Genomic DNA, 72,089 nt, shown 5'->3' on the forward strand with positions numbered 1-72,089 from the left:
AATGTTATCGCTTCCCATACACAGTATCCTTTGAGAAGCTACAAAAGCAGAATCTGCAGATCGGCCAATTTTGCCGTTCTTCAGCTGTCGGTTCCATTAAACTGGGTACATTTTTGCGTGTTCAGATTCAGAAGCCAACTACTTATGTTGAATCAAGTGGCAGTGATGACAGGGAATATTTCTTTAATTGTACCCTTCCGAACGTAGTGTGGACTCTACAAATTGTGCAACTTTTCCATACTCTTTTTCCTGGATATTCTAACTGGCTCGTTAATCTGGGTTAATTTTTTTCGCACTAAGTTGCAGATGCCCTCTCCTAAAAGGGTGGACTATGTGGAAAGTGACGACAGAAAATACGAGGACCGTCTTTTAAACTTTTAAAATGTTTACAAAAACAATGTCAGAAACCTTTTTTTTGTAAAGTATTGTGCGCATTTAAGATGTGTCCACATTTTTATGCGTTCGAACCAATTTTGGCACCATTTTTCCCTCTCTGTTGTTGGAACCTCAAAAACATGGTTTTGATAGAATTGTGGTGATGAAATTCACTTTCCGTGCATTTTTTAAATTTGAAATAAAGGAACCGAAAGAAGTCGTTAGGTGATAAGTCAAGTGAAGAAGTGCAGTGAGACATTAATACAATGTTTTTCTCGGCCAGCTAATCAATTGATGTGCTGTGTGCCAGGTGTTATTGTCATGATGAAGACTCAAAGTCTTCGTTGTTTGTCCTGATTTCGTCGACGACTCGCTGCAACCAAACTGTTGTACTGATCTTCGATCCTCTTAAGCGGTGGTCGTGACATGTCCAGAGTGACCAAAGAGAAAAACGGTTCTTTTGTGGGAAGTGCTTTGTGAAAGAAACACTTTTGCTTGTTTGGGTTCTTCTTGGAACATCCTAACAGTTAACTGTTGTTTAGTTTCTGGTTCTTGCGAATACATCGAAGTTTCGTCTCCCGTTACCAAGAACACAGTATGTTGGTTTTGCATTGAGTCGATAGAACTGTTTAGCTTTTCCATACACCAGTTGGTATGAGCCCGTTTTTGAGAGTGTTTCGGTAAAAAAAAAAAAGTGATTACCAAAAGTAAAAGATTTTTTTTTCTTTGTTGTTGTTTTGATCACCTTATACAAAGGTGGGCTCTCAGCAGCACATTACGCCGCTCTTCAGCCTTGAGTGGTACAATAAGTATTACATAGAGGTGGCACAGATAATACAACAAAAATGGCGAGAAAAAACTGTAGACACGAAAAACAATAAACATAGAGCCATTCACACTGGACGAGAAAAATCACTAACATTAGTTGACACGGCGCACATAACACGGATGACGGCGACGGCACACGTGAACAGTGGTGGCGTGATGGCGAAAGAACACTAAACACACACGAAGGCACACACACGAGACACTGACGGCAATGATCTCCGGCCCGCGAATGTTCACTGAGTGTGTGCGAGTCCGGGGACCTGCCAAGAGAATAGGAGGGGGGGGGGGGAGGGAGAGGGGAGAGCAGAGATGCCACGGGCAGGGGAGATAGGGGGAAGGGAGGAAGGAGGAGGGGAAGCCCGGGGAAGAGGGGTGGAGGAAGGGGACGGGGGAAAAGGAAAGAGAAGGGAGGGAGGGTGCCTAAAGGAAAGGCCACAGGAAGTGGGGGGGAGGATCAAAGTTGATAGGAGGGGTAGATGGAGGGGAGGAGGACATCATCAGGGAGGGGGAGCTGGCGGAAGCCACCTTGGGAGAGGGTAAGGAGGGTGGAGAGATGGAGACCGGGTGGGACGTGGGAATACAGGCGCGGCAGCGGGCGGGGGCGGGAGAGGATGGGCGAGACAAGCGGGTGAGGAGGATCGAGTTTGCGGAAGGTGTACAGGATGTGTATCCTTTCAAGGAAAAGGAGGAGATGGGGGAACGGAATGAGATCGTACAGGATCCGCGTGTGGGAGGGGAGACTGATGTGATAGGCGAGGTGGAGAGCATGGCGTTCAAGGATTTGAAGGGATTTATAAAAGGTAGGGGGGGGGGGCGGAGATCCAGGCCGGATGGGCGTAATAAAGGATAGGGCGGATGAGGGATTTATAGGTGTGGAGGATGGTGGAGGGGTCCAGACCCCACGTACGACCGGAAAGGAGCTTGAGGAGATGGAGTCGGGAGTGTGCCTTGGCTTGGATTGTCCGGAGATGGGGAGTCCAGGAAAGGCGATGGTTGAGGGTGATGCCAAGGTACTTAACAGTGGGAGTGAGGGCAATAGGACGACCATAGATGGTGAGATAGAAATCTAGGAGGCGGAAGGAAGGGGTGGTTTTGCCTACAATGACCGCCTGGGTTTTGGAGGGATTGACCTTGAGCAACCACTGGTTGCACCAAGCGGTGAACCGGTCAAGATGGGATTTGAGAAGGTGTTGGGAGCGCTGCAGGGTGGGGGCAATGGCAAGGAAGGCGGTGTCATCGGCAAACTGGAGAAGGTGGACGGGGGGGGGGGGGGTGACGGCGGCGGCATGTCCGCCGTATACAAAAGGTACAGAAGGGGGGAGAGGATGGAGCCTTGGGGCACACCAGCGGAGGGGAAAAAGGTGTAGGAATCTGTGTTATGGATGGTGACGTAGGAAGGACAGTGGGAGAGAAAGGAGCCGATCAGACGGACGTAGTTAATGGGAAGGGCAAAGGTTTGGAGCTTGAAGAGGAGACCGGAATGCCATACGCGGTTATAAGCACGTTCGAGGTCCAGGGAGAGGAAGATCGTGGAGCGACGGGAATTAAGCTGTTTGGAAAGGAGATGAGTGAGGTGAAGGAGAAGGTCGACGGAAGAGAACGATGGCCGAAAGCCACACTGGGTAACGGGAAGGAGGCGGTGCTGGCGGAGATGCTGGTGGATGCAGCAGGTGAGGATAGATTCCAGGACCTGGCTGATGACTGAGGTAAGGCTGATGGGACGGTAGGAGGAGACGGCGGACGGCTGTTTGCCAGGTTTAAGGAACATCAGGATAAGGAAGGTCTTCCACAGGTCGGGATAGTAACCGGTGGACAGGACTGTATTGTAGAGCCTGGCCAGGGTGGAGAGGAAAGAGACAGGAGCTTCACGAAGGTGACGGTAGGTGACACGATCGTGACCAGGAGTGGTGTTGCGTTTTGTGAGGAGTGTAGCAATGAGATCCTGTGTAGTGATAGGGGCATTGAGTTCCGTGTGTGCAATGTTGTCCAAGTACTGGAAACCAGGTGCAAGGGGAGGGACAGAGGTGTCAGTTCGATTGCGGACATCCGGGAAGAGCGAGTAATCGAACTGGGGATCATCGGGGATGGAAAAGACATTGGAGAGGTAGAAGGCAAAGTGATTGGCCTTACTAAGGGTGTCAGGAAGGGGTGATCATCATGGAGAAGAGGATAGTAGGGGGAGGGTTTAGTTCCGGTAAGGCGACAGAAGGCTGACCAGAACTTGGACGAGTTTATAGGTAGGGTAGCATTTAAACGGGTGCATGTCTGTCGCCAGTCCCGGCGTTTCTTAACCGTGAGCAAATTACGAATGTGTCGCTGGAGCTGCTGGTGGCATCGTAGTGTGTCCGGGTCATGCGTGTGGAGAAAGGCACGGTAGAGACGACGGGATTCACGGAGGAGGAGGATGGTGTGTGGGGGTAAGGTAGGATGGTGGGGGTGGATGGCGACAGTAGGGACGTGGGCCTCGATGGCCTCAGACAAGGTCTGCTGGAGAAAGGAGGTGGCATGGGTTACATCATCAGGATGGTGGTAGGTGAAGGGGTGGCTATCGACCTGAGTGGAAAGGGTATCCCGGTAGGCGTTCCAGTTGGCACGGGAATAGTCATGGACGTACTTTGGGGAGGGTCATTATGAGGGTCGGGGCGGGGGCGACGACCGTCTGAAACGGTGAGGAGGACAGGGAGATGGTCACTACCAATAGGCTCCAGGACATCCACCGTTATGCGGCCAAGGAGGTTAGGGGAGGAAAGGATAACATTGGGAGTGGAGTTGGAGTCGGGACGGGTGTGCTGGGGGATGGGGACGAGGTCGCCCTGAAGGGAGGAGAGGAACTGATGCCACCGCCGTAACTGGGTGGCAGAACGACTATGGATGTTGAGGTCGGCGGCGATTACGTAGGAGGAGAAGGTACAGTCAGTGTGGGAGAGGAAGTCGAAGGGAATAGGGGCGTTAGGGCGGACATAGATGGTGGCGCAGGTGACGGTAAAGCCAGGGAAGAAGAGACTAAGGATCAGGTTTTCGGTGGGGTCGGGAAGGAGAGGTTGGAGCCGAATGGCGATCTGGCGGTGGTGACCAATGGAAACTCCGCCACATGCAATCGGAAGAGGATTATCGGAGTGGTGAAGGAGGTAGGGCGAAGTGTGGACGGTGTGGTGGGGTTGGAGGAAGGTTTCATTGAGGAGGAAGGCATCCACGCGGTGGGTGGCAAGGGTGTGCAGGAAGAGGTTCTTGTTGGCGGGAAGGGAGCGGATGTTGTTGAAAAGGATACGGTGCTGTCGCGCCATGACAGGGATTCAGACGAGGGTGTCAAGACGGGAGAAGATGAAATGGGCCTGGTTGTTGGAGTAGGTGGCGTACATTTTTAGGTGGAAAACGGAATGGGCAGCGAGGGATACCTGTTGGAGGGTGTGGGGACGCTGAAAAGGATGAACATTCTGAAGGACGATGGTGAGGAATCTGATGATGTCCTCAGCGGTAGGGGGTGGGTGAAGGGAATTGCCGGGAGGGGTGGGGGCGCCCAGAGGGCGGACAGGAACGGTGAGTTCAGGAGTGGTAGAAGGGGGTCGGACCTTACATTTCTAGGAGTAAGTAGGATGAGGGAGGTTACAGGTATTGCAGGAGGGGGAGGGACTGGAGATTGGGGCACTGCCGTAAGAAGTGGGCCTGTCTACAGTGTGGGCAGGTGGGGGCCTCCCAGCACTCAGATGTCATGTGTGCATTCCTGCACCTCTGGCAGCGGAGGGATTGAGGAGGGGAACAGGAGGGGTCAACTTTACAATGTTGGTTAAAGAGGAGGGCACCCTCCTTCAGGAGACGGTCTATGGAGGGGGCGTGCTCGGAAAAGACCCGCATAAGGCGGGTGGGCCCGGCAGAGTTGTGGATGCGGTGAACCACACACACCTTCAGATGGGGATGTACCTGAAGCTCCGCCAACACCTCCTCCTCCGTGATTGTCGGACTAAGCCGAGTGATCACGGTGGTGAGGGTTGGCGGGCAACGCGGAGGTTGGGATTGGCGGGAGGGAGGCGGGGAAGGGGGCAGGAGTGAGGGAGGCATGAGGGCCAAAGCGGGTGACAGGGATGTGGGAAAGGAGATCTGTGTGAAGGGTAGAGCTGGTGGAGGAGATGATGACCGAATCACAGCAAGGAGTGAGGAGGGAGATGGGGGCACCGGGCAAATGCTGGCGAAGGAAGAGGGTGAGGTTCCGGGCCTCAAGAAGGGAGGGATCAGGACGGGAGAGGAGATAGCAGTAGGGGGAGGTGGAGGAGGAGGAGGAGGGGGCAGGTACAGGCAGGGAGACATCCATGGCATCCTGGGCCGGGGAAGGGGGACGAGGCGGAGCCTTTTCAGGAGTAGAGGAGGCAGGGGTGCCACTGGGGCGTTTGACGGCGGCGGAGATGGTGTGGGGGATGGGAGCAACTGGAATGTGGCGGGGAGTGGCAGGTCCCGGTTCTGGAGTTGGCGCCAGAGATGGTGAGGGCGATGGCGAAGGCGACGGTGATGATGAAGGTGAAGGGGAGAGTTTAGCGTGGGCCGTGGCCCTCTGGGCAACCACCCTAACGGGTGCCACGGAAACGGAAGGAGCAGAGGGAGGGAGTGGCGGGAAGGGATCAGAGGAGGCGTGGGAGGAAGGAGCCGGGGATGGGGCGACAAATAGTGAGGGAGAAGGGAGAGTGAGGAGTGGGGGGATGGACTGAGCGTGGGGGGGAGGGGGATGACTGGGCACACCACGTCATAGTGGTGGCAGCGGTGGAGGGGGAGGTGTATATGATAGCAGTGGTGGTGGCTGTAGAAGAGGTGGTGGGGGTTGACATTATGATAAGGGGAAAAACACAGGACAAGAAAAAGAAGCAAACAAGGGACGGGCAGGGCGACAAGAGACACAGAGTAGAAGGGGATGGAGAATGATGAAGGATGAAGGAGACTGGGGCTGAAGCCCCACTCTGCTGTCGCTGACAGGGTGGGGGGGGGGGGGGGCGACCCGGCTGGCTGGCCGGTGGTGAAGTCTCCACTGCTGCTGCTGCTGTTGTTGGTGGTGGCAGCTAGAACCACTGCTTGCTGCTGGCTGCTGGCTGGGGGCTGCGACCGATGGTGGCTGGTGGCTGCTGGCGGGGACCGCTGCTGGCTGCTGGCGGGGACCGCTGCACGTTGACGGGCTGGCTGGCTGGCTGGCACCTGCAACACCTATCGCTTCGATTTGTTCCATAATAGCGCAATCGAAGGGCGGTATTCAAACGAATTACCGCCGGAGAATCAAAAAGTTAAAATAAGCGAGACATTGCTTTTAAGTCAGGCATTACGAAAACATTGAAAAATCATCCAACGAAAATCTTCACGTGAAATTTTCAGCTTTTTTACGGTATTATTTTTGTAAATGTTCGCTGAAACAAACTACTTAGCCAATTTCTGATCTGCCACTGTTTTAACTATAACATTGTTTTTAAAACAACACTGATGTTTGTTTAAATGTAGACTCTCTCGCCGCATACGACTGATGAACAGTTCTCGGGGTTACAGCCAGGTGGCAGTGTTACCCGAGAGCTTTTCAGCAATACTGTTGTTGCCTTTAACAGTGACATCTAGTGGTTGTTTGTGAAAACTTGCAAGCCGATGTTATCGATATTAAATTATGACCAACTGAACTTCTGCGAAATATGCAGATTGCACACTTTTGCGTGTTTCGACAGCCTGCACTTCCTTATTTACTCGTGAACTGAGATTCACTGTTTCAAACGCTGCTACAAATATCCACTCCTAAGTGATATGCCGAGACAGAGAACGTTTACCGTATTTAATTATGTCCTACCGAACTTGTGTGCATCCAACAGAACGAGAAATTTGTCCTTAATACAAATAACCTGTACGTCCTTTTCATTCGTCGTTTCAGAAGCCCACTACCATTTAAAGATCAAGTGGCATGTGGCGACAGAGAATATGTATTTCATTATGTCCATTCGAATAAAGGAGGTTCCTCCGAACTAAATGAGGAATGTGCAGATTACCGAACTATTGCCTAGCAAATACCTGTAGGCGCCACCCCGTATCTCCTTGATTGTGGGCTAATTTTTTCACACAGAGCTACAGAATCAAACTACGTTAATTGGGCGAGGTAGCATAGAACATTTAAATAATTGCCCCCTTTCTTTCCATCCAATTAGAGTGAAATCTGAAGATCGTGAAACTTTTTCCGTTCATCTGTTGATTGTTTCTCAATATTGTACCAAATGATAATATTACATTAGGAAGATGTGTGTGTGTGTGTGTGTGTGTGTGTGTGTGTGTGTGTGTGTGTTCAGGGGGACAATATGGACCTCCCGAAGTATTTTCTATAGCATTTCTTATTGTTTTAAACATTTAAGTGCACTCATCTCGTGATATTTCTTAGTTGATGTAAATGTTTTAAGCAAATTTACCTCGTAATATTTTAGGGTGGGCACTAGAAATAAACTTTTCATGCACGCAAAAATCCTACAACACAACCGGGCACCGGATTAAATTAGTACGTTATGAAAATAAAAGTAATCGCACTTCAGTTACGATATACCATAGCAACGTATTTGTTTTTAAGTCTGCTTCGGTGCGACGCTGTTCAGATGTACACTATTCATGGTAAAAAAATGAAATGTCGTAGGCACCTGCGTGTTGAAAAGGATGAAGATCAGGACAACTCGTGTTGTGTTGTCCTGATCTTCATCCTTTCACTATTTAAGAAAATCTGCGACCCAGCCGGGAATCGAACCCGGGACCTTAGGATTGACAGTCTGTCACGCTGACCACTCAGCTCCCAGTGCCTGACACTATTCACGGTATAAGGCCGGGATAGTAGAACACAAATGTAGGCATCAGCAAGACAGGCTTATGATCGGGTGCAGACGTTGACATTTCTACCGATCTTAAAGATAAATGAGTAAACAAGAGGAGAAAATGAGCCACGTAAATGCCGATAATTATACTGTACTAATATACAACTGAAAAACACTACTTTGGAAATACTGCAGAATCGATGAGAAAGAAATAAAAAGAACAATGGCAATAGTACAAACGAATCAAAAAGGTGATTTGATTTTGGTATAAGCCGGAATTGTGGTTAACAACTTGAGAAACAGATCTGAAAGAGGAATATTAAAAAAAAAAACATTACATTTAGTTCCGAGCTGGGAAGAATGAAAATCTGATCGCAATGGTTTACTTCACAAGGATCGCTTTAAAACTCAAATATCATATAGTGCGCACAACTCAAGACCAGATGGCCGAAAATAGTCATTTCAGAAGGGTCTAATTTCACGAATAAACGTAATATATAAAGAGTAATATTACAATCCCCTTTTCTCACAAAAATGAAACATAGTTTTTAAGAGTTACAACATTGGACTTTCAATGAGGACCGACAAATATAGCATCTCTGCTCGTTTATTTAAGCGGCAGCTAATAAGTAGCGGTACGTAGGGTCGTGTTAGGATGTTACATACTTTAGCTGTACAGTTATGCAAATAATAGAATGCGTTGTTGTTGCAATTTTATGTTATGGCGAAAAAAGTGACTCACGAAGTACGTTGATTCATGAATATTAAGTACAGCTATTTATCCGTGATAATGTGAAACATAATTAGTGTTGTGATTTGGAGCGCTATGTGTAGGAAGTATATAATTCCCGTTGCTGTTCGCCGATACATAATTCTCGAGCCTGATAGCGAATGACAGGACAGATGCATTCATAGGTGTGAGTAATCCTGATGTTGAGTGATCATCGGCTTGCTATTGGACTACTTGGAACTTGGACAACTACAACTTTTTAACATTTTTTGGATACAGTTGGAGTGTATTTCTTATGCTTAAATTCATGAAAACATGTGAACCGTGTTCAGACAAGAATCAATGTTTATTTAAAAAAAATTGAAGTTAATGTACTTGTCCTACAGTGACGGAAAATATTAAGGAAATGATGCAGCAGCTGTATCAGACGCTACCCGATGACAGACCTATTACAAGTATTCAGATAGTTGAGGATGCAGACAAGTGTCCTCCTGGTTTTACTGTTGTAAGTGATTACTGAGCAAAAATATGTTGTGTGAAACATATTTGTTTGATTGAGTTTTGATCAAGATGCGTATTTCAGGTATCAAGAACACATGATCAGGATTCCGATGCAGATTTATGGAGAGAAGCAAAGGTATTTGGTCGCAAGGTTACTCGCTATGTGTGTCACTCGAAGACAGAAGGCATTGCTGATTATATTGTCGAATCTGTTCTCATTATCAACGAGAGAGAAGTCCCACCAGATGGTTACTCTGTCTTGACAAGAACGGCTGATACAGGTTGTTATTAATGTTAACTAGCTCTACTTACTTTTTTAGTGTTCAGTACTAGCCGTGTACTTCCCTCATTTTGTGTAAGTGTACGTCCATGCATAAGGATACTGCTTCAGTTGTTTTCTGTTCTGCATGTTTTAAGTTAACTTTGCAGATATCTTTAATGATACGACTGATTCATTTCCCCATTATCTGTGGCATCTAGCATTTATTGATTTGCAGTACAATTTCAACTTAATGTGCTATAGTCAGTTGGAATGGTAGGTAAAAATGTATTTTGTAAATATAAAGCTTCTTAACAATCTGCCATATGATTTATAAGAACAAAAGATGATGCATGATTTTATTGCTGTTGACTATATTTTGTCATTATACATTACATGAGCACTGCTTCCAAGGTGGAAATTATCCTGTGGTATGATTTATATTAGATTCCTACGCTCTTATGCAGTGATACTATAGTTTCTGCGAAATGTGTATTTTGTTTACACATCAGCAGTCAGGTAGCAAAAACATTACTGGAACAGCTTTGCGAATATTGTTCAGTGTTTTCATGAGTTGTGATGAGCATTCTTATTGGTTTTTATTTTGTAGTTGCAGTTTCAGATAATGACATTTTGGAAAATGTACCTCCTCCAATTGTTTTCTAAACTGACTGTTATATTGCTGCTGCTCTCACAAATAAAGTGGTGATAAGAGACTGACTTATGTCCCAAGCTGTTTTGGACCATATGGCTGGAGATAGTAATTTCAGTTGAGTACCAGGATTGTGGAGATAGTAATTTCAGTTGAGTACCAAGATTGTTCCTCCTATCTTATTTGAAAACTGTGGCAAGTTTCAGTATCAGTATTAGTATTAGGTTGCCTCTGATTGTCTTATTGTTGATAAGACAATGCATTCTGAACATAAAAGAAAATGAACTGAAAAATAGTTTGATTTGCAGTGCAATGACATGTTACAGAGGCTTGTTTGTTGAACACTGGTCCTTTTTGAGTTGTCAGATACTATAGACTGAGTCCAGTGATCAAGATACAGAAATAGAGTTTAGTTACTGAACTAGTTTCATGTTGGACAGTCGTGCACTGTTAGAAAATATAATCTTCATTGACTGACAAGATCCAGTGACACATTCTCATGTCAACGCAGAGTAGACCTGCATTAAATCCAGTGTGAGTATAGAGAGTTGTCTAAATATGACAGACTTTTAAGCATTATAATAGTGTCCCTCCTCCTCAACCCTTGTTCTTTTCATATTTTATGAATGATATACGTAGTTAATAAGACAACAAACTACTGATTGGTGTGTTGTTTAATACAGTTTCCTAAATTTATCTTCCAAAAAGTTTGTTAAATGTGGTGTGAATAGAGACATTAAACAACAGACTACACAACAAATCGTGTGTTACAACAACCTTTAATTTGCATTCATTGGCTTTGCCAGCTTGCAACCAGACCGTTAGCTTCCAACCTAGTGTAGCCCCTAGGCAATGCTAGCCCATCAGTCTGTCACCATAACCAAGACCCTTGTCTGAGACATCATTGGGCAGATGATATCTATCATTAAGAAAACCTGTATGTGCTGTTTTGTAAGTTCATGCACTTGTTCATTCATTTGTTCCCACGTTATGTGCTATAAATCTTATCGTGAAAGTGTCATTTACAGTAAAATTCCATTAAATAAAGTTTGAAATCAACAGGAAGCATGAATATTATTCAAGTCTCTAACATCATGTGCAACAACACACCGTCTTCCATGATGGTTGAATTGTTTGATGATGTCTTATGCTAAGGCACCTCCGTATATCATTGGATATGACTAGTTCAATGTCTGAAAATTATCATACAACTGATAGTAGTTGGTAACAAAATATCAGCTACTTGGGCAGTGTAATAGTGTTCCAACATCAAACTGCTGCATTCTTTAAAGCTGTGCACCACTGCTTTAGTATAAGATTCTCGGTAGCTTCATTTATTGATACCTTCATTTCTAAACCAAATAATGTGGGGCACTGATTAAGATACTGAAATAACGTTTGGCAGCAGTGGGCATTAAATCCTCATCCAGCTATAAATTTTTATATTTTCTGTGGTTTACCTAAATTAATTGAGACAAATGTTGAAATTGTTCCTCTTCTTCAATGGGACCTTAAACCCCTATTTTCTTCCCTCCTTCATTGGATAGACATAAGGAGTAATACATATGCTGTACATATATCATACATTAGTTGTATGCGGTGACTTCAATATTAATTTTGTATGTGATTGTGCAAGAAAAAGGATGGTGGAAGATATTGTAAATTCATATGATCTGATGCAGACTGAGTTTTTTTCTGACCAAGGTGCAAGGGAACAGTAGCATAACCATAGACAGTATTTTTATTCATACTTCATTACTAAATGGACATGTTACTAAAAGGGTGAATGACCTTTCAGACCATGATGCACAAATTTTAACACTAAACTGTTTTTGTATGCAAACAGATGTTGTATATAATTACAAACTATGTAGGAAAGCTAATCCAATGGCAGTAGAGAGCTGTTTAAATCTCATTAAGGAATAAGAGTAGTAGGATGTTTATAGTGCTGATAGCAGAGATAACAAATATAATGCTTTCCTTAACACATTTCTCATGCTCTTTGAGTGTTGCTTCCCATTAGAATATTCTAAACAGGTCACTAGCAGTAGCTGACTACTGGGATAAGGATAAGGATATCATGTAGAAGAAGGTGGGAATTTTGTCAAAATGTTAGAAGTAGTCACAATCAAGCTACAGTTTCCCATTACAAGCAGTATTCTAAGGTGCTTAAAAATGTTATTAAGAAGGCAAAGAGTATGTGGTATGCAATTAGAATAGATAATTCACAGGATAAAATTAAAACTATGTTGTCAGTCATGGAAGGAGGCATCTGGTCAGCATCACAAGATCTGTGTATAAAGTCATTACATAGTTAAAATGTTTCTATTACTGATAAGTTAGATATAAGCACAGTTTTGAACAGTCATTTTCTCAACATAGTTAGTGAATTAAAAAAAATAAAAAAAACAACAAACTTTGTTTCTACAGGGAATCATATAACTCTTGGAAAATGCCTGTCAGAGAGTGATATCTGAAATACTCCTCTGTGATGCTGACAATGGGGAGGTTGAGTCCATAACTAAATCACTGAAGACTAAGGACTCTTGTGGATATGATGGAGTATCTAGCAGAATACTAAAATACTGTGCTGCACATGTTAGCTTAGCCACACTTGTAATTTTTGTATTAGGAATGATCAGTTTCCTGAACGATTAAAGTACTCAGTAGTAAAGATGCTTTATAAAAAGGCAGAAAGGGATAATGTAGCCAATTTTAGACCTATTTCTATGCCATCAGTGTTTGCCAAAGTTATTGAAAAGGCTATATATGTAAGGGTAATTGAGCATTTCATTTTACATAATTTGCTGTCAGATGTATAGTTTGGTTTAACAACTGAAAATGCTATATTCTCTTTCCTCTGTGAGATACTGGATGGATTAAGCAAAAGGTTTCGAATGCTAGGCGTATTTTTTTATTTAATTATGGCATTTGATTGTATTGATCACATAATATTGCCCCAGAAGTTGGACCGTTATGGGATATGGGGAGTAGCTCACAGTTGGTTCACCTATTACTTTAAGGCAAAAGGTCATTCTCCACAGTATTGAGAATGGATGTGATGTGCGAGCCGAGTGGGACACAGTTAAATGGGGGTGCCCCATGGATCAGTGCTGGGGGCACACCTATTTCTTATTTATATAAACAAAATGCCTTCTACTATTACAGGTGATTCTAAAATATTTCTGTTTGCTGATGAGACTAGCTTGATAGATGTTGTGTGCAATGTTGGCACTGTTAGAAATGGTTCAGTTCAGGATATATATTCATGGCTTGTAGAAAATAAACTAATGGTATCTCACAGTAGTACTTAGTTTTTACGGTTTCTAACATACAGTTCAACAAAATGTGGCGTTTTAATAATGCAGAATTGGCATATGATTAGTGAGACTGAACAGTTCAAACTTCTAAGTGTTCAGGTAGACATTAAACTGTCGTGGAAAGCGCATGTTCAGTATCTTGTTCAAAGACTTAATGCTGCCATTTTTACTAGAAGAACAGTATCTGAAGTAAGTGATAATTTGACATGAAAAACAGTCTACTTTGCTCATTTTCATTTGCTTTTGACATATAGTATAACATTTTGGGGTAACTCTTCCCATTCTCAGTGTATTTTTGGCTCAGAAATGTGTGGTTCAGGCATTAAGTGGTGTAAGTTCGCGAACCTCTTGTTGACCTCTGTTCATTAGTCTGGGTATTCTGCCATTGGGCTCTCATTATATATATATACTGTTGTTAACAATATCAGATTAATCCCTTTCTTGTTAACAATATCAGTTCATTCCCAAGAATTAGTAGCTTTCGTTCAGTTAATACTAGGCAGAAATACAATCTGCATTTCAATCGCACTTCCTCGATTCTTGTGCGGAAAGGTGTGCAGTATTCTGTTGCCTTCATTTTCAATAATCTACTACAAGAATTCAAAAATGTTACCAGTAATCCAGATGCTTTCAAATCTAAACTGAGGATTTTCCTCATGGTTCACTCCTTTTATTCTGTAAAGTTCATTGAAACATTAAGCTGATTCCTGTGTTATATCATTGATTGTGTTTACTTAAACTTATAGCTTGACATCTTTTTAGGATTCATAAACATTTTATTTTATCTGTTATTACTTTTCTGTTGTAGTTTCATGTACTGGCACATTCCATGACCATGGAGCTTTGCTCATTGATTTGGTCCTACAGAACTAGATGTGTAAAATAAAAAATAAAACCCATCCTTGAAAGTTCAGTAAATTTATTATTTTGTTTATTCTCCATTACTATTCTACACATAAGATTCTGATCCTCTAAATGCTATGTACAGTCTTACTCAGCCAAATGTTAAGAATTTACTCAGTAGCTATTATCTGGTCATTGACAAATACAACTGTATTTAAATATTTATTATTACACACATTGTGTGTGCAGGTCTTAATATTTGGCCTCCCCCCCCCCCCCCCACAACACATCATCTGTTCCAGAAACATGTCAAAAAATTTGGTAGCATGCTGCACCCTTGTCATACATCTCAATCAGTTATTTTCTTAAAATTGTGACTTCTGGCAGTAGCAATTTCTGCACTTCTCCGAAAGCATTGTATTACTTTTATAAGGTCTAAAGGTAAACCTCTTTTCTCAAGAATTAATTACAGTTTTAAAATTGTTTCTTGAATTATTGCCCAAATGATTTTTAAAAAATTTATATTGTTGACATACTACTGCGCTCTAAGGGTGCCACAGATGACAACCAAAGAGGTCCTGTTATGAAAAGAAATATCACCCCAGACCCTCACTTCTGGTTATTTGACCTTATGGTGGGTGATAGTCATTAATGAGATTCCAGGCTGAAGACATGCATGGAGACAACGTGGACAGCAGTGGGATACCAACCTGACTGTCACCTGCTATACGACCCAACAACCAAGGGTATGCAGTGCCAACTCTTATCATAGCACGAACCCCTTAGGTTGTCATCTACGGCACCCTTACGACGCAGCAGTACCTCAACAATATTCTATGCCCCGTTTTGTTGCACTTCATGGATAGCCATCCTGGGCTTACCTTTCAGCAAGATAATGCCTGCCCGCACATGGCAAGAGTTTCTACTTACTGTCTTCAAGCTTTCCAAACCCTACCTTGGCAAGCAAGGTCACCAAATCTCTCCCAGATTGAGAATGTTTGGACCATTATGGGCAGAAGTATAGTGTATTTCAGGGGCCTTTTAATCATATAGGTCTTTGTGCTTTGTCAAATTCTTCTCACAGCGTCATATCTCCCCACTCATCTTCACCAACTTCCTCTTCCCTCTCTATAACGTTGTCCTCAAGTTTGTTTACGTTATATAGATGCTCTTATATATTCCTTTCAGCTTTCCCTGCTTTGCTTAGTACTGGCTTGCCATCTGAACTTTTGATATTTATATATTTGCTGCTCTTTTATCCAAAGGTTTCTTTAATTTTCCTGTTAAGTAGCATCTATGTTTCCCCTAGTCATGCATGCTTCTACATTCCTGCATTTGTCCTGCATTCTCATTTTGCACTTTGTCACATTTTTCAGATGTATGTAGTCACTTGTGACTGCTTTTTGTGTGTTCGATGGTCCACTGCCTTCACTATTTCATCTCTCAAAGATAACCATTCATTTTCTTGCACTCCTTTCCTCAATTTCAATTAATAATTATCTAATACTTCTTTGAAATTCTCAACAGATTATGGTTCTTTCAACTTATCCAGGGCCCACATACTTCCTTTCCCATAATTCTGCAATTTCTTCAGTTAACCTGCAGATCATAACTAATAAATTGTGGTCAGTCCACATATGCCCCTGAAAATGTTTTGCAGTTTATAATCTGCCTTTGAAGTCTCTGTCTTAACCATTATATAATCTGTTTGAAATCTTGTGGTATTTCCAGGTCTCTTCCACTGACACAACCTCCTCTCATTATTCTTAAACCAAATGTGTGCAGTGATTAAATTATTCACTGTGCAAAATTCTACCAGGTGGCTTCCCTGTTCATTGCTTTACACTAGTTCATATTCTCTTACTATTTTTCATTGTCTTTCTGTTCCTGGTATTGAGTTCAAGTCCCTCATCACAACTAAATTTTTCTCCTTCACTATCTCAATAATATCTTTTATCTCATCACATGTTATTCCAACTAACTCATCATTGCAGAGATATTACACATTTAAACTTGCACTACTATAGTGGATGTAGACTTCATGTGCTTCTTTGGTATTGTAATGAATTCACTCTCAGAAGTACTGTTATTCCTGCTACCACACTTCATTAATTCCCACTATATCTAACAATGAACCAAAGATCTTGCTGTCACTGGGGCAGCTTGCATGCCTCTATGGTAAAGATAGCCATACCATAGGTGCAACCGCAACACTGGGATATCTGTTGAGAGGCCAGACAAACGTGTGGTTTCTGAAAAAGAGGCAGAAACCTTTTTGGTAGTTGTAGGGGCAACAGTCTGGATAATTGGCTGATATGGTCGTGTAACATCTACCAAAATGGCCTTGCTGGTACTGTGAATGATTGAAAGCAATGGGAAAGTACAGCCATAATTTTTTTGATCGCATTAAGCACTATTGTATGTTAAATGATGATGACATCCTCGTGGGTAAAATATTCTGGAGGTAAAATAGTCCCCCAATTTTATCTCCAGGCACGGACTACTCAGCAAGATGTCATTATCAGGAGGAACAAAACTGGTGCTGTACAGTTCAGAGGGTGGTATGTTAGATCCCTTAATTGGGCAGGTAGGTTAGAAAATTTAAAAAGAGAAATGGATAGGTTGAAGTTATAGTGGGAGTTAGTGAAGTTTGGTGGTAGGAGTAACAGGACTTCTGGTCAGGGGAGTGCAGGGTTATAATTACAAAATCAAATAGGAGTAATGCAGAAGTGCATTTAATAATGAATTAAGAAAATAGGAATGCGGGTAAGCTACTATGAACAGCATAGCCAACACATTATTGTAACCAAAATAGACAAGAAGCCCATGCCTACCACAGTAGTACAAGTTTATATGCCAACTAGCCCTGCAGATGATGAAGAGATTGAAGAAATACATGATGGGATAAAAGAAATTAGTCATATAGTTAAGGGAGGTGAAAATTTATTTGTGACAGGGGACTGGAATTAGATAGTAGGAGAAGGAAAAATAGTAGGTGAATATGGACTGGGGGAAAGAATTGAAAGAGGAAGTCCCCTGGTAGAATTTTGCACAGACCGTAATTTAATCATGGCCAACACTTGGTTTAAGAATTGTGAAAGAAGATGGTATATGTGGAAGAGACCTGGAGGCACAGGAAGGTTCCAGATTGATTATATAATGGTAGACTGAGATTTCGGAACCAGATTCTAAGTTGCAAGAAATTTCCAGGGGCAGATGTGGACTCTGGCCACAATTTATTGGTTATGAACTGTAGATTAAAAGTGAAGATATTGCAAAAAGGTAGGAAATTAAGAAAATGAGACCTGGAAATTTCATAGAACAAGAGGTTTTAGAGAGTTTCAAAGGGAACATTAGCCATTGGACTAGAACAGGGGAAAGGAATGCAGCAGAAGATGAATGGGTAGCTTTAAGGGATGAAATAGTGAAGGCAGCAGAGGCTCAAATAGGTAAAAAGACAAGGCCTAGTCAAAACCCTTGAGTAACACAGGAGATATTTAATTTAATTGATGAAAGGAGAAAATATAAAAATGATGCAAATGAAGCAAGTAAAACGGAATGCAAACAATGGAAACTCCAGGTAGAAAAGATAGATTGCTACTTATCATAAAGAAGACACGTCAAGTTGCAGGCAGGCATGATTAAAAGACACTCTCATATAGCTTTTGGCCACAGCCTTTGTCAGCACGCGCGCACACACACACACACACACACACACACACACACACACACACACACACACAAAGAGAGGCAAGCACATCTTATGCACACACGAGCACCAACTCCAGCATCTCAGGCCAGAATGCAATTTAGAAGTGTGTTTCAAGAAGCAGCTGTATAAAAAAAATCAAGAGCTCAGATGGAAAACCAGTCATAAGGAAAGAAGGGAAAGCTGAAATATGGAAGGTGTATATAAAGTGTCTGTACAAGGGGGACGAACCTGAAGGCAGTATTATAGAAACTGAATAAGAGACAGATGAAGATGAGATGGGAAATATGATACTGCGCGAAGAATTTGACAGAGCACTGGAAGACCTCAGTCAAAATAAGGCCCCAAGTGTACATGACACTCAGTCAGAACTATTGATAGCTGTGGGAGAGCCATCCAAGGCAGAACTCTTCCATCTGGTGTGCAAGGTGTACAAGACAGACGAAGTACCCTCAGACTTCAAGAAGAATGTGATGATTTCAATTAAAAAGAAAGTAGGTGCTGCCATGTGTGAATATTAGTGAACTATCAGTTTAATAAGTTATGGTTGCAAAATATTAACTTGAATTCCTTACAGAAGAATGGAAAAACTGGTATAAGATGACTTCAAGGAAGATCAGTTTGGATTCCAGAGAAATGTAGGAACACACATAGCAATACTGACCCTACGACTTATCTTCTAAGACAGGTTAAGGAAATGCGAATCCAATGTTCATAGTATTTGTAGATGTGGAGAAAGCTTTGAGAATGTTGACTGGAACCACACTCTTTGAAATTCTGAAGGTATCAGAGGAAAAATAAAGGAGGCAAAAGGCTATTTACATCTTGTACAGAATTCAGTCGGCATTTATGAGAGTCGAGGGTCACGGAAGGGAAGCAGTGGATGAGAAGGGAGTGAGGCAAGGTTTTAGCTTATCCCCCTATGTTATTCAATTTGTACTTTGAGCAAGCAGTAAAGGAAACCAAGGAAAAACTTGGAGTAGGAATTAAGGTTCAGGGAGAAGAGAGAAAAACTTTGAGGTCTGCCAGTGAGTTGGTTATTCTGTCAGAGACAGCAAAGGACGTGGAAGAGCAGTTGAATGGAATAGACAGTGTCTTGAAAGGAGGATATGAAATAAATATCAATGAAAGCAAAACAAGGATAATGGAATGTAGTTGAATTGAATCAGGTGATGCTAAGTGAATCAGATTAGGAAATGAGACACTTAAAGTAGTAAACGAGTTTTGCTATTTGGGCAGAAAAATAATTGATGATGACAAAAGTAGAGAAGATATAAAATTTAGACTGGCAATGGCAAGAAAAGCATCTCTGAAGAATAGAAATTTGTTAACACTGAATATTGATTTACGTGTTAGGAAGTCTGTCAGGAAAGTATTTGTCTGGTGTGTAGCCATTTGTGGAAGTGAAACATGTATGATAAACAATATAGATGAGAAGAGAATAGAGGCTTTCGAAATGCAGTGCTACAGAAGAATGCTGGAGATTAGGTAGGTAGATCATATAACTAATGAGGATATACTGTATAGAATTGGAGAGACAAGAAATTTGTGGCACAACTTCACTAAAAGAAGGGATCAGTTGAAAAGACACATTGTGAGACGCCAAGGGATACCACCAGTTTAATAGTGCAGGGAAGTGTGGGGAGTAAAATTAATAGAGGGCAACAAAGAGATGAATACAGGAAGCGGATTCAGAACGGTGTAGGTAGCAGTAGTTACTTGCTGAAGAGGTGTCCACAGGATACAGTAGCGTGGAAAGCTGCACGAAACCAGTGTTTGAACTGAAGAAGAAGACGACGATGAGAAACTGTGAACTTGATTAATGGATTTAACATTCCACACTCTGAACCACATGCCCTAGGTTAAAGTAAGTGCCATTGTTTCCCTTGACCTTAAGTTGTTTGCAGTACTGACATAGCAAGGCCATGTTGGCTAATGTTACACGGCCAGATCACTCATACATACTGTTGCTCCTGTTATTACTGAAAAGGCTGTACACCTTTTCAGGAACCACAGGTTTATCTGGCCTCTCCCCAGCTTCCCCTCCATTTCAGTTGCACTTAGTCCTGCTATCTGTATCGTTCAGGCTTGCAAGCCACCTCACTTTGCCAATGTCTATGGTGAATGGAGAGCATTAATTTCTAGAAAGCATTAATATTAGTGAGGAAAAAAGATTTTGTTTTCTAATCCTAAATTTAGCATTATATTTATTTATTTTCTTGCATAATACCTGTGAGAAATCCTGATTAATTAACAACTTAGGAGCTGGATACTGACAGTATTGTGGTGTTTTACTGTTTTTTAAAGACTTAATGGGCCAACTGTTGATTATTTAATTTTCAGGCATGAACTTGTTATTAAGTATGTACCGCTCATTTTGAAGTTTTTGTGCTCACCAATTTTTCGCTCCCTCAGATCAACGAGCTTGGAGAAAGCGGCAGCTGTGCTACAGGCTTGCTAAGCAGACACAAGCAAAAACGGCAGTCACTGATATTATTGTGCTAAGCAGGCTGAAAAAAGCTCCAGATGGGTTTTCACTGGCAGGGTAAGCATTTTTTTAATTGTAACTCATTCCATTTATGTAATTATTGAATTTTAGTTTGATTACTTTCATCTTTTTTTCCTGGTAAGTTTTCTGCTAATCACAATCTTTCTCTCTGTAATCAGACATGCTTGTTTATGTTGTGTTCGTGAACTAGTACCAAGTGGTAGTCACTGTTTCTGAACATTTTCCCATTTATTAGTAGTCATAATGTACACATTTTACGAAGCTTTCACTTAGTCCTAATCATCTGACCACATAATTTTACACAGTATGCTAAGAGTAACTAGACAAATAATTAGCGTATGTAGATAAAAATTGCTGTGCTTCACACTGAGTGGCAGAGTGTAACACTCTCAGCAGTTTAGATGATAAGTATAGTAATGATAATAAATCATAATAACTGAAAGTTTTAAGCTTTATAAAAGGAAATAGAAAGATAAGAAATTTGTAAATGCTGACAATAAATGACAACAAAGAGGCTACTAACTCAGGACAATGAGTTGAAAAGAGAAGTGAAGTGAGAGTTCAGCAAAAAAATTGGGAAGTTAATATAATGCTGCAGCAAAGGAGCTGTTGAAATGTAGAGAAATTACAGGGGCATAATTAGAAAGGATGAAGTGAAAAAAATGTGTGTTGTTTCTTTAAATTTGAGAATAGAGAGGTAAATAGGAGGTAGAGGGGGAGAGAGAGAGAGAGAGAGAGAGAGAGAGAGAGAGAGAGAGAGAGAGAGAGAGAGATATATATATATATTTGAAAGGTGACAGACACATAGGGGAAAAAGTGTTTAACGAAATACGAAAAGTATGGACCATTTATGAATAGTGCTGTAGTTTTCTCCGCACCTAAATTTAACTAGATAGAGGCAGAAGCAGAAACAGTGGCTCAATATGAAACTTGCCCAATGCTGCTAGTTGCCAGGGTAGGCATCAGATGGGAGTGTGTGGTGTGGGACAGAGAGAACACACTGATAGTGCCTCAAAGTGTGTTCTGCTGCTCTCTATACAGAAAAGTTCACACAGCGAACTTATTACTTTCACACCATTATAATAATGAAAAGGAAAGTGTATTTTATTAAGCTTCTTGTTGCAGTTATGTATTGTTAGAAATTATTTCATGATCTTCAGTTACTCTGCCCTTGGGGGCTTGGCCATGAATGGCTGGTAATCGAATGGTGATTCGAGGTACCTCAAAGTGAGGGCTGGGCAGTGGCACCAGTGCTCTATAGCTTAAGCTGTGTGCATCCTTCCATAACAAAAACTGACATACTGTCTTTAGAGAAACACCACAATCTCTTATTATAAAACAGATTATTTTGTTTGTTTGGATTGCTTTAATACCCACAGCAACACCATGGGTATAGATGCTGTCTGTTGTTTGCTGTTTCAATCACATGGTTTTGTGATGTTTTCACCCTTTGCTGAATCACTTGTTTTAATCAAGAATTTCCAAAAACAGTATTCTTAAAAAAATTGCATGCCCTCATTTTATCCCCCCCCCTTTCTTTTTATGTGCAACCATTAAAAATTTTCTGTTTGGTTTGATTTACTCTGGAAAATTATTTCATCTCAGTAGGATGACATTAACCCATGCCGATTGGAGCAACGAATTTTAATATAGGGAATTTTACGTTTCATAGTTTTTAGTAAGTGTAAAAGTTATTGATGATTGCATAAAATCAAAAGTAATACCATTTTACTTTTTAGGATGCATTTAGTATTCCTGAGAATATTTCCTTTATGGTATTTCTTTCTTGCAGTCTAGGTACAATGTGTGGTGTTATTGAACACAGTGCAATACAAATTCCTCTTGCTCCTCATCTATGGTCTGTGATGAAATAATTTAATACACTTTCCAGCAGAGTCATTAGCAGCTTTTGACTTCTTAACTATCCTTTCAGCATCTAAATCTGAAGTGCTGCTCATCTGTGTTGAAGGGCTTTGTTGAATAAAACTAGGCTTTGTTGAATAAAACTAGTATATATAAACTAAAGGGTAGGGAACTGATCTGTGCTCTTGCGTGTCATGTAGTTGGCTAATGTTTTCTCTGAGTGGAGATGATGATAAATTAGGAAATGTAAATTAATGAATTAAAACTAATAATAAGTGTTAATCAGAATAATATTAAACTTACCACATAATGGCCCATCCAATTCTCCACAAAAAGGGAATATATATCTTTTCCATTTGTAGATTTTCCCTGTCTAAATTTGCCACCATTTTGATTTTGGTTTGTGTCTCTATTTTATCATCAGAAAGTGATAAGAGAGAGAACTGTTGTGATAAACAACCACAAATGATGACTAAATTTCCTTATAGCTGCTTTTGAAATCGTGGAATCTATCCTTTTGTGTGATCTTAGATCTTTTAAGAATCAGAGCTCCAGAGGAGGAGCTTTTACAGCTCCATTGCATTAAAGCCACAGTTTGACACAAAATCTTATGGGAGATAAGGAAAGGGAAGGTACTTTATTTCACTTTTGATAATATAACATCGCCAGAAACTTTAATTTTTTGACAAACTCCATCTCCTTTAAACCATACAACAATGGACTCTGACTCATCTATTTTACGATGATTCCTGGTCATAACAACAAATATACATAAATTACGACTGACCCATGGGTGGTTTTACACCTTGTTCACTTGAAATGTGCGACAAGCAATCACATCTGTGCTATTAAAACTCTCCATACCTGCAACGGCTTTCACTGTATCACCAGGATACCGCACAATTGCAGCAGTGATCCAACCATTATCATGAGAAGCTGCATCATTGTTCACAGTTGTAAAGTTCAAAACACACCCACAAAAAAACAGGGACAGGCCATGCTGGATCACTCCTGCTACCACTTTACTGCTCATAGTAACTTCAATAGCATCAATGGCCTTATACACTGCCACCCAAGAACACCCAATTCTCCTCCTATAGCATGGTATCTCCATTCACCGTCCAATGCTGTTGCACATGCTGCTGCACAATGACTGATGCTGTGTTTACAGATGTTTATAGAGCATTGGCATGTGCAATATCAAATAAATTGCCCAAGTTGTATGTAAACTTCATGACACTTAAGCACATTTCGACACTTTTCCCAACTTTCTCTACTTTGAATGCAAGTTGATAAGTCTTTGTGAAAAATGCTGATTAGTTCTTGCCAGAATTCTTGCTTTCTCCCAAATTAAAAGGCACTTGTGAACCACAGGATTAGCACTTTCACTAACATTTAATTTTATTTCGCGTGTGTTGTAAAATAAAATTGTCAGCATTTTTCTGTTTGATGGCAATTTGTGTCCAGTTCCTTGGTGTTTTATACCTCCTATTAAAAACACACTTTCCTTGGTGCTACTTAATTGATGTGATATCTTAGTGATTGGAAAATATGAGTGACACCATCAGTAATAAATAAACAACTGACTGCACTGCTTGTGAGTGTACTAATAAGCTGAGATGACAACAGCATGACATCTGTGAACAATGTGGAAGATCATGTTCGTCATGAAAGTTCACACTCAACTCGGCGTGGGTTACACAGCTTTGACCACAACAAAATCGTGTACAGACATTGTTATGGATCATTCAAACAATATATGACGGTGAGCACTCAAAAATATTGAAGTCGGAAAATAAGGGACACCCTAATGTATAGTTTGAAATGTACAGAGTAAGCATAAAGCCTCCTGCCAAGTACAGGCATTTATTTCTAAGGAACTATGCTGTATACAGCTATATGGTTTGTTGCAAATTGTAGCTTAACTTGTAAAGTTTCTATGGGAATACTTCATGTGCATGTTGCCCTTCAGTTACAGTAATTTCAGCCATGAGTAGTGTTTAAACAAGATGGTGGACTGCTACACTGAGAGTTATTTATTTGTCATTCTTGGATGACACCTTCCTTACAAATGGATCAGTAGAGATGGTCCCAACATCATGGCCATCATATCCACTAGACATTACCCCTTTTCACTTCTTTATGGGGTTACATTGAGGATAAAGTGTTTATTTCACAAGTTGTTGATGGACAGATTCTTACTGCACCAGCATAAGATGGTGTAGAGGTAGTGACAGAACAGATGTTGGCAAGTCATGGAGAGAGAAAGACTAGCTTTTGCACATTATACTGACACCAAATGGAGCACATGCGGAAATGTACCTGTAAAAGACTCAGAGTGAAACTATCTTTTGCAGCAACCCACCTAGCTATATCTAACATAGTTCCTTAGAAATAAATTGTTTGTTATTGGCAAAGGAATTTACACTCACCCTTTTTCTTTCCATTCATATGTGACAAATGTAAAAGTAGCTACCTGGTGAAAGGTGCCTTGTGGGCAGTATGGACAATGTGGATACTGCCAAATCACTGTTCTGTCCTGTGACCTAGCATGTAAATGTTTGTGTAAAAGTTGGATGGGTTCCTGTGGTAACCGATACAATTGGGCAAGCCGTGTTACATTTGATTTTGAATTTGAGAATGGTGCCTGTGAACCAGAACTGTCATAAAAATCCATCTTGATGAACAGCAAAATCCATCCTTCCGTAGTTAAGTGTAGTGGTGAAACATTGGGTGTCACAGGGAGTGGGGATCTTGACTTAACTGCATTTCTGAAAAAAGGAAAGAAACTCTGTCCCAAGAGGAGCTGTGAATTAGTTGGGTAGTAGAGATAAAATGGTGCTAATGGCTAACATCTAGAGAGCCTGCCTCAAGTCAGTTGCACTAGACTTCCTAAGGTATGTAGGGCTAGGCCAGTGTATTTCAGTTGCTCCTCATGAGATCGCCATTGGACCTGGTAATCAAAACAAAATGTTGTCAGCACAGGGAGTCTACCTCTGGCCAATACTAACACACAACCAGTTACAGTAATAGTAGATGATTGTTCTCCAGAACAGTTGTCTTCAAAGGTGACAGAGTGCAAGTATGTCAGAATACACTCATGGTAACAGAGATGATAGTTCATTTGCAAAAGTCCTCCATTTTACAGCCAGAAATATTTAGGAGGGCTTTCTGGTAGTTTGAAATCTTTGAGGGGGCTACTGAATGGAACCCATTTAGTTGAAAGAAGTAAGCCTCAATGGTTACTACCCCGTTAAATTAAAAATACTAGGAAAATATCCCATTATAGGGGAACTTCACTATAGCTTCAATTTTATCAGAGACAGAATAACATGCACATATTGTTAGATCTGGAGGGGAATTGAGAAAGGGATGGAATATGAAATATATGCAGCATCATGAAACAAGTAAACACAAAGTTTGGAAAAATATGTCGACACCACATTCCAAGATAGCTTTAATAAATTAAAGCGAGGTGGATCAGCAACACGGCAACCATTCAGTGTGAAGTAAGGACTGTAATAGGTATGCAAAGGATAGAAAATAAAATAAGAGGGTGGGGGGGGGGGGGGGACATAACTGAAATTTGCTACACTAATATCATATGCTGACACAAGTGAGCCATTTAAAGCAGCGCAAACCTCAATGTTTGCTATGTTGGTTGTCTCTACCCTCATGAAAACTACTGTGTTGTTAAATAGTGCACAAATGAAAGATGGTGCATCATCAAATGCCCCTGCAAGAAAAGAAAACTGCCTCCATCAAATGGCAGCAATGTGTAGCCATCGTGACCCATGCCACCTTCTCTGATAAAATAGAGTGAGTGTAAACAAAGGAAAACATGCACTGAAGAAATAAACCTTGAAATCATCAAAGCAGATCTCTCTTGTGTCTGATGGAGATGGCATTTGCTGTCAAAATGTGTGCCACTGAAAATAATGGTGTGACCTTCGTACTTATCTGTATGAAACCATAGAATCTCCCCGAGACGTTGGGTAACTCCCCCCTCCATTCCTCCTCCTCGGAGATTGCAACCCTCATAACCTGCTATGGTACTCTGCTAAGATCAATCGTGTAGGTTGAATTGTAGGAAGCCATATCCTCATAGAGGGCAAAGAATACACCTCAGCATTGGAACAGGATCAATGTGAGCCATTGACCTCTCCGTCTCACCTGCTCTTGTGTGTACTGCTCAGTGGGGAGTCGATAATGATTTACTGTGTGGTGGCTACTCCCTTCTATGAAACAGCCTCCCCAAAAGGAGGCTGCGTAAATGGATTCTTAGCAGAGACTGCCAGTTGATTGTGTCTCGTCACTGAGTGTGTTAAGACATGATGAACCACACAGCCATTGTGATTCACCAACATTAAACTGTATACTTATATGGATATATGGAATCCATATAAGTATATAGTTCTGCCAATACCGGCCATGACCGTCTTCTTCTGTGAGGATGCACGCATATTCCCCGAACTCTTATGGGACTTGGTAAGAATGTCTTCCACGAGTAATGAGTGTGTTGGGGTGGGACACAGTGAGCGTAGTGTGTGGACATACAAGGTGAGAATGTGAGTCTCGTGGGAGGCGTGCACGAGATAGTCCCTGCAGTTGCACTATCCTCTGTGCCCTTGGTGGCTCAGATGGATAGAGCGTCTGCCATGTAAGCAGGAGATCCCGGGTTAGAGTCCCGGTCAGGGCACGCATTTTCACCTGTCCCCATTGATATATATCCATGCCCGTCAGCAGCTGAAGGTGATAATATAATTCTAATAACACTAAACTGCTTCTCCAACAATGTGGGAAAATCCACCGATGTTTTCTTCATGTGAGAGGTAAAATCCAATATATTTGTGGTGCAAAACAGCCACAGGACCTGATGGTGTTCATTATGCTAGTTATTTCGCCTTACTGAGGCACTGAAGGGGTACTACTTGATTGTTTTATTAAAATCTGAGCTCACTAACAATATCCTAACATTTGGATGGAGACAATAATGCTTCCCCTATTGAAACCTGGCAAGAACCATATTAGTCAAAACAGTTGACAGATGGTCAACAGATGCCTCATAGAGGCTCTTGAATGCCGAAACCTGAGCTACTGTGAATTTGGAGGTTCTTTCTCCACTCCGAATAACTTAACCCTACTGGCAGAGGGCATACGGGCATACTGCGCTACCCCTGTTAATTTAACCCTAGTGGCAGAGGGCATACAAGAGTCAAAATAACTTTGTTGTTTTTTACCTGGTATAGGCGTGTTTCTAGATGATTTAATGAACTTCTGCTTGTTAGCAGCCTTACAACTGTAATATACTAGGTACAGCTGACCATGGCAGGTCTACAAAATTAGTCCTAGGCCAGTTTTAGGTTTTCACTGAAGAAAATTATTTGTATCTTTGCATTCGTGGAGGATGGGAGGATTAACTCTCCCTGCAGTCGTGGTCCAGTGAGACAGCCGTCCTTGCTCGTGTAAGCCAGACCTGCTTAACAAAATTGAAAGGGTTGGGGGTCTTAATATGTACGAGATGTACATAATCAAGAAATATTGCTTGTGAGGAAAGGCTTCTTTGTTAATTTCACGAAATGCACATGCTCATATTCAGCAAAGTCACTGATGACAATGGTGCTGAGTGACCTAAAGGTGATCCACACAGCCCCCCCAGCAACAACCAGACATGATCAGCCTGCTCATGAAATTTATATGATTTAATAGTATTTTGTTGAGTGTTTTCAGACCACATCATCTGTCTGAAATAGGAAAGCATACAGCAGTTCATTGCTTGCTACACACTTATTCTAGAAATCCAATTCAGAAAATTTTCTTAACAGTATGAGAGGATAGTGAGAAAAACACCATATACTAATAAATGTGAAACCTAATAAAATGAGAAAAATCTTGATGAATTTAAACTAAAACAAAATCTTCACCACTGTCATTTCCATGACAGTATTTTGCTTTTTGGTGGTATGGAGAGAGTTGTTTATGAAATGTTGGAATTTTTACAATTTTAGAACAGTTCCCCCAGCATGTAACTTAAAAAGTGATATTATTTTATTATGAAAGTGTGCCGAAAAGTAACACCTCCAAATTTTTCGTGTGAAAACTCTTAAAGCTTTTTAAGTGAAAGAAACATTATTAACATTCTACATCTCTCTTCCTCATTCTATGTATTTATTTCTCAAAATAGCTACCCTGACAATGAACACATTTCTCCCAATGATAATCCAGTTTGTTGATACCATCAATTTAGTATGTTGGAATCCAGTGACAGAGCCGCAACCTCACCTCTGTTTGCAATGAATGCTCACTATCAGTATGAAGTCCTTGAAGATGTTCTTTAAGTTTTGGAAACATATGAGAATTTGATAGGGCCAAGTCAGGACTGTATGGAGGATAATTGATAGTGAACCCAAGGCATCGGATTTTGCAGATTTGCAGTGCTCGTGTGCAGTTGGCATTTTAGTGCTGAAGGAGAGGGTGTCCACGTGTGGATGAACTCTTCGAATTCGAAACTCGATTATGACACATTGTTCTCACATGCTGGCATAGTTTTGTTAAACACAGTTAATTTACACTCTACAATTTGGAGCCTTCTAAAGATGTAGAATTTTAATAAAATTTGTTTTATTTGAAAAGCTTTAAGAATTTTCAAAAAATAAATAAATAAATAAAATTTAAAAAAATTGGAGACATTACTTTTCAGTATGCCCTTGTATTTTTCTGTATCTGAAATACTATCATAAAACAATTCCATTACACAAGAAATGTAATAAAATATAACTGAACTCCATAACTACTAAGAAACTCCAGAATGAATTTCCACTCTGCAGTGGAGTGTGTGCTGATATGAAACCTCCCAGCAGATTAAAACGGTGTGCTGGACTGAGACTTGAACTCAGGACCTTTGACTTTTGCACACAAGTGCTATGCCAACTGAGTTACTTAAGCATTACTCATGACCTATCCTCACACCTTTACTTCTGCCAGTATCTTGCATGTTTTAAACTGCCATAAAGTTTCATATCAGTGCACGCTCCCTTATGGAGTAAAAAATTTGTTCTGGAAACATCCCCTAGGCTGTGGTTAAGTCGTGTCCACAAGATAATCATTTCTTTCAGGAGTGCTAATCCCACGTATTTCATGGGGGAATTACTATGAAGTTTGGGAGGTAGGAGATGAGGTATTGGTGAATATAAAGCTGTGAGGATGGGTTGTTAGTCATGCTTGGGTACCTCTGTTAGTAGAGCACATGCCTTTGTAAGGTAGAGATAATATCCCGAGTCCAAGTCTTGGTGCTGCTCAAAGTTTTAATCTGCCATGAAGTTTCACTAAAAAACCCTCTTATGCTTTTTGTAGTTTTACGAATAACTGCAGAAATGTTTTGTTTTCAGACATGAAATTAGTAACTCAGTCTAAGGTAGAAGGATGGGATCCCGGGAAAGAAGCATAATTACCAACCTTAATCTCAATAAAAATTGCATTATAAATAATCTTATATTGCATAGAGGTATGAATTGTCGGTTTTCCCAGCACAATAACAAAATCCTGCAGCGACATTTGATTGCAAACATATTTAGGCAATGTGTGGATGCTATAGTGCGTATGGCTGCAGTACAGGAGTTCAGGCAATTTTGATTCGTGCACTTTTGTTCCTGTGGAAACCACAGTAGTTCATGCAAAAAAAGGGGCATCATGTGGATGTACTGTAATATTATTATTGTTACATCATCATCATCATCATCGAGTGAGTGGTTATTATATGTAGGTTGTACCTTAAATTAATTACATATTTTACACTGGTTTACAATTATATAACTGAAGTTCATGTAGTACAGTGAATTTATGTGATCATAATGCCACTGTAACGCAGTTCACTATTTATATTATGTATTGTGTTAAATTTAGTTGTTTTAGTTTTTTTCTGTTACAGGGATATAAATGGAATGACCGTTTGTTTTAAAATGAGGTTCGGGCTTACTCAAGAAATTAATAAAGTGCCTACAGCTGATCTTTTTCTAAGGTAAACATATGTGTATATTTCTGGTTGCCCAAAAACTCAGATCAGGTAGTTTTCTCACTTTTAGTGTGATGCTGTTTGTGAAAATTACAACACCGAGAAAGACATGCGAGTCAGATATAAATAATACCACAGATGGTTATGGTTATCAGTTTTGATCGTGCCTATGTGTGTGTGTCACTTACATTGTGACAAATACTTGAACCTAAGGGTTTGATGAAAGTAATAGAATCTGGCACTTTCAAAGTTCATGGTCTTTAGTACCATACATCACTGTTTATAATTTTAACAAAGTATAGGCTGGGGTGGCCATTTGTTCTGGTAACAAATTGGACAACCTAGGAAGCCCCATCTATGTCTGTGTAAGCCAGTGTTTGTGCTCTTCTGCAAGTTTGTTGCTAACATGTGGAGAGGCAATAAAAAGCAGACCAGGAAGCCAGCACAGAGTCTCATTTCGCTGTCTTTTAGCCCAATGTCCAAAATCATTGTTTCATTCCTGTACACAGGTGCTTGTGTACCAAGAAATTCATGATCTTAAAATCCCGTGTCACCTCTGATGTGAGAGTGAAATTCTAAAATAAGTATGTTCCGATCCATGTTGGGTTATGACAACAACAGTCACATAAAAATGTGAGCATTTAAATGAGCTATAGTGCTGCCCAGCTTTCCATCACTACATTCCACTTGTTCCACTGTCAATACATTGATATCGTTAAAGCATAAAACATTCAAAAGATTTGTGTTAATTACTTTGACACTATTTGCTAGAACTTATTTACTTTACAATATCCATGACATAAGAGCAAGAATCATCATAGTAAACAATGATACTGGGGAGAGCTTCTCTTTTTGATACATTTCTCAATAGAACATATCAGAGTATGTTCAGCATCATCAAGCTCAATCATTCTTGGTAAAATATAGTCAGCACAAGCTATGCCGTGGTTACAAATAGAACAGTGATCCAGAAAGTGCAGAATAACTTTATTTTTGTCTATGCTAGGTATGCTGTGTCATATTTAATGGGCATAATTTTCACATGTGTGTCAGTAATACTTTTCATTATGGCCTGTTTCATTGTTTTAAGCTGTATACACTCCACTAGTTGTATTTTTGTTGTTACTGTGCATATCTGAAGATGGCCATTGCTGATGGAAAACAGTAGCCTAAGGACGTAACAAGTTTGTGATCATAGACAGAAATAAAGAAATTTATTCTAAATATAGTCAATTTTGTGACTTGAAGAACTTTTTGATTATACATTATGTGCAATGGTTTCACTAATCACTGCTTGAGATCATTTTCAATGGATGTGAGTCACTAGATGCAAATGCCACGTAGCTATGGCTTATCTAAATGCATGGCAGAGACAGGATGTCTGCACAATGATCCAGAGGTGCTTAGTGCACTGTGTCAGGTGGCACAGTACCACTGCAAAAGAATGGAATGGCAGCTGTTGGCAAGACACACTATACAGGTATTGCCCCAACAGAAGCTGAGAGAGTGGGGTGTCGCTTTCATTAACTGGTTCAGCTTGCCCTCTATTTAGTGATGTAATTTTTCTTATGCACTCTGCAGTTGGTTACATCTTAATTCTTTATCTGTCTATGTTAATGAAAAAACAGTGGAATGTACAACATAGTCATGTTTCTTATAGAAACGTGCTCTATAATACCTCTTAAATGCACACCGATTTTCTTGCCAACTCTTGCACTGCCTCTTTTGGTTGAGTACATGCTTCCAAGAGATGTATTTCCTCACATTTTTTCATGCAGTGCCTTATGTCTTGGCAGAAATATTCTTCTGCAAGAGCTTTCTAGAAGCTGGCACATCACGATTCCAATGTACACCAAAATACCATTCTTTGTGCCTCGTATTAAGAAATGTTGTCACATTTCTTCAGTACAAGCATTGACAAAAGAAGCTATAAAATCAACCAGTATGGTGACATTTCTTCTGATACCACAACTGAATTTACAAGGGGTGAAATTTTTTAACATAGACTGAAATTCCTGATTTAATTAACATTCAGTAGTTGACATCCAAGATTAAATTGGAACATAGCACAGTTATTAATTACATACAAGGTGTGATAAATACGATGAATCAGTTTGATCTGTTGAGACAAGAAGCGTCTAGTGGGAATACACTCTGACTTGACAGTCAGCATCCAGAGATGGTAGAGTGAGGTGGTGTTTACCATGTTTGACGTGCATAATTGATTTTAAACAGCGCATGCTCACTGAGTTATGTTTCAAGTTGCAAAAAAGTGACAAACTTGTGAAATGTTGAAATTGGTGTGTGGTGATAATGCTGTAACTTTGAAGAATGTTTACAAGTGGGAAGAGCGATTTAAAAGTGGAAATGAGTCGGGAGAAAATGGGCAATGTTTGAAATACCCATTAACTTGAAACCAAGGAAAAAACTGAAAAGTGGCAAACATTGTTCATTCAAACAGCCGAATAACTATTCAAGTGCTTACTTAAGAATTTAGCATCTCGTATGGATCCGTTCAAGGCATTTTAACCGATAATTTGCAAATGAGATGAGTTAGTACAAAATTTGTTCCCAGACTTTTGAGTTGTGAACAGGAGGAAACTTGTGTGACAGTTTGTGTGCATGGAGTTGAAGGATCATCTTCATTCAGAGTTCCTAATGGAATACCAGTGAATCTCCTCACCCTAAAAAGTCACATCAGTCAAAATCAAATATTGAAGTCGTGCTCTTTTGAATATTGAGGTCATGGTGCAATCAGAGTTCATGCTGAGGGGAACAACTGTAAACGCTGAATTTTACAAGGGTGTACTGCAATATTTGCAAAAAGATGTTCATGGAAAGAGACCAGAAAAATAGGACAGTGGCTTCCTTCATCAGGACAACTTGCTGTACCACACATCGCTTTAGATTCACAAGTTTTTAGCCAAAAAAAGTGTTCCTGTCTGTCCACATCTGTCTTATTCACGAGATTTAGCATCGTACAACTTCTGGTTCTTGCCAAATACTAAAACTGTGCCTAAAGGAAAAAAAAAAAATTGACACCATTCCTGGCATTCAGAGGGTCACGACAGAGCAACTGAATGCCCTTCCGAAATAAGCCTTCTGGAAACCCTTTCAGTCATGGATTCAGCATTGTTAGCCAAGGACAGTACTTTGGAGGAAATTAAATCAAATTCCATGTACTATTTTTACTTTGTTTGTGATAAAATTATTCACTGTCTTTCCTGATCACACTTCGTATATAATTGCTTACAGAGGAGTACTTCTGAAACATATACTTACTGCTTATGTAGCCATGTTACACTCAGGTGTTCACCCTCAACTATGCTTTAGTATTGAGCCATCATTGTAGACATATTTGTAAGCTGTTCTGCAGTTGTGGGAATAAGATAGTGGCTACCCTGCACTATGGTCACATTGCGTGATACATACTGGCTATTCACTATATGACTGACTCTGCACGGCCTGCAGGAACCAAAATATCATGGTAAGACACTCATTTCCTGAAGGTGTGTAAATCTTGCTGCCATGTTCAGACACACATGCTGATATTGCAGCTTTCAATATTAATAAGGCATGCTGCCACTTATTTGACTTTTCCACTTTGGTTGATGGAGCCTCACTGGCTTAGCTTGGGATAACTATTCTTTGTAGGTGTTGTGATTTTCACAGACATTAGTGTATTTTATATTCAATAATTGGTAATATGTTTAGAATGTCTATCAACAGTGCCATCACATATATTTATGTACAGACATTTAGAAATTTAGTCAATATTCCAAGCATTGTGAATGTCCTGAAACATCACATTTACATTTCAGTAGAAACAGATATGTAAGTCCAACAAAAAGAAGATGAAAGTTTCTTAGGCTTCCACTATTTGTTGCGATTAATAGAGGTGTTTTGTATTCCTTTCACAACAATCACTTGAAACTTCCCACTAAACTACAGGACACAGGCTAATTTTCTAATTTTAACTGTGGAACTTTTTATTTTTTAATGAATGTTTTTAGGTTTCAAAATGACATGGACTATTTTATAACATTCAGGGTATTGATTTCATACATTTGAAACCAAGTTTGGACACTTATTCTTATACTATTAGAACATACTTAGTCTTCTTACTGAAACTTAATGGTGTGTTTGTCAGCTATTCTTGTGTCACTCTTTTTCAAGTTATAATGTGTTGTAGATCTTTGAACTTGGTCAGAATATGCCAGAAGAGGTCATATTGTGCCTGCAACACACAAACATTATCATTTTGTTACTGCTTACACATGAAACATCTTTCATAACATTACCATACCTTGATCGTTTTGATTGTATTAATATGCTTTCATAAATTATTTTTATTGGCACTGTAGATAAATAAATAACCTTCCTCCACAAAATAAAATATTATACTCTATTGGCAGTTTTGTGGATCACACTGTTATTAAATCTACCACTCACGTTGTGGATTGAATGATATTGTGACTGATGCAAAACAGTCAGTTACAGGCCTCACAAAACATTCAGCTGAAATGAAATGAAATGTCGTGTGGCTAGGGCCTCCCGTCGGGTAGACCGTTGGCCTGGTGCAGGTCTTTCGATTTGACGCCACTTCGGCAACCTGCGCGTCGATGGGGATTAAATGATGATGATTAGGACAACACAACATCCAGTCCCTGAGCAGAGAAAATCTCCGACCCAGCCGGGAATCGAACCCGGGCCCTTTGGATTGACAGTCTGTCACGCTGACCACTCAGCTACCGGGGGCGGACAACATTCAGCTGTAAACAAAGAAAGCTACACTAGTGTTTCTCCCATTGCAGAAAACAGTTATCTGAAAGAACAGTGTCTACATCCTTTGACTGTTGTCAGATGTAAAATTATTTTAGTATACAGTATTGATCACATATTTGTTGTGAATAATTTGTACTAAACTCTTAAACATGATGCATGAAAATGTTTTATTCTTTCAGTTTAAATGCCGGACATGTCGTGCAAGCAGATTTGAACTCGCACTCGGCAGGATACCCATTACTGCCTCAAAAGCCACTGACAAATAATGTACCATATCCAGTTGCACCTAAGCCAGCTTCTGGAGAGGATTCTCCTCATGAATATGAGAGACTGATAAATCTAAGGCCTTCCAGACCAGCTCCTAAACCTCCAGGTGGTACTAATTCGGCAGGTACCAATTATGCAACTCTTTCTGCATACCAAGGTTAGTAATTATATTTTAAAGTAATTCTTCGTAGTAGTGTTATGTGACTAAATTTTCAATTAATGGTTGGGTAATTGATTTCAGTAGATTAATTACCTTTTGGCATGCACACATAGTAATTTCATGCTCTGGAAATGAACTATGTTGTTCAAAAGAAGGGGGGAGAGGAGGCAAGTGCGATTAGGACCTGCACTCTCAGGTTTCCGTACAAACTTAATTATGTGTATATGTAGTTCATCTATAGGTTTTCATAAGTGAGTTTGCAAATATCAAAATCTGTGACATAAATGGTCATATTTTTTGATTGTATTGACTTAGAAACGTACACTTTTTACACCACCAAGGGGCCATAGGCAATTGGGCATGACATAAATTTCACCTTTACACCTCTTCCTGTTCCTGAGAAAATGGTTCATGACAGACAGACAGACATATGGACAACAAAGTGATTCGATCCTATAAGGGTTCCGTTTTTACCAATTGAGGTCCAGAACCCTGAAACGGAAGGAAAATTAAAGTTTAATTTCCCTTGTGAATAAATAATATTTGTAGAAGATTATTTATAAAAAAGTTAAAACTGTGTGTTGGACCAGCGATTGATTATGGACAGTTATGTTGTGTGGAAAGTGTTCTTAGGATAGAACCACTTGACCCTTATCTCTCAGACCTACACCAAACTACTGTGACCTTTCCATTGTAGAATAAGAATATCTGCCAAAGAAAAAAATATAAACCCATGTTGAGTAAAATTATTCTTTTATAATTAGTGGTAGAAAACTCTCGGACTGAGAGGGGTAAATATTGTTTAATCAAACACAGATTAGTCTAGGAGGTATTATTCTGCAAGTTCAGCCACAATAGTTTCTCATCAAACATTATTTCACTTGCAATTTAAATGAGCGGGGTAATTATTTTAATACAAGGACATGATTATGGTGGCATGTGCATGCCTTCATGTAGTCTATTTTTCATCAGACTTTGTCCATGTTGTTACCATTCATGCTTTGCTGCTTTTTATGAAGTACACCCTCATTCTTAATGAAAAATGTTACTACGATATGATGACGTTTTTGTGGGAAGTTGAACTAATACAAATTTCTAACCGAGGTCACCATAAAATTGCAATGTTTCAATGAGATTAGTTCCTGTCTTTTTCGTAGTGTTGTAATGTTTTATTCTTTGTTATGTAGGGAGACTCACTTCAAGGCACAAGCAGTATGTAGCACCTGATGTCACTCAAACGCTTTGCGAGAAGACAAGAGTGAATCTCATTCAAATGTTTCACATATACTAGTATGCTACGTCAGTTTCACACACAAATCTTTAGCCATCCATGTATATTGCATAGCATATAAATGATACTTACTTGATTTCAGCTGTTGTTTTTATACTGTTTATAGTTTTCACAAAGAAGTTCAAATTTTGTTAATTCGTAGTGTGGTCCATATAGGTTTTGAATTGTGTGTTCTTCAGGCCAACAGTAATAAGTTATGTTTTGGAGTAAGGCATTATAACCTGAAAAATTCAGCAACATTCTGCCATGGACTGTGAACTAATATGAAATTTCTTGACATATTAACGGCACTGTCCATGAAAGGCATTATCTGGATTAGTCAAGGCCTGACACTATTAAGACTGATTCACACTTCACAGAACAGAATGGAATGTCATGTTAAAACATTCAGCAATGAATTTCAAATGGCAGTTTCACACAGGCCATCAGTGGCATGGAACAGAATGGGGCATCATCATCGAGGTTGTCAGAAAGCAAGTTTTGACATTTATGGTGGTGGGGGAAACAGTGTCATCATCTGCTCACATTGGAAGTTACTTAGTTTTGCTGACTTCACTCATGTGGGAATTTTGCTTTGTTTTCATGACAAATTGCAAATGTTCATTAATAACTTGGATATTTCTTCCTTTGAGTGTTCTGCCATAAGAGAGGTGGGAAATGATTTATATTTTACAATAACTGAACAGAGTTGATACCTACACTGTGTGTAAATAACATAAATTGATGAAGCAATTTTCATTAAATTATGTTTTAATAAATGAACAAGTCAGCTCTATTGAAGGAGGAAAAATACTGTTGTTTATGACACTATTTGCTACATAAGGGGAAAAAATAATGGATAAGATACAGGCCGTACGTATTCCCATATACATATTGTTTAATGTGTTTGTATGTATATATTTTCACTAGCAAATAAATGTTGTTTTGAAAAGTTGTTTAACTTCTTAGCAATTTACCATGCACAATTAATGAAGAACATCCATTATGAAGTTTGCTTTGGCCATTAATAAACTTCATAATTGTTACTCCCTTAATTCCGATACTACACTTAGACTTCTTTTACCATGGTTGGGGTCTCGTAACCTTACTTCCACCGTTCAGTACTGGGCTGAGCAAATTGACATCTTCGTCTAGTGTGAACCCTTCACCATTTGACTGTGACACTGCGTGATGACACTGCCTGATGGTCCATTCCATTCCATTGACATCTAGTGTGAATTGGTCTTTATAATAGAATTTTACAGTATTTTTGTCAATTCTTCTTCTTCTTCTACATTATCATCATCATCATCATCATCTTAGTATTCTTTTTTCTGCATTTATATCCAGGTATCATTTACAACATAGTTTTGTGTGATGAACACTCTGTTGCAGTATGATTTCCTGAAGCCGTAAGTGTTTTTCAACACTTTGTTTGCATTAATTACACCACAGTGAAATATCACAATTTAGCTCAAATATAGTGTTAATTAAAATTTCAGTTATATAAGTGTTCAACGTAAGTTAGTTTTATTGAGCTATTGATAGTGAAATCCTCTTGTAATGGGTATGTTTTGCATTAAGATAGTGGCTCAAATTAAATTTTTGTGCTATTGTAGTCTCTTTAGTATACTGTTCCTGAATAAGGGATGAAGCTTGTTACTGCAAGCGTACTAGTAACTTTGCTTGAATATGCAGAATATTCTTTCCAGCTGCGCAGGGTAGCTGCGTGATCTGAGGTGCCTTGCCATGGCTCGCGTGGCTGCCCCCATCGGAGGTTCGAGTCCTCCCTTGGGCATGGCTGTGTGTGTTGTTCTCAGCATAAGTTAGATTAAGGTTTGTAAGCCTTGGGACTGATGACCTGAGCAGTTTGGTGCCATAGGAACTTATCACCACCACCACCACCACCACCACCACCACCACCACCACCACCATTACCATTCTTTCCAGCAGTAACTTTACTTGCCGTGTTCTAAGAGCATGATGAGTTTAAAAATATGTAATGTTATTTTCAAATGCACTCCATCATATGTTTACTGAAACTCTGGAGTACGTTGAACATTCAGATGCAAGTCAGTCCTAGTCAGATGTGTGTTGAACACCTGTGTAAAACTTCTGCCCATTGGATACATTACAGTGTGAATCTGTAATACATTATTGATCTTCAAGCTGTAAATAGCTACTGTCAATACAGAAACTGTAAGAGGCATTTTCACACACTCTACTATGTGCCTATCAAGAAAAACAAATGGTACATTATCTTTTACCACAAACAACAAACTAGGTGATTGCCCAGTTTCCACCACACCTGTAACAGTACGGTCTAACCTACAAATGAGTTACAGTGGTCAAGTAGAGAATATTGGGTGACACTTTAGATACAATGCCTTGAATGTGTAGGCTCAAGCATTGTGAGAAATCCACAGTATCCAACCACAGACACAACAAGCACATAATGAGACATAGTGGATTGGATAATCTCATTGTACTACAGGACAGAAAAAAATGGGGTTACTGGAACTTTCTAGAGCATCTGGAAACATTGAGACTAAAAAAATTTGCTGATAAAGAGAACTCAAGAGAGCACAAGCACTGCCATAGCCTTTATTATTTCAGCAATTTATCGGAAATAATTTTAGTTTCCGCGGTCAGTTCTTTTGAGGTTTCAGAAAGTACATCAGTGTTTTCATTGTAAATCCTGAATGTACATGTTAGTGACTGTATGCATTATATCTTAGATGTTGTATTATCTTTAGTGTGCATACTCTGTGGGTTTTTTTTTTCTTCTTCATATAATATGTGTGGACTGTGCATAAGTAATGGAGCATACATGATGTCCTATGAATGGGAAAGAGAACATTCTCCAGAGAAGATCCTCAGAGCAAGAGAACCTTCTCTGAGAAAGTTCTCAATTTTGTATGGATAAAAAATTTGAAGCATATTCCCTGACAGGGGAGTTCCTTTTCACTGCCTCCCCTCCTCCTTGAGAAGGTTCTCAGTGTGTGTCATCTGCCACATTCAGCACAGAACACATGCGTAATCATATATTTAACTCAGTTGCTCAAACAGGCAAACTATTCAGTGTACAAATAAAGAACTGACATCAATGTTTTTCGGAAGAGTTGCACATTTTGATTGTGCTTTTGTGTGTAGTGACAAATAATTGAGATGATTATTCACAGATTACAGAAATGCATTTTCTGATGATTTTACTGAATTTTCAACATACGGGAAACTTTCTGTTATTGAAGTTATGTGAACACCTTATGTGAAAGAAGTCTTCAGATGATGAGAGTGTTTTGATAAGTCTGGTAACTTTCTGTGAAAGAGTGAGACATATTTGTCATGCCTTCATGGTTGATAAGCTAGGTTGTTCCAAGGCTTTTATAAAGAATTTCAGCAATGTACAGTGTACAGTTCATTACTGATAGCCATCAGAATTGGTCAGTGTGTTGACTGCAATTGAAAATGGAGAAACCAAGGTTCATGCTGTTAGTAAAGATTTTCATTTGAAGGGTTGGACAGCCCCACAAATCAAAACAGAATTGGATGAAGTTCTCGCCGACTCTGCACCAGCATTGGATAAGCACTGAAGACAAAGTATTCTCCGGCTGTCCAGTTGAGGTCACCATTAAGGAAACCATTGCCAAATCCATGATATGTTAATCCAAGAATGCTTAACAAAAAATTGTGAGATTACTGAGACTGTAGGTATTTAACTGAGAGAGTGCGTAATATCGTGCATGGAGAATTTGCTATGAAGATGATGTGTCTGAGGTGGGTGCCGTGATTGCTCACAGTCTATGAAAAGTGCACATGGCACGACATTTCAGCACAGTGTCTGGCAATGTTTAATTGCAGCCCACGAGACTTTTTGCGCCAATTTGTGATTATTGATAATTACACACCATAGTGAAGACAGTAGTCAAAACAATGGACAAAGGCTTGTGAAAGTGTCGTGAAGAAGGTAAATGCCATTTTGTCAGCTGGTAAGGTGATGGCCCCTATTTTTTGGGATTCCCAAAGAATAATCCTCATAGATTACTTGAAGGCAGAACAATAACTGGACCCTATTGTGCTTCATTGTTGAATTGTTTGAAATGTGCATTGGCTGAGAAAAGACCAAGGTTGCACGCAATAATGCATTCGTTCACTTGGATAATCCACCATCTCACATATCAGTGATAACAATAGTGAAAGTATATGAATTGGGCTTTGGATTGGTTCTATATCTGCGGGCTTTGGATTGGTTCTATATCTGCCCTGTTCACCAGACTTTGCCCCAAGTGACTTCTTCCTGTTCCCTAACTTGAAAGTTGGCTTGCTGGGAAGAAATTTTCATCAAATGAGTAAGTGATAGTTGCAGTCAGTGGGTGTTTTGCAGGGTTCATCAGAACTTACTTTTCCGATGGGATGAAAGAGCTGGAGGGTCACTGGACCAAGTGTCTGTCCCATAAAGGAGACTATGTTGAGAAGTAAGGTGAGTTGTTTACGAAACAAACTTTTTTTTTTCCCTTTCTTTTTCACCATACTTATCAAACCACCCTCGCGCATCACATTTTCACCTACTCCAAACCAGAACTCTGTCAGAGTTTTCTAACATGCGATACTTTGGTTAAATATGATGCATAATGGTCTGCTTACAAGTCAAGTACTTAAACCGTTGTCTGTGTAGTTTCATTAGGAGAAGAAAGGTTGTGAGGTTTGTAATAAACTAGTTATTAATTTTTCTGGTCTGCCTACATATTTCTTACATAACAAAATATAACAACAATATTTTGAAAAGGGTAGATTGCTATGCACCATATAGAGGAGACTTGGTCACAGAGAGGCACAACGAAAAGATTGCTATACATTTTCTTTTGGCCAGAAGACCTCTTTCTAGAGTAAAAAACGTGCACACATTCTTGCAAGCACAACTTGCACCCACACATTTTTCTCCCTGTCTGTGACTCAACATTTCCTCCATGTGATGAGTACCAATATATCTTTTTCATAATATTACCTTTATTTCATCCTGGCTTTTTGATTGTTTTATAACAAAATACACAAGATTTATGCAGTGAGATAACATAATGAACATCTGAAATTGTCAGTGACACAGTTGTCTAGCATGTATCTAACTCGTGTACAGCAGCCTGAAAACTTGGGTGCTCTAAATAGCACAAAACGTTTTCATTTTCACTTTGTTTGAAAGGTTGCCCCCTCTCCTTTTATGATTGTCAGGGAGGAAGTTCGCCTGCCAAATGTTCATGTTGTTAAACTCGTATAAACTTCTACACTTTCTCTTTTGAGTATTTCTTCAGGTCATGTATATCTTTTTTTCACCATCTGAGCAATATAAATTCTGCCATTTTTACTAAAAAGACTTAGTAAAACTTAACCTCAACAGAACTTAGACGTATGCTATAGAGTTCACTTGAGAAAATAGAGAATATTCTCTGTTTATGAGAAGCTTCTGTCATTGTATTCATACAAAATCGGAGAATGTTCTTCGCATTGAGCAACTTCCCCTGCCCTTTTACTCAAGCCAAGAACATTCTCAGGTGAAATATATTCTCAGACTTGCTTTATTCATGTGAACCTGAGAATGTTCTCCAAAATTCTGAGAATAAAGTACATTCTCCATTTTATTCGTATGGCCCATGCTGTCATATATACTAAATGTTGCCGAAAACAGTATCCTGTGAAGTTTATTTTTACATATGAGATAGTTGCTAATAATTTAGTCACATTTCTTCTCTTAGTTTCCTGTAACAGAGTATTGTGAGATAACAAACTTGCTCTTTCACAGAACAAATATGTAAATCACGCCACATGAACCTGATGACATTGCCCAGAGTTCAAAATACATTGTAATTGATAAGTAAAATGTGAGTCACTGAAAGCAGATTTATTTATTTTCATAAAATGTAGTCAAAGAATACCCATACAGATTAAATGCTGTAAAAATTGTAACAACATTGAAAGCTATAATTTGTGCTTGGGCATGACAATGTTTCTTTCTTCTCATTTGAGTAAGATGAATCCAAGAGTGAATGTTTTCCAAAAATATCTTTTAAATTTTTATAAGTGTTACATAAAAGTGAACATGATGATTAAAACCTTGATAACAAGAAGAGATACTGTGTCCAAACAGTTTTGTACATTATGAGTGTGATAATTTAAGGAACCTTGTTTAAATACATCTGTGTCATCGTTGTGAATTCATTGTCATTGGTCATTGTTACATTCAGCACTGAGTCTTTTGATAGGAAATCATTTATGTGACGTGCATTCAGTCTGCATTTTAGCTGAACACTACACATTGTGAGCTTACATGTAATTCTCAGGAGTAGAGGACAAGTAGTAGCTCATCATAAGCTGGCCATATGCTGTTGATTATCTTTTAGGTCTCACTTTGTCAGGAAGTGATTTAGCTATGGCCTATCATAGACTGACTATGCTTCAGCAGTATGTTCTTAATCCTGCAACTCACCTGCAGCCTTGAGAAGAATTTACATAATTTCTTACACAATCTTTTGCAACTAGTTCTTGAGTCGTCTTTCAAACCAGACTTGGTGGTATTTTAAGTAGGATGTTGACAGGTGAATTGAGGGGAGGGAGGAAGAGACATAATGTTGTTATTCTCTCACAAATAATTGCTGTATGTACTTTGTTCTAGGTTTGGAAGGTGTGCCTTTTGTACTGAATCCAGGATTTAACAACATTTCATTTATACAGTCGGTAAGTTTAGTTAAAGTTTTTGAAAATACTGGTTTGCCACCATAATTTAAGACATTTATCAGAACAGGTTTTACTTTTATGGAAGTTTCTACACTTACTGGTTAATACTGTAATCAAAATTCTCCTCCCCAGGATAAATTCCATCACAGAACAAATGTGATATTACAGTACTCTAGTTACTCTGTAGGATGTATTTAGATCATTAAATGCAATAAATTGTAATAGTTGTATGTGGCACAGTACATATCATTAATAAGAGTATGAAGACAGCCCAGTGGTAAACAGTGTCAGTTCAGTCTTAAAAGTAATGCATCTCATGTTCTAATTTATAATAATGTAAGGGGAAATGGGGGGGGGGGGGGGAGTGAGAGAGAGAGAGAGAGAGAGAGAGAAGGGGGGGGGGGGTAGGTGTGTGTGTGTGTGTGTGTGTGTGTGTGTGTGTGTGTGTGTGTGTGTGTGTCACGTTGACTGTATGATAGTACAATTATATGAATGTGAGTCATTAAAAACTTGTTAGAAAGGTTTAGGCTCAATGGTATTTGTTTACTATCCAAATAATATTAATGCAAACATAAATTTCTTATACCTAAAATTAAATTCATATTGTCTGCAGTCTTGATGATAATTCACGACTTCACTCTAGCAAGAGGATTACCATCCATCTGTGTGTTTTAACAGTATTCTGTATAAATTTGGAATTCATTTATAGCACAGACATAATAAAAGTATTTTTAGGAGATGGAAAATGTGGTGTCCTCATTTGCAACATAATCATCAGTAGTTTAATGATTTCATAAGCATTATGTGAGAAAAGACTGAATTGAGTCTCACATGTTCATTGTTAAACAAACACACGATGGCAGTCAATCAACACATGGCTGTTGCAAAAAGAAAAAAGAAAAAAAAGGTCATATGAGTTAAATGCTAAACAATACATGCTCTAGAAGATGTTTGCCAATGCAGATGCTCTTATTATTTTGTTATTCTGTAAGACTTCTGCATTTGGGATGTTATGTGTCAGCCATATAAACTTGCTGAAAATGGAAACATCCTGGATTCACATCAAGTGAGTTTAAATAATCTTGTTGGTACATTATATAGTAAATACGTGGAACACAGTGATTTGATTTGGGATGTTAAACAAGTGAAACCATCCAGTTAGCATTTTCTTGGACTTTCTTGCATTGTTATACTTAATGGCCGATAGCATGTGTAATGAATTGGGCACTTAGAAGATGAAGTCCTTAAATGTTCTTATTTTCAGGCTGGACAGAACACTTATAAGCATATTTTGAATTTAAGTATAAAACCATACGGCTTCCAGTAATTGGGTTTATTTTGAAACATAACTTCAAAGAAGTTTTCTGGTTTTGTTTCAGAGGTTAAGTGAAAGAGAGAGAGAGAGAGAGAGAGAGAGAGAGAGAGAGAGAGGATGGGGGGGGGGGGAGGTGGTTCCAAGAGATGATAATCAGCAGTATTAACATAAAAATGTGAATGTAATTACTTTTCCCCTCACTCACTGCTGAAATTCTTTGAGGTAAAATTGCCGCATATTTGGATTCATATAATTTAATTGTGATGTTTGTATGATCATAGTTAATAAAACACTGGTAGAATGTAAATAATGTAGGAGTAAAGGAGACCACTCACCAAATAGCAGAAGTGTTGAGTCATTGACATGTGCACACACAAAAGAAAAAGAAAGCTCTGTGTGTGTGTGTGTGTGTGTGTGTGTGTGTGTGTGTGTGTGTGTGTGTGTACACACTAATTTGACAAAGGATTTATTCTGAAAGCTAGCAAGATTTCATTCCATTTTGTGTGTGCCTGTTAACGACTCAATGCTTCTGCTATTCGGTGAGTGGTCTCCTCTCCCCCCAGAGGTCTCACAACTTTTCTCGGAGTACATGCTTGCCTACCACAGGACACCCCAGCCTTTGCTGCACTACTTCTGTTTCTCTGCTGTAAGCCTATGCTTTCACCATCCCTTTCCCCCCTCAGCCTTCCCATCGGATGATCTTCCTGGTGCAGACCCCTCTTGGACCTGGTACATGATTTAGAACATTTTTCCATTTTACTTTTGGCACTATCTACACCTTTGCAATAATAAATACATGGCACCCATTGTTGGGTTTGACCTACCACCACTTTTCCAAATTTTCGGAAGTGGGGTTTGTTCAAAAAAGGTCTCCCAGTGTGGTGTTTGTTCCACCTTTGTGCATTTCTATCTAAGCACTCTTCCTTTCCAATAAGGTAGGACAACAAACACCCAGTACAGTAGCCATACTGTTGTCTTTTGTGTGTGTGTGTGTGGGGGGGGGGGGGGTTTCATCAAGTACCAGCATGGTGGTCGCACTGTTGGTGCCTGAGCTGAAACCTCCTCTTGTATGCCAAGGAGCATGTGCCGCTTGTGACTGGGGCACAGGGACTCTGAGCAGTGGATTACTGTCCAGGTAGCAATTGCTGAGGATGGGTGGTGCCCATGGGGAGAGTCCCCATCCATCATGGTGGATGACTTGCAAATGAAGTGGGTGAAGCTATCTTCTGCTGGTGGTCATATGAACCAAATGGCCTCTACAGAAGGAAAGAGCTTGTACAATGCGGAGAAATAAGACCCCAACATGTTTCCTTCCTGACTGTGCCATGAGAGGAGTGTAGGGCTAAGTGATAAGCAGAGAAATGCTTCCCCCAATACCTGTTTTGCACAAGGACAGATCAGGATTCTTTTTTGGCCACAAAGCCTTTATTCTTTGTAGATATTATGGAGGATAAGTTTGAGGAAGTTGAAGCCATCTCCAAAATAAAGAGTTGGTTAGTTTTGATTAAAACAGCATCCCCTGCCCCGTCAAATGTTGCTTGCTTGCAACAAGCTGGTAAATTTTCAGTGACTGTCAGTCCCCATAATAGCCTAAATGTGATTCAAGACATAATTTTCCAATGTGACCTCATGCAGTCTGAAGATGAGCTGGTCCATTGTGTCCATAGGGGGCCAAAGGACAATAGAATTGCTACCAAGGCCTTCATCTTGGCCTTTGAGGGTGATTCATTGCCTGGAAAGGTGAAGGTGGCGATTTATTGATGTGACATGAAACCGTACCCTCGCCCATGCTATGTGGCACTTCAGATATGTGAAATTCAGGCATGTCTTAAGAGTTGTGACAACAGTCCATTCTTAGGGATTGTGGAAGACTGTTGCACGCGAATGTTCCTTGTGCCAACCAATCTCTTTCTGTCCTAAATTATTTACAATAACATACTGAGCTTTTTTTAGTTTCATATGTGGAACAGCTTTTTGTGCTTCTGCAATGCCAATTCACATAGTGGTACGGAATACATGTGAAACTGTATATTGTGTAATTTGGCTGGATGTAGTAATTCATAGTGTAAGAGGAAGAAAATGATGTAAGGCGTAACATCTGTAGAGAATGTACCAAATAAAACACTTTTCAAATTAACCTCTAGGTGACAAATTATTATTATTTTTCCCATTTATCATCTTATGTGTTCAGGAGTACAACTATATTGCAGCAGTTATGTATATAAGATAAAAAGTTTCCCAAGAAAATTATACTTTTCGCAGTAAATTGTTTATGGAACAATTTTATGATATTAACTTCTGATATTGTAATTACATTTCAGATTCCTAGCATCAAAGCGAAGACCAGATATCAGCTGGATCAGGAGGTAAGTGTCTTCTTGATTTGCTACAAATGTGTATTTACACTATGGAAATGTACTTGTTGGCGAGAACAAGTAGAGATCTTGCTGTATTTGCACACTACAAAAACTACTCAAAATTACTAAGAAAAGTTATTAAAAATCAAGGAACATGGACATTATATCAGAAATTAGAATTTTGACAACACACTGAAAGCTAATGGGATGTAGTGAAATGACAGACAGGACAACCAGCCACACAACTGTATATTTAATTGTCATGGCAATACTCAGTATGTTAGGTAAAAGTATTAAGTCTTTAGTGTAAGTAACTGAAATAGCATGGAGGCGACCGCGTAGTATTGTGGTAACAGTGCTGGCTATCAGCTGTGCTGTGTCGACATGTAGGGCAGAATAACAGATGCACAATTGAGTTGTGAAGAAAGGATAGCTGAGCGCAGCAGTAAACTGCCCCGCGCAATAAAGAACAATGTGGTAAGCGTGTCGCCACCACACTCGAGTGAGTCTCTTTGGTACGGGCAACGTGACTAGACACCAGGTTTTAGAGAAACAAATGGGCAGTAACGGAGTATAAATGAGGCTGAATTTGAGGGCAGGATGTCATTGGATTCAGGGACTTGGTCATTGCTGAGTAGTCGCACAATGATGCGAGAGCACCGCCAGACCGCAGAATGACTGGGCAGCACCAACTGCAGCCTCCAGTTTGAGACCAGGCTGCATCTGCTGCCGCACCGGGTCCTTTGTGGGACAAGGTGCCACAACCCCGCCTGTCTGCTGTTCGTGCCCGCTATCACTGATACTGAGGCCCACGGAGGGACTCGGCGTGTCGGTCTGTCAGGAAGTGCCACTATTGCAACTGGCCATGGCCTTGCCTTTGCTGCCAGGTTGGAGTCCTGATGCAGCGTCACTGGGCACTGTCCTATAAGCCGACGCCAGCTGCACCATCCAGAGCTCATGAGGAGAGGCATGCCTGCCTCATGTAGAACTGAAGATATAAGAAAGCTATATTGTTAAAGTGTCCACAACGTTTATACTGGTTCCCCACACATGCACCACCCCCTACAGAGGTGCTACTACAGAGCGAGCCCTGGAAAGTGGATGTTGGCACTATGTTGATCAATTTCTGAAGGGGTTGAGGGAGCTGCAAGGAGAGGTGCTATCGGAATTACATCTAGTAGTGATACCGGGTAGTCAAAACTTACCATTTTACTACCGTAGTGCAGCAGTGGGTGTAGCAGATACTGTGCTATTGTATGTATCATTAAAAATACCAGTAGCTGGGGAAAACTCAGTATTTAGGTGTTACACAGTGCACACTTATCAGGTGAAGTTAGTGGCAGTTGGGAAATTTATGCAGTTAAGGGAAGATGGGATGTTAAAACTGGCACAGGACAGGGATCAATACGTGGTGATGAATGCGGGTGAGCTCTAGGAATGTCAGAATGGGGTGGTCACCACAGGCTCAGCTCATAGGGTTACAATGAGAAGGGACATGTGCATCCTGCAACTAGTTAAGGAAAAAATGGGAGAAAAACTTTGCATGGAATGCCACTCTACACTCACCTTATTCACTTCTGCTAACCCCGTTGTGTCTTGTACCGTTTCATTTAATTTGCTTGCGTCTGCTGTCCTAAAGATTGTCTTCAATATTCTAGCCCCAGCGTCTATCCATCACCTTTTTATTCTGCTAAGCTCATGCGTAACTACTTCAATAACCTCTTCCATCTGCTTCTTTAGTCGTGCATATGCCCCGAGCAAGTTCTGCATTTCATTAAGTCTTCTCTCTGCTTCCCACTACTAATTGCCAATTCTTGCAACCCTGAAAATACTTCTTCCAACATACTGATTTCATGCCATAACTCCCGCACATTAAATACTAAACTTAAAAGACCATTTATGGCCATAAAAAACCACACCTGGCTGTCTGGAAAACAACACTCCTCCATCGAGGTGTTTCACTTACAGTCCCATAACTCCACTTGTGGCAAAGAGGTACAGTACTGCCAAATCTAGCCTTCTTCTTCTTCTTCTTCTTCTTCTTCTTCACCTGGCAACAGGGATCCATATCACCTCCCCTCTCCCAAGAAGTTTGCCATCTCCGAACAATGATAATCTTGTTGTTCTACTGATAATACTACCACAAATAAATAAATAGGTCTACCCCTACTACTACTACTACCACCACCACCACCACCACCACCACCACCACTACTAACATTATGTCGTACACTTCACTTATAAATTATCTTCACAAAATCAATAAACATAATTCCTCTCTTGAGATTAATGTATTGATGAGTCTGAGGCATCTGGACTTCTCTCTCATTGATCATCATTTTGCTGTTTCCTCTTAATATTCTTGATTGCCTTTATTAGCAATTCTTGTGGAATTGCCTCTCGTGCACCCTTGAATGGTTGCAGATGTCAGAAATGCACAAACCATCATTCTTGTTGGCAACTGCAGCTTCATATTCATCAGTGACATAGTTTCGACTACTTGGTATGGGCCCTGGTACCATGTTAAGAATTTCCTTGTCTTTTCCTTTGGCATATATGGAGTCAACGACGTCGCCCATTGGCCCACATTATACTGCAGTCCTACACGCCTCGCTGCCTCTTCCTGTTTCTCCAAAACCTTTGTATTTGCTCTTTGTACCCTGTTCCATACCTCCTTTACTCATCTTGCAAAAACTGCAGACTTCTCCATTTCTACCACTCTTCTGGTGAAGCCCATTGAAAGGTGACGACATCTTTTCGCCATACACTACCTCAAATGGTGATAGCCCAGTGCTAGTATGTACTTTAGTTATGTGTTTACAACAAAAGCTAGGTATGTATCCCAGTTTGAATGATTTGAATCCAAATAGTAACTAAATATTTTCCTGATTTTTCTATGAATTCTTTCTGTCCAACCATTAGCATGTGGGTGTAGGGGGCTAGTCTTAAACTTCTTCACTCTTAGCAGCTGACACAATTTCTTTGTCAGGTCTGACATGAAGTTAATCTTCTGATCCATTATTACCGTCTGTGGCACTCCAAACTTAAATATCCAGCTATTAACTAACGCCTGTGCGACTGTGATTGCCTGTTGCTCCGGCATTGGCACCATTTGGACATAATGAGAAAAATGATGTATTATGCTCAGCACAAAGCGATTACCTGCTGGTGTTTGGTTGAATAGGCCTAACACATCCACCTCACTGAAACTAAAAGGTTTTGTTGTTTCTGGCAGTCTTCGTAACAGTACCTGGCTCTGACTCAAATTGGCCTTCTCTGCACAATCCACACAATTTTTGACCTATTGATCCACATCATCCTTCCTTCCTTTCCACCAGTAGTTCAGTGCCACCTTTCTATTCATCATCCTGTATCCACTGTGGCCAGACGAAATGTGATCATGTACCCCGTGTAATGCTTCCAATTTTAACTTGACTGGCACCACCATGCGTGGTCCAAAGTTTGTCTCTATGCATAATAATCCATCATGCATATCAAATTGCTGGTGTTTTTTATACTGCCTATATTCGTCATTGGTGTTCTGTGCTGCTCACAATTCCTCAAGATCATGACCCAGTACTTGTACTACAGCTGTCTTTCTGCATAGTCCATCCACATTTCTATGTTTCGTTCCTGAAGATCCTGGAATTCTAGTAATGGGTCCTCCAACTGTGTTTTTTCTGCTCCTTTAAGATGCTTCAACTTCTCCTGAAACACAGTCCTAATAGCGTCCTGTGTCCCCTTATAGCTCGCACCTCCTCTGTGGAAATCTTCCTCATCTCGAATCTCTATTGTAACCAGTAACATTCACTTCAACAACTTTACATTTTTGGCACCAAAATTATCCACATCAATGGGTGCCACTTTCCCTCCATCCCTTTCATGTATGGATACAATACCACATTTCACCAAACAACATGTTGCATCTAATACTTCACTACCCTCCAATTGCTCTATTACACACATCACAAGTTCAGTTCCACATTCATGCATAGCGATTTTCAGGTGCCTTTTGACACACAATCATGAGAGTCAAGCCTCAGTGCTATTGATTGCCATTTAACTGGAATGTCTTGTATACTAGACACTTGTCGAAGCAGATTAACATTGTCTGTAGCTCGTGGTATAGCGTTGCTGCCTTTGGATCATGGGGTCCTGGGTTCAGTTCCCAGCTGGATCGCTGATTTTCTCCACTGAGTGACTGAGTGTTTGTGTTGTCCTCATCATTTCATTGTCATTTGGGAAAGTGACAAGGTTGGACAGTGAAAAGACTGGGAATTTGTATGGGTGCTGATAACCACGCAGTTGAGCATCCCACAGACCAAATGTCATCATCATCAGATTAATGTTGACAATAGTTTCCCATAGTTAGAATGTCTTCCCACTCATTTCCCCTATACGTTATCGAAGGTCGCTTATGGCATGATGTTGATGCAGAAAATCTATCTTTAGGATAATGCTGTACCCCTTGTCCACATGAGACACCACTTCCAACCAAAAAATTCACGATTACTGTCCCCTCTGGTTGTATATCGTTATCCCCTACCCGATGTAAATCCTATTGTGGTGGGTTCCACTGCCTCCCACCAACCAATTCTCTCGAGGCTGCTGACACACATGCTCCTGTGTCCAACAGTACTTCATACTCTCTTCCATTATGGCACATTTCGCCTCTGCATTTGTTCTGACTGAAGTTATTCCTACCAGCAACTCCTGTCGGCAGCCCTGGGGCTCCCTTCTAAGTTTAACAGACCCTTCCTATTCCCTGGACTACCTTTCTCATTATCCCTATAATATTGCCATGACCAAAATCACCTCTACTGCCATCTTCACCAAATTGTTGGTGACTCCCATTACTCGAGTTGTGCGGTGGGTTCCATAAATGGTAACATTGTCTTTGGACATGTCCTGTTTGACTGCAATTAAACGACATGATGTAAATACCTGTTTCCACTCTTACCTTTGTCAAGCTATCAGTTTCTTTGTATTCCAAAGCTAACCTAAAAGATCCTTAGGTGCCCCTGTGCACACTCTCCTAGACATTTCTGCTGTCAAACCCCTTAAAAATGTATTAAGCTCTCATTGATTAGCCCCTTGCAGCACCACTTTATTTACCTTCTCATTTAATGATAGGTCATACTGTAGCAGTTCCACCTGCTTTGTTTATTTCATCATTTGTTGTCCTCGGTGTCAACGTACTGCGTTGCTACCCTGGCTGAAAAATGGGGTTTGTAATTTTGACACTGACTACTGTAAATAATGTAGCAATCAGATGCACAGTTACATTTCACTGACTTTTACTTTCACTTTGCACAATCCTCCAATAATACACAGTTATATACACTCCTGGAAATTGAAATAAGAACACCGTGAATTCATTGTCCCAGGAAGGGGAAACTTTATTGACACATTCCTGGGGTCAGATACATCACATGATCACACTGACAGAACCACAGGCACATAGACACAGGCAACAGAGCATGCACAATGTCGGCACTAGTACAGTGTATATCCACCTTTCGCAGCAATGCGGGCTGCTATTCTCCCATGGAGACGATCGTAGAGATGCTGGATGTAGTCCTGTGGAACGGCTTGCCATGTCATTTCCACCTGGCGCCTCAGTTGGACCAGCGTTTGTGCTGAACGTGCAGACCGCGTGAGACGACGCTTCATCCAGTCCCAAACATGCTCAATGGGGGACAGATCCGGAGATCTTGCTGGCCAGGGTAGTTGACTTACACCTTCTAGAGCACGTTGGGTGGCACGGGATACATGCGGACGTGCATTGTCCTGTTGGAACAGCAAGTTCCCTTGCCGGTCTAGGAATGGTAGAACGATGGGTTCGATGACGGTTTGGATGTACCGTGCACTATTCAGTGTCCCCTCGACGATCACCAGTGGTGTACGGCCAGTGTAGGAGATCACTCCCACACCATGATGCCGGGTGTTGGCCCTGTGTGCCTCGGTCGTATGCAGTCCTGATTGTGGCGCTCACCTGCAAGGCGCCAAACACGCATACGACCATCATTGGCACCAAGGCAGAAGCGACTCTCATCGCTGAGGACGACACGTCTCCATTCGTCCCTCCATTCACGCATGTCGCGACACCACTGGAGGCGGGCTGCACGATGTTGGGGCGTGAGCGGAAGACGGCCTAACGGTGTGCGGGACCGTAGCCCAGCTTCATGGAGACGGTTGCGAATGGTCCTCGCCGATACCCCAGGAGCAACAGTGTCCCTAATTTGCTGGGAAGTGGCGGTGCGGTCCCCTACGGCACTGCGTAGGATCCTACGGTCTTGGCGTGCATCCGTGCGTCGCTGCGGTCCGGTCCCAGGTCGACGGGCACGTGCACCTTCCGCCGACCACTGGCGACAACATCGATGTACTGTGGAGACCTCACGCCCCACGTGTTGAGCAATTCGGCGGTACGTCCACCCGGCCTCCCGCATGCCCACTATACTCCCTCGCTCAAAGTCCGTCAACTGCACATACGGTTCACGTCCACGCTGTCGCGGCATGCTACCAGTGTTAAAGACTGCGATGGAGCTCCGTATGCCACAGCAAACTGGCTGACACTGACGGCGGCGGTGCACAAATGCTGCGCAGCTAGCGCCATTCGACGGCCAACACCGCGGTTCCTGGTGTGTCCGCTGTGCCGTGTGTGTGATCATTGCTTGTACAGCCCTCTCGCAGTGTCCGGAGCAAGTATGGTGGGTCTGACACACCGGTGTCAATGTGTTCTTTTTTCCATTTCCAGGAGTGTATGTATGGCCAGTGCGCTGTTGTTTGAACTTTCCATAAGCCTCATTAATAGTTTGCAGGTGAACCTCCACATACTGCTACAATAGTTTACTGTTGAACATCTACAAGCAGTAAAAACATAACCACATAATTCAGTTCTTGAAGAATAATCAGGTATGTATGGAGCAGACGCTGTCATTGTTTTTACACATGGCCTAATTGTTTAACACTTACAGCACTGTTAAGTTGAAGCATTGTTATTGTTGTAACTAGTACAGGTTACTCATCTGAAACTTGGCCGTGGACTGACTGTCTCGTGACCAAAAATCAGGCCCTTGTATATCATTACAATAATAGGTACTGAAACTACACATTGTTTGAAGTTGAATTTACAGAAATTACAATTAAAACTTAACTTATTCGATTAACTGTATACATCGAAAAATTGGTCCTTTTTAACAGTTTCTTCTACTGCAAGAGCCAAGCCGAATTATTTGTTTAAATCATGAAATTAACAAATGTAAGTACGACAACACTTCGACAAAACTGTTAATTACTTTGGAATTAATGAAGGGCTGGTTTTGCTAACATGTTTTCGAATATAGCCAAATAGATACTTAGAGATTACTGGCATTTTGTCTTCCAAACTTTTATAATTACTGCAGAATTTATATTTGTTTATATGTCAACAATACAATTTAAGTTACGAAACAATCACCGATTTCACCATATAACAAAAGAGACTAACTAGGAATAGTCGAAATAAATTAGACAATCAATTACATACATAAAACTAAACACAAAATTATATCTGGTGTTATATTTTTTAAAACTGAGGGCCAATCTTTCTCTTTTATGAAAATTCAGATTATACTCACGTAGGTTAATGGTAATTAGTTAAAAAATGAATTTAAGGAGGCAGATGGCAAAACAAGAGGGGAATTAAAATTATCCCAGCTTGCTTCGTCTCAGTACACGTTAATGTTCATTTTCCCAATTCTATCTGCAAAGTCTTCTGTTGCTTCATTATGTCTCCTAGATACCGTCCCTAATTGTTCATGAAAAAACCTTGCACTATTGTGCTTCCTGGATCGTTGTCCCAACACCCATCTCAATTGGTCAAAAGCTTCTGCGTTTCGCAATGCTTCTGTGCACCTGATGAATACTTTTGCTACTCCTGACATGTGTAGCCTTGTAACCTGCAAAAGCCGTTAATTTGACCGATCCCCTATGTCAGCTGATGACTTAAGATCGTCTATAAATGCCAACACACCCTCAGATGCTCTACCAGAGAAAGGAGAAGCAAGATTCGACACAGTGAGATCCACTCCTGGAGTTTGCAACTTCAACACTTATACCTTGTGATTCTTTCCTGCTAGTTCATTAAATGTACCCATATTATCTGCTCTCAATTGAGCCACCTGGTCTGCTAATGAGTGCACCACTTCTTCACTGGTGACACCCCGTGTGTCTGCTTTTGCCTCTGTGTCCATTATCCATGATAAAAATTACTCTACACCAAAACAATACACACAGAACAGTTACTCCCAAAGTGTTCTACCAAGTTACTTCTTCTCTTTAATCCACTGGAAACAACTAGGTGGCTGTGAGGTTTCTGGACTTCTTCAAAACTCATCTTCAGTGGCACACTGGCATATTAAAGAAAAAAGAAAAGTGTAGTGTTTCTAACCAGACTTGAGGTTGGATGATATATTTACTACACAAAATTAGTTATCGAGTTTATTTAGTGTTTCATAGATCATTTAAGTATTTTCACTGTAAATTTCACAGACTATGTTAGTTTAAGGACTTGTGTAATTTGTTCTGATGAATGGTTGTTTACTATTACTAAATAGTAGCACAGCCTAAATATCACAAATAATGGAAGGGATGAGGGTAACCATCACTGTATCATTCAGGAGCTGAGTGGTGATAGGCTCTCTCTCTCTCTCTCTCTCTCTCTCTCTCTCTCTCTCTCTCTGACCCAGAGGAATTTTTTTGGGGGAGGGGGGGCACTAGCTGAAGGCTTCTGAGAGAGACAGGCGGCAGCAACAGAACTGAATAGAAACATCGCATCAGTAAGCTCTCTGTGGTAAAGTCTGGCGGGGGGGGGGGGGGGGGGAGTTACATATGGCACATGATGAAGAGAATGATTGGAGATTGGATTTAGAGAGAAAATAGAACACAGTAAAAGGGATACTACAGATACTCTGAGCAGTCAAGTTCTGTCTGAGAAGATACTGGGTAATAAGGGAGTGCTGCTTTGCTGCTGCACCCACCCAACTAACCTACAAAATATTTTGATCTGTCCTTATGCTACACCTACTCCAAAATTCTTGCCACATGGTTCATATACCAAGTGTAGGGACAGAAGAACTATCCTATACAGCCTCCTATCACATTTTATTACAGACTCATCACTGGCATTTCCTACACTTTCAGAGGCAGGGAACCTGTGAAGACACTCATATCATATGTCAGCTTTGCTGTAACTTTTGTACAGCCTTTTATGTGGGCATGACCACCAACCAACTTCCAGCTGAATGAAGGGCCACTGCCAAACTGTGATAAAGAGCAGTGGTGACCTCATAGTGCAGAACACTCTGCTGAACACAACATGCACATTTTCAGTGGCTGCTTCGTAACCAATGCCCCAAATAACAGCTTCTCAAAATTATGTAGATGTAAATTGCTCTTCAAACACATCTTTGATCTTGTATTTATCCCGACCTCATGCCCCTTACCCAACTTCGCTCCTGTTATCATGCTCCTCATGTCACTCAATCTACACTCACATTCTCCTATCCACAGTCTCCCTCATCCTCTTTTTTATCTCCACCCCTTCCATTCCACTTCCACATATTATATGTCACACGTTTCCTACTTTATACCTCACTTCAAGATATGTACTAAGCGAATTGTATTTAGAGAATTACTCCATTCTGAATGAGATGCAGAGCACTGCTATAGGGATCATTATCTACTGTTGATTTCTCCATTTGCTATCAGGTGCACACTCTCCAAAATATCCAAAATATCCAGCTCAGTAATAACTTCCCAGTCTGTCAAAGCAGGCAGCAAGGAGGCCACTTAGCACGACAAATTGGACAGTGTACCGCATGTTTGCTGTCTTTGTTTGAGGATAGCATTCATTAAAGGGTGTATCATATTGTGAGTAAAAGTCATAATGCTATTGATGGAGTCATGCTGGAAGTCTTAAGAATGGTGCAAAAGGTAGACAATTCACTGATGCAGCAAAGAATGGTGCTTCACATTCTAGTGTATGCAAGGTTCAATTGACTAGAAATGGATAAAAAATGTTTATCCAAAAATCACTTATACTTAAACATATATTCTCAACAAATAATTTCAGTAGGGTACCCATGCTGTGTGGTTGGATTTTGTTTTTTCAGACTTAACCTGTTGTGACAAAGCTGTATTCTCGCAATAATGTAGTGAAGGAAAATGGAAATAAGCAATAAAAATAGGAATTTGAGATACAGAATGTAACAGCTACATGCATAAATGAACAAAGTATTGAAGTTATATCATAAGGGATCTATACAGATTTTAAGTATTGGATGTAAATATTTTACAACCAGTGCACAAAATGTTATATATGCAGTATATTTCACTTTCAGCTATACTTGTTATACATCTCTGACATTTGTTAAATGCACTCTTGTTTAGAAAAACTTTAATGCTCACTCATTAGACACAGCTTTATTGAGTGGAGATTTTAAGAGATTTGTGTAGTTATCATTTGGTTTGATATATTTTAATTATTAAAAAGTTGTAAAAAATACCATTTCTATCTTCTTGTTTTGTTTTACTAATTCAAATGTTCATTGTTTCAGTTTGATTATGACTTCAGAATTGAGAGGCAAACATAACTGCATGAAGAACTTAGTTTTGAAGTGGTCAGTATGTATATGATGTATCTGTTCCTTACATATCTATCAAATGCTGTGGAGCCACAAAGAACAAATATCGTATGACACTAAGTTGATCCTAAGACTGGTCTATTTTAAAGTGTGCTAATGGGACTTTTATAGGTACTCCCTGCTGTGCACTTTGGATTTCACTTGTGAGAAGATTGACTGAACTTATTGTATATTGGTATAGGGCATTATAATTGTGTATTGTAATTGCATTTAAATAATCCAAGTAAGATTGTTGCATTACTGATTTTTGGTTTTGATTATAAAGATAACAGCGAAAAATGTATTTTTTTCAGAGGTGATTTAAGAATAATGTTCAGTTTATGTAGCTGAGCTCTACATGTGCTATAAAAGTAATGATGCCTCAGGTATATTTTAGATTGAATAGTGAAACATGTTTTATAAAATATAATGGAAGTGTTGAATATTTATAGTTGCTTCATTGGAGTTGTTAAAGAGAGGTAGAATAAAACATAAAAACAATAATTTTGTATTTTGACAAATGGATGACAAATTATGAAATGTATGGTATATCATGTCATTTAATGTCTACCTACTGAGCATGTGATTGTATTGTGGAATGAAGTAATATATGTGTATGTCTTCCTAGTACTATCTATAATGGTTTGATAGTTGTGACTCACGGGAAGCTTGTGGTGGTGTTTTCTGTCTGTTCGTGCCTTAGTAGTGATTCTTCCATCATGTTCTGGGGAGACTGTGAATCAAGACTTTATGTGACATTGTTTGAATTAATTTTGATGTTTAAGTATGTTTATTGGTTACTGAAGATCATATGAATTTTTAGGCATACATAAAATGCTGTTGTATCAGCTGTTTGTATGTGCTGTTTTTTCGTCACATTTGTTTATGTGGGTGATGGGTTCTACAGCTTCCCGTGCAGCACAAATAATATTACAGTTTTGAGTTTATTATGATGCTACAACTATTTTGAATACATATCACAATGTGGTGCAGAGCAGGAAGAAGTTTCTCTTTTATAGTAAATGATGATATTGTAATGTATGCTGCTTGTATCCCATGTTGTGACCAACAAATGCCAGATGTCACCAAAGTAGGAAAACTGAGGCTGCATTCGTAGTGCCTGATCACAGTTTATGCATGCTGTTGCACATGAAAGCTTATTTAATGACTTTTCAGTTGAACTGTCTTAATAAGCTGTATTGTAATACTAGGCCCAAGGAAATGGAAAAAAAACAGGAAGTAGAGCAATCAGCACTTGAAATGAAATTGTTACATCATTTTGTTTATTTAATTAAGTTTTTATTGTGATATTTATTTAGTTAAGTCAGAAACTCTATGCCAGCTCTTAATACCCCTGGTATGCTGTCCCACCATTTACACTTTGCTCTAAGTGTATTGTTATATTTTAACCCTCCCCCATTCATCTGTAATAAACTTCATATGAGGTATGATTCGTTTGAAAAGAGAAGACTAACTCTTAAGTGTAAAGTACTCTCTCTCTCTCTCTCTCTCTCTCTCTCTCTCTCTCTCTCTCTCTCTCTCTGTCTGTGTGTGTGTGTGTGTGTGTGTGTGTGTGTGTGTGTAAGGAAGGAAGGGTGGGAGTTATTTATTTGTATATTTGTGCATGTGGGAAGTGAGGGATAGGTGCACAGGGCAGTCATCATTTGCTCATTACTTCCACTAACTGTGTAGAGCCATGTATTATGTATAGGACCTCACTCACTTTTTTATCTAAGAGTATGCTGTGTGATACTCTTGATACTTCTCATTATATCACTAATGCCTCTCACAAATTTGAGAAGCTGCCTATTGTTTCTCTTACATGTATATCAGCATCGTTCCACATTTTATTTATTTTTCTTTCCGCCCCCCCCCCCCCCCCCCTCCCTTGCAGTGTATTAAAATTGTTGTATATATTTCTGTACTTGAAAAATGTTGAAAAATATTCAGTTTTTAATGTAGCATTATAGGATGTAACTGCTTCTATAACTATTTTCCATAGAGGCAAACTCTAAGAAAACGGGAACAGTAAAAACAATTGATCTTGGAAGACCTTTTCCATAATGTTATTCTCAATTTCTCTTTTCTTGCCTTTTTTGTTTGTTTTTGGTCTGTCATTTTTAAATATCTTACATTGTGTTTAAGTATTAAAAAATGTGGACTGTATTTTAACTTTTTCATATTGTCGCACTTTAGTATGGCCACTGAAGCTGAATATTGGTGCTTATTATTGATGTGTTTCCTAGTCAGTTACTGCCTTGAAATTGGATTATGTGCTTTACTTTAGTTTTTTTTACCATTGTGTTTGCAACTTATTAGAGCTCTCCATGTAGACATTCTGTTGTATATGTTACTGGATAATACCATATGTTAATCGCAATGGTATGGCTGCAAACAGGAAATATATCTCGGATTTTATGCATGATGTTTTGAGTATAGATTAGAAGTCTGCTCCGCATCATTGGGTTCATCTTTGTTCCAGGTAATCATCTACAAATAATATAGTAATTGCACAGAATATGGTTTATGATTGCAGTAATTTTTATCAGAGATATGAATTTTACTGAAAGGGGGAATAGTCTGATCATCCTGAAACACAACTTTTAACTATAAATAATACTACCAGTAATTTTATTTTGACATTCCTGTGATCACCTCTCCCCGACACCTGACTTGATAGTCATTAATATCTTCTCACTAAAATTATTTATTTCACATTCCGTGATACTGCTGCTATTACACTTAAAATGATTTGGCTTCACTAAATCCAAGAGTCTTTCAAGCTCCTATTAGACAAGTCTCTTATTACCCAGTTCTGTTTCTCTTCAGTATTGAATCTTTCATTGTAACTACTATTACACAGTCATGGTCTTATAACTGATTACTTCTTGTTCCACTTTCTCTCTGAGACACCAGAAAAGAAGTTTTATTTATTTGATTTGAGGATGTTAATGACATAATAGTCCAGAACTATGGAGAAGTAACCATACCATATTAGGCAATATAAGTTGGTTCCAAAATTCCCATGTGACCATGTTTAGTGAGTAATTCCCACTCTTCATTTTTAAATTTTATGTTTATTGGTTTCAAATGCTCATATTATCTCTTATTGACTTACATTTTATAGAAAAGTGTTTCTTCCCTTAGTCTTATATTCTATTGTTGACAAATTTGCATGCATGTTCAACACATTATACATCATCATATAGTTTCCACTTATTGTAAACACGGAATTTGCCTAATTATAGCGAGATTTCTTCTTATTCATGAACCCAACATTTCTTGTCACTGCCCATCATCCACAAAATGATAACCAAATTGTTCCAGTAATCTTGTGATCTTTAGTGGCTAAATCTCTCTCTCTCTCTCTCTCTCTCTCTCTCTCTCTCTCTCTCTCTCTAAATGTCAACATACTGGGTGGGCTCTGTAATCACTATGTTTCTTCTTCAACATTTTTAATTACTTAGATTTCTTTCAGCATTCTTGTACTTCATATTTTTCACCAGTATGTAATGAATGACTTGTCCTTCTCTTCTTTTCTTCAATCTGGTTCCAGTTTCTCTAGCATTCTGACCACATACCTATGTGCTTATAGCATTCTTGGAACAATAACGAAATCTATAAGTTTTTTGGTGGTGGATTTGAGGCTGTGAAAGCAAAGGTGGCACAATCCCACAGCATATTGGTACTGAGAGTACAATGTTGCTCATAAGGAAGTTAAATAATTTTTAAGTGTGCGATAATTAAAAGATTTATATAAATTTCACTATATTTTGCAGTTTGAACATTACTTTTGTCCAACACTTTTCAGTTTTAAACCTGATATACATTAAAAAATCTGACCTATTTCGTAATTGTAACATACTGGCTTCAGTCAGTCTGATGAGGTGGCCACATTACTGTTGAGATCAGACACGTGTGTGTGTCCAATCTTCTCAATTTCCGTTTTTCTTGTGCCGCCATTTTTAAAATTAATTCTGAAGACAGAAATATGTAATAAAAAAAAATTCAATAACACATTTTAGAAATACAGAAAAACTTTCTTGCGATAAAGTAATTGGATGTCATTTTTAAATCTCAGGGTATTGTCTTTTGGAACATCAGTAATGCAATATGTGGTAGGTTTAATACAATTTACAATTTAGCTATATTGAGGAAAATGGAAGTGAGTTAGTCTCTTCTCTATCATCACCTCTAAACAACAATATAAATTTCATTGGAGACCTGTGAACAGTTTTAAATCTGTGATGGAACTGATGTTTACCTCACGAAGTTATACGCCATTTACTCTTTATTCTTAGAAAATATGAAAAATGTAGCACAATGTAAAAACTTTTTCCCTTGTCAAAACATGTAATGGAGAACTGATAAGTAACAACTGAAGCTGTTGGCGTGCACTCTGCTAGTGTGTGTTAGAAGCCAAAACTGCTATTTGCACCTGGTCTCACAAGAGAATGCAGAGCCAAGAAACCAAAGGGTCTGCTTTGGGGGGGATCCAGTTTATGGCACTTTCCTATGATGGTAACCTCTTTTAGTCTTGACTGGCTATGTTTTACATAATTGGAGAGAAAATTCATTTGAGTAATTTAAAATTACAAGGAGAGTGAGTGGCTGGTCAGAACTCCTCTTCAGGAGGTAAAATTCCAGTAGTGCTGATATACACAATAAAAGTAGGAAAAATTCTGTTTCTAGATTTCAGAACTATTAATTCATTTGATAGGGAAGAAAGAAGCATAAGTTTGGAAGGTTCGGAAGGAGAGACAGGTCAGGCAGACCTCAAGAGTTTTTCTTTCTCCAGGTCACTTCAGTTTAAGCGACAAACCTGAGAATTACAGATGTTATACACAAAGTAATATATGAGAACCATATTAACTGAAATCTGTATATTAAACAACATGCAGTGCCAATATTCAGAAACATCAGTCGTATAAAAACAGCACTTCTCAAATCATCTTCAAATTGCAATGCCATAACCTGCTAAAAGAGGATATGAGGCATGTACAAACAGCACAAACTCGATATGTAACCATATATGTGTCGTGCCAACATACATATTCATATTGGAAACAAAATATTACAATGTAATAATTACAAAGTGCACAAAAAGAACTACTCCGATAGCATACAAAGTTATCAACAAGTAAAAATAGCTGAGGAAAGGGGAAGAGGAGAGGAACAGGATAAAGAAAATCTTTATTTTATTTACCAAGGTTAAAAGGGGTCTGGCAATTTGTGTGTCCAATAAAGTCATTTTCTGTAATATTGAGAAATTACAAATTAAGAGATCGAGCACCTGAGAAAAGATGTGTGCAAAGTCAATAAATTGTCAAGATGGTATCCTATAATATGTTATCTAGATTAGTGACTTTCATGCTATAAAAATGTGTAAATAAATGTTTTCAGTGCTTCCATTTTATACGGTTATCGTTTTATTAGCGGGCTTTTCTTATTTCTTTATTTAGTGCAAATGTGCCACCACCTCTCTTACTACTCACATGTCTTGAACCATTCCATCCAATATATGAAAGTCCTATTTTTTAAATTAGTTTTGTGAAAACATTTCATGTTTCATTGAAAAGAAGGTATTACTGCACCTCAGATCTTTTAGAGTGTCTCCTGTGTAACATCTGTGTTATCATTAACTTGTATTAGTCCATATAAATAACAAGTGTACAAGTTGTGATCCCTCAATCTTTAATACACAGAAAGTCATTCTTTGATGAATTTCCACAGAAAATATTTAGGAGTATGTGTTATTAATTTTAAACAGCATACCCGTATCTTTTACTGATCTACCACATTCCAGGAGCTGTTATTTCAATCTATAAAGGTATCACAGTTTTTCTCAAGAGAGATCTTTGTTTTTGGTTTCCTTTGGTACTAGCATATCACAGTTACTAGTACTTAGCAAAACTCTGGCACCATTTTCATCAATATTCTAACCAATTACTGCCCATGTCATAGTCCTAAATATAACATTCTGAGCAGGAATAGTGTTCAGTGTTGTCTTCCAGTTCAAATTCAACAAAATAATGACAATAATACTTTCCCCTAATACTATTTATTTGCAATAATTACATTATTGCTAAGAAAGTAAAATACTTATAAAATATTCATCATAAGAGTCTCAGACTGAGACTGTTATAATAAATATTTCAAAAATTTGAACAGTTGCCGAATCTCTCATAAAAGTATGTCACCTTTATTAAAATAAAATACAATTTCCCACACAGTAGTTTCTGTAACACAGGGATCCAGCTCCATAATCATTTTTACTAGTAATGTATTACTCAAGAATGTACACCAAAATCACAGTCAAGTGTGAAATGACTTGGGGAAGTACGAGATGTTGGAAAATTAAAGCTGAGTAATATGATTATTGAGCAGGAAAGTGTTTCAGTTCCTGCTTCTATCTCACCATCAGTATGAATGACTATGACACTGCTGCATGTTTAGAAATATGTTGTCAAGTGTTTTCAATACGTGTAATTCAACCAAATTGTGTGTTAGACCACTGTAGCTTTCATAGTCTCATTCTTCCATCCCTTCTTTCAAAAACCCTCTTACTTTCTTCAATGCACCATCTGAATGTGGCTAACCATTGGTAGTCTGTATTTAACAATTTTTGTGCTTTTGTTGATAGTTCAGCTTTTCATCAGTTTTATGCCCTTTTTTAGAAGCTATTGCTTTACTTGTTCCTTCAGTACAGTTCATCTGTGCTGTTGAGAAATTATTGTAGTAAGCACAATGTTATTTGTCAATTCAAGTTCATTGTAACTTGTTACCTTAGGAATGAATTATCATCCAATAAGAAGAAGACTAGTAGTAACTCTCAAAACTGCTTGTCAAGCTTGCAGCAGTGTGCGTGTGTGGGTGGGTGCGTGTGCGGGTGTGGGTGTGTGCATGTGTGCGTGCGGGCACACACATTTTTGTTAGACAATTTGAAACTTCTGATGATAATTGTGATTCAATTTTTAGAGGATGGAAGTTTCCAATGTTCCTCATGGTATCATGTGAGCTGTCAGTGGAGGTGTTCCTATTTTCTGAAAGTCATCAATGCAACACATCACTGCCATGTTAGGCATTAACTGCAGTCACTTTGCTAAAGACATGAAACTGTAATTTAATAAATATTTACTAGTACCATGCAAAATTGTGTAATTTTTCCAAGAGTCTGGATTATCAGTGCAGTACCAGTTTAATAACCAGAGTTAGGAATTATAGGTGCAAATTTCAGCTGGGAAATGGTGCCAAACTAGGTAATAAAAAGAGACAAAAAGTTGATGATTGACTCAAAGAATTCAAGAAATTCTCTTTCTTCTTTTGTACTTTATTGAGTTACAAAGAAGTACATCAAATCATGACTCTTCAGAACAATGAAAAAACGTGGACCTATTGTACTGTGAGACATAAAGCATCTCTTCATTTTTAAAAACAATTCTGTTTCTATTAGGAGATAGAATGCTGTTGTAGATGCTAAAGCTTCATTTGAAATCCACAGAAACCAGTGGATCAAACTTTGTATTCACTCAGAATGGTAACTCTACAGATGTCAGATTCCTCAATATCGAGATTCTTCTGAATACTAGACTCAACTTTGTTTTTGGCAAATCATCTAACTGCTCCCTCATGGCCGGCCGTTGTGGCTGAGCGGTTGTAGGCGCTTCGGTCTGGAACCACGCAATTGCTACGGTCGCAGGTGTGAATCCTGCCTCAGGCATGGGTGTGTGTGTGTGTGTGTGTGTGATGTCCTTAGGTTAGTTAGGTTCAGGTAGTTCTCTAAGTTCTAGGGGACTGATGACCTCAGATGTTAAGTCCCATAGTGCTCAGGGCCATTTCTTTGCTCCCTCATGCACATAAAAGTATCTCATTGTTTTTCCTTTTCAAGACCTTGGTCTTCTAATTATTTAATAGCTGCAGTCAAGTACTTGTAACTCTGGAGATAAAATAGTTTCGTCTGCAAATTATATATTTTCCCAAGTATCAGAAGCTGCTGTGCCTTGGAAATTGCACCTGTGTTGGCTGGGTTCAGAGAAAACATCAACCGTTTAATCTTGTCAAAATTCTCACACAACACAGCAGCACAATCAATCAAAGATCCTCGGTGAGTAATGAGCAGGAAGTTTGGAAAGGGCAGGCCAGTGATTTCCCTGTAGGCAGCAGCACGACACGAGCTTTCAGTAGACTCTTCTTCAGGGCAAAGATGAATTGGTCTGCAATGTCATAGTCTTTCCTTATGGATTCACAAGTCCTATGAAAGGCATGTACCAAACATGTTACGTGCTTCAATGTAGTGAATAAAGGTTTCAATTGGTTAACAGCTGAAACTATGTACGGAGCCTGCTCTGTAACCAACAGAAGAAAATTATTCAAACTTGATGCCATTAGGCCGTAGTTTTTGACAGAAATTCATGATGGTTGATTGCATTACTGTACCAGAATTGGCTTCCTGTGGCTCATACATTTTTAACATCATTGGCTTAACTCTCCTACTAAGGGGAAAATTAAAATGTTCTAAACTTATTGTTCTGTTGAGTCTATGATTTTATCCAGAATGAGTCATCCATTGCAGTCAGATACTTTCTCCTTGATTCTGTGTGTGATTTGTTGGCAAACAAGCTCCATGTAGTTTTTTGTAAAATACTCTCAACGGACATAGACATCTTCAGTTATTTTTTAAGAAATTGTTTGAAGGTTGGATGGTTCATCTTACTGGGTGGAATTCCTGCTTGTGCAAGAGCCGCACACAATCAGTTCTGAATTCCTTCAAATTTTGGAGTGCTAAGGAACACTGTTGAAATGCATTTTATAATACAGGTTGCCATGATTTGTTTGTTTAAAGAGTCTTGTTCTTTTTTATGCTTAGAGCAGGAAATGTGTTGTTTGATGCAATCTCACTCTTGTTTTACATCTGACAAAATTACTGAGTCACAAATAGTACATGCGTAACAGTTCCATCGGTTTCTATTGAATCGTATTTGAATTCCTGAACCAGAACAAAAAATTGGGCACTGAACACCTTCAGCGTCGTAAAATGTAGTAATATGCTCATTTAGTAACAAACTTACATTTACAAACAGCAGGCTATCAGTACTGATTCTGATGAAATTAAAAGGATGGAATGAAATACATTCATTGTTATTTGCATTGTTGCACACTTTTGTAGTGATAGAGTGAGAGAAGAGGATTTGTCTTGTGCACAATTATTTTCAATTGTTGCAGCTGTGCTTTCAGTTGCATATTTTCTGGATATTTTATATTGATCTAAAACCATATACAAATTGAATAAAATGTGCAAGTAATTTCTTTTATAAGTAATAAAATGCTCTCAAGATAAGTACTGAAAATCTGCAGTAAAAGAAAAGGGGGAAAAGGGATTATGGGCATGGTTAGAGGGAGAAAGGGGCATGAAAAAATGCGCATTTTTGCGACTAGAGGCTAAATTTCACACTGTGGTATCTTTCCAAAGAGCTTTAATTTACCCTAAGAAAAGAGGTGCGCACCTAAAAATCCTAACCCTGCTGATAACATTCCAGTCACCACGAGGCAGCTGCATTTTTGTTTTAAAATAAATAAAGCAAAATAATGCAGTATAACCTCATATTCAATAGTGATATTTTTTTCTATTCTAACTGTTTATGGCTGGCAAAATTCTTGTGGCTCAGACTTACTGTGAGTTGAGATAAATAAATTCATTCTTGATCTTGTCATAATCAATCCTAAATTAACAACTACTTTTTTAATGCAAGCAAACTAGAAAAAAATTTCATTTCATTTGGTGTTCAGTAGAAGAGTTCTGCCTGGCAGCTCAGAACAAAATTAAGTTGAACGTACAGTTTGTTGCATATTGTGAGGATTCACTTGAAGACCGCATTGTGAGAACAAACAGGTCTTTTCTTTTCTCCTCATTCTCAGGTTGAAAGTTTTAAAAGTGTTTTCTAAATTTTGTATCTTGCTTGATAAATATCCCTCATAGGTGGCGTAAAGACTGATGATGTAAATTTTTGTGGTCTATAAATTTGTAGATGCACAAAATTATATTTTACAGTAGTATTTGTAACTTTGAAATTTAAAACTATATATCCATCACATACAACAGAATGTCAGAATTATTTTAAATTGTCCTTGTGAAATTATTATTATTACTTCAATGGACAGGTTTGTAGCAGGTGCATTTCACAAGCCAGTAGAGTGCACTACTATCATTCAAAGAGTTACATTGTGCATGATCTTGATATTGGGTTCATTTCTGAGTGTTGCTGTGCACATTGTGAATAGGCTGCAAATAAACTAATAATAATAAAGAAGAAGAACAAGAAGAAGAAGACTAGATGCTTGAAAGGGCAGGGTGCAAGAAGTGCCATTAATGTTAAGAAAAGCTGCTGTTGAAGACTGCCTTCCAAGGAGCCAAACATAGATAACTTATATCCATGTAATTTATTTATTTATCTGTGGATTGTGAAGTATAAATTTTTTGCTCAGTGTGACACAAATTGAAGTAAAATAATTGCTTTTTATGTTTATTCTCTTAATCTGACTGATGTATTCAAGTACTGTAATTCCTCTTAGTTAAAAATTTTGTTAATGCCAGTGTTTTAATATGCGTATTCCAATATATGGATGCATGGGCTTGTGAATCCTGTTGATAATGATATTTTGTGCCAATAATTACTTTTTTCTAAGTTAACAGCCTGTGTGTTCTTCCAGCTGCTTGCTTGTAATGAATGGTGAAGTACACAGTTATTGTATTTGTGTGTTTTAGGCATTCTAAAGAAGTATCTGTCAAAGTATTAAACTACTTCATCAAAGTTAAAAGAACTGGTTTAGTACTAATTTATTGAATGCCATAATTTGCCACTTTGAGCAGTTTTAATTGACTCTGTTTGCATTGCTCGGGCAGAAAATTGAGATATTACTCACCTCTCTTTTCTGTAAATATTGTAAGACAGAATAATGTACAATTATTTAATCAGATATAAATGCAGCTAAGATACGACCACAGTCATAGACTTTGGAGTGCTCTTAAATTGTTTATTCTGTCAAATGTTATGTTCTCCAGAAGTATGGTTGTATTTAGGGGTATTTTTAAAGGAACTATTTGCTTTCTGTTTAATTCAAAATTAATAGAAGGTAATAAAATGCTTGAGATGAGGAAACATGTATAAAATAAAATTTGTGGACTTTGTACAACGTAAAATATAAGTTACCTGTTATCACAATGAAAAGAATAAACCTCCTGCTCCAAAACATTCTGACCAGTTCAGTAGATACATACTTGAAGTATTACATGAAATATGAAAATGAATTTTATTTACTGCTATTTGTCCAAAGCATGTATTTTAATGTGTATTTGAAATACATTGTATGTTGAAGAGAAAAATATATGTTGAAAATATTATGTAATTATATTTAAGACTGTGAACCTTGAACAATGCTGAATAGTGGAAATATACTGCTGTCATGCAATGTAGTCTTGGGATGATCATTTTCTGAAGTAATGTCTGATTGTAGCTTTCTTGTGTGAAGTTACTGAACATCCAGTTTTGCATCTGTATCTGATCATTTTACACTTGGAAATAACAAACCTTTTGATCAGACTAAAAGTTATTCACCATGTGACTCGGTTTTCTTTAATATTGGTGTTACCACTGAGATGGAGTAGTGCCTTTCCTGAACACGAAATTGTATTGGCAGGTATTTTGGGTGTATCCAGCTTACAATAAAGTTGAAGATAATTTGGAGACAAATAGGTCACAATTGTATACAAAAAATTTAAGAATTCAGTGCCACTTTAAATTGTAAGAGCAATTCTAAACATACCAAATTAATAAACTTTTTACTGTGGGTTATGACAAAAAAAGAAAGGTCCTCCAATGCCCTTCTTTCTGGGACTGTGTTTACAAAAGCAGTAGAACATGATAAACAAATACAGCGAATTAGGTCTTACCAAGTGTGAGGGTGCGCTTACCAGTAAGAATATAAAACCAAGCCCTATTAATGAAACCCATCATTCATCAGCAGTCACCAGGAGGTGACAGCAAGTTTGCAAGTCTCCTTGTTGGTAATTTGTACTGGACCAACAATTCATATGGCAGAATACTCCAGGAGAAACTCTGATAGCACAAAATAACAGTACTCACTGCTACTGTTTGTACAGCATCATATCTGGTCAACTGCAGTCTGTGTGTCTGACCATTGGCTTCATAGTCCACGAGTGCAGTGAGTACCACACATTTTAAGCAGTGTGTCTGGAGACAGATCCAAGAAGAGATTCATGACACCTCCCCCCAATCCCCCTCTCCTCCCCCAAGATATAAACCACTGTAATGACAACTGGTGTACACAAATTATGATTTTATCAAAACTTTTTATAAATTTTATTGTTATTAATGTCACAGGCACGTGTCGCATGTTAAATTTGGAAAATAGACTTGTAATAGTTGCTCTCCCACTCCCCTTCTCGCCTTGAAATAAAACCCTGAATCTGTGCACCAGAAAGTGTCACATAAAAACTATAGATGGCTGTCATGCCTCTCCACACAATATATTTCTGAGATTCTGTGCGCTATTGTCAACAAGCATTCGTTTAAAGATGCTTTTTTTTGGTGACATTAACAAGTAATGTATACTTCCTTATTGTTGCTGATTCATAGTGACAAATGTAGATCTTAAAACAATTTGTTAAACAATTATGCAATTGAAAATTGCTACAAGAGCAATTTTTTGTACAAATGGCTAACTTAGTAAGCACTTGGATGGCACGCTTTGAATAAGAAACCAAACTGATTTAGTGTTTAATTTAATGGCCAATTCATACCTTAATATTAAAATTAAATTTTATTTAAAGGTTTTCAACTGTATGTACTAAGGCTACTCAAGTTTGACAATGCTGTTCATTGGGATCTTCGGGATGAACCTTTACATAAGCATAGCACAATGTAGTCAAATTCTTTGTGTGATTAACTTCATGAAGGCAACAGAAAAATAAACTTAGTCATTCAGTGTGAAAAGCACCAGTAATTTTCTCAAACATAATGGAAAAAGAACATTTTCCTAAAACAGTACGTTTGCACATTATCATCCAGTTGGCATTATATACAGGGTGCGGCAACGTAACTTCCTGATTTCAAAATGCAATAAAATCCATTTTATGAATCAGATCATTTTCATTTATTAAAATAATGAAGGTACATATCTAAAGTTGTGTTTTACGCAGTTGTGAAAATCATTTCACTGTGACCCTGTTTTCTCCAGAAAACCAGGGACGAACAATCCCTGCTGAGGAAATTGCACAACACATAACACTGTGACCTTAGACGAATGCAGAGGTTTTTGATGCTATTCTCAAGGATTTGTATCAGCCCAGTAGCATGTGTTCTGTTTTTTGAAGCATCCGGTCAATTGAAAATGGGTTTCATCATTGAAAAAAAAAAAACAATTATGTCCTCAGAAACATATTCGAGAAGTGCCTCACATGCATTTCTCTGATAACTGAAATTACCTTCTGGAGGTTCCTGCACAATCACCAACTTGTACAGACATTAATGAAGGTCATTGTGAAGAATTTGCCTCACTGAATAATCAGAAAGCCCAACGGCAGACACATGTCTGTGTGCAGAACACCATGCGGATTGCAAGACTGAAGATTCCTCTGCCTCAATGTTCTCATGTGATCTGATGGGTTGAATGACTCTAGTTCTTTGTCTTGTCATACTCATAATTTGTCTGAATGTAGTGACCCATATAACAGTTGATTTCCGGACTGGGACATGGCCCAGTGGGGCTACATTGATGCGAATTTGGAAGACACTCTGGATCACGATCACAGGGCATCTGTTTGAAACATAGGCCTTGACAGCAAATGCACACCCCTCATTGTCCCAACGCATGATGGTTATGGACCAGAAAGAGAACAACACTTAAGAACTACCTGTTGAATGAGACCCCTCCTGCACTGCTATGAACACTACAGCTGGAATGGTGTGTTTGTCAAGCAGGAAGGTTATGTTGTCTTAACTGGGTAATGGGGGCACCACCCACTTGATATGATCTTCAAAAGTCTTTAAAATAGAACTTTAGATATGTACCTACATTAGTAACAAAAATAAAAGGAAATTTGTATTTGGAAATCAGGAAGTTGTG

The 72,089-nt window shown here is 39.3% G+C and overlaps 1 protein-coding gene and 1 non-coding gene across 4 annotated transcripts; both read left to right on the forward strand.

Annotated features, from left to right (window-relative positions):
* Window positions 1-8,491: 8,491 nt before the first annotated feature.
* On the forward strand, window positions 8,492-59,816 carry LOC124554684 (multivesicular body subunit 12A). 3 transcript variants are annotated; one of them, XM_047128301.1, is made up of 10 exons: window positions 8,492-8,510; window positions 9,123-9,241; window positions 9,320-9,518; window positions 20,436-20,565; window positions 30,320-30,409; window positions 35,368-35,612; window positions 43,550-43,611; window positions 47,248-47,292; window positions 57,882-57,944; window positions 58,080-59,816. In XM_047128301.1, coding segments are annotated over exons 1-9 (927 nt in total). In that variant the 5' UTR covers window positions 8,492-8,509; the 3' UTR covers window positions 57,918-57,944; window positions 58,080-59,816. The 3 variants fall into 3 exon arrangements, with proteins under 3 accessions (XP_046984257.1, XP_046984256.1, XP_046984258.1); XM_047128300.1 differs by having other exon boundaries at window positions 57,882-59,814; XM_047128302.1 differs by lacking the exon at window positions 8,492-8,510 and adding an exon at window positions 8,607-8,923 and having other exon boundaries at window positions 57,882-59,814.
* Trnat-ugu lies at window positions 27,017-27,091 on the forward strand. Its single transcript has one exon. It is a non-coding gene; the product is annotated as a tRNA-Thr (tRNA).
* Window positions 59,817-72,089: the final 12,273 nt, after the last annotated feature.

Source organism: Schistocerca americana, chromosome X (genome assembly GCF_021461395.2).
Source record: "Schistocerca americana isolate TAMUIC-IGC-003095 chromosome X, iqSchAmer2.1, whole genome shotgun sequence".
NCBI lineage: Eukaryota > Metazoa > Arthropoda > Insecta > Orthoptera > Acrididae > Schistocerca > Schistocerca americana.

What these genes read in the sequence shown, in the direction of transcription:
- LOC124554684 (XM_047128301.1), top strand. An exon ending in GATGGGTTTTCACTGGCAGG is followed by an intron (nt 20,566 to 30,319) that starts GTAAGCATTTTT and finishes TTTCTGTTACAG; the next exon opens with GGATATAAATGGAATGACCG. An exon ending in ACAGCTGATCTTTTTCTAAG is followed by an intron (nt 30,410 to 35,367) that starts GTAAACATATGT and finishes TTATTCTTTCAG; the next exon opens with TTTAAATGCCGGACATGTCG.